The sequence below is a fragment of the Crocodylus siamensis genome, chromosome 4, assembly GCF_052110815.1.
Source record: "Crocodylus siamensis isolate JL-2025a chromosome 4, ASM5211081v1, whole genome shotgun sequence".
Lineage (NCBI taxonomy): Eukaryota > Metazoa > Chordata > Crocodylia > Crocodylidae > Crocodylus > Crocodylus siamensis.
The window spans coordinates 189,983,381-190,055,469 of record NC_143398.1 but is presented as its reverse complement, the minus strand read 5'-3'; the positions used below and the strand labels follow the sequence as shown (position 1 = coordinate 190,055,469).

The following is a 72,089-nucleotide window of genomic DNA, read 5'->3' as shown; positions in this document are numbered from 1 at the left end:
CACTGTCACTGCCTCCGGGAGCCCCGAGCCAGTCACATCACCATGGCAAGCCACCCCGTACCTGCCTGGCATTAGCAGGGGTGGCAATGGCAGTGGTGCAGTGTTGTGCCCCCCTGCTGCTGTTGCGTGGGTAAGGCATGCCTCACCCTGGCAGCACAGCTGGTGCAGAGCTTCTTCTGTCAGCAGAACTGAACCTTCTTGCCCCACTCTTCTCTCCTGCACTGGATTCTGCTCGCTGGGCAGTGGAGGTCCCTGGGAGAGGGCAGCAGGGCAGGGAGCCCTGAGCCTTGCAGCAGGCAACCCAAATCCTCCCCTCCCCACCACGGGCTCCACTTAGTTCTGCTCCAACCGTGTTACCTGCAGGGCCAGAGGAGAGGAGTCTACCATGCACATGGCAGCTGGAGCTCATGCGCTGCTGTCTAACTGTGGGGTAGGAAGCACGCAGGAGGGTCTCACAGCCCTGGCAGCTGGGAGGGCTGGGGGTGGGTGGAGGGTTGTGGGTGAGGAGTGGAGGGGGGGAGGGTCTGTGGCTTGGGAAGGAGAGGCACCAGCATATCAGGGCTGCTCAGCATCACAAAGCAGTGTGGGGGATGGCCACAGCTGGACCCGCATCATGGTGAGCAAAGTGGACAGGGGGAGCTCTGATTTCCATGATAAAAAAACCCAAAATCAAATGCCAAAATATGTATAGGTACAGTAAAAGCTCTGTTATCCGGGCTCCCCTGGGAATGGTTAATTAAATATTCCAGTTAATCAAATGTGCACCGTCTGGTGTACTCCCTGGTGTCAGTGTGCCGGGGATCAGAGAGGGGGTCCCTGCTCAAGCTGCTTTTTCCCATGCTGCTTTTTCCCCTGGGTCGTGGGCCGAAAAAGTGGCATAGAAAAACTCAGCTTGTGGTGGTGAAACGGGAAGTCCCCCAGAAGTAGTATTTCTGGTTTTGCTTTTGCTGCATCGCTCAGATGCTGGTTAATAGAGTTTTCCGGCTAATGAAGTGCCAGTTAACACAGATTTACTTTATTTAGAATTTATTTTATTATAATGACTGAGGCACTGGTAGGCTTCCAGATTGCTTAAAAATTGTAAATGTATCAACAAAACATTGTGTTTGACTGATACATATATATAGTGGTGTTTAATTTTAATCATAGTTTCATAGTTTCATAGTTTCTAGGGTCGGAAGGGACCTGAGCAGCTCATCTAGTCCAACCCCCTGCCATGGCAGGAAAGAGTACTGGGGTCAAACGACCCCAGCAAGGTGTTCATCTAACCTCCTCTTAAAGACCCCCAGGGTAGAAGCCTGCACGACTTCTCTTGGAAGTTGGTTCCAGACCCTAGCCGCCCTGACTGTGAAGTAGCGCCTCCTGATATCTAACCTAAACCTACCCTCTGCCAGCTTGTGACCGTTATTCCTGGTCACTCCTGGCGGTGCTCGGGGGAACAGTGACTCCCCCAATGCCTGCTGATCCCCCCTGACTAGTTTATAACAGGCCACAAGATCCCCCCTCAGCCTTCTCTTGTGGAGGCTGAACAGGTTCAGGTCCCCTAGCCTCTCCTCATAAGGCCTGCCCTGTTGTCCCCTGATCATACAAGTGGCCCTCCTCTGGACCCTCTCGATGCTGTCGACATCCCTCTTGAAGTGCAGCACCCAGAACTGGACGCAATACTCCAGCTGTGGCCTGACCAGTGCCGCATAGAGGGGGAGGATCACCTCCTTGGACCTGCTTGGGATGCATCTGTGGATGCATGACAAGGTGCAGTTGGCCATCCTAACTGCCTCCCCACACTGCCGGCCCATGTTCATCTTGGAGTCAATGATGACCCCCAGATCCTTTTCCGCTTCCTGGACAAATGCTGGACAAATCATGGACAAATGCTGATTTTTTGGGGGGTTTTTAATCATAGAATTCAGAATTTTTAAACAGAGAAAACCAGAATCCCTGGTGATGACTGACCGTGTCTGCTTGTATTGAAGTGTACTACAGTCCTCTGCAGCATGGTGCCAGGTTTGCTCAAGGGCAGTGTTAATTCTAAGTACCTTGGATCCTTTTTTTGTGTTTACAAAATCATTGATTTTTTTTTTATTAAAACTCCCACAGAAAAAAAATCTTCAAAATGAAGAAAGATTTGATTTGAATTTTATGTTGGGTTTTTTTCCCACCTTTTTTCTAGACTGTCAGTGCATGATGATATGGAGTTAGAAATATTCTATTTATTTTTTAAGTCTGCAATTGCGGTTAAGGCTGACTGAAATGTCAGTTTCTTCTGTTTTTGTTTCTATATCAGTGTTTTCTGTTGTTGTAATGAAACTTCTTCAATAAAGGTTATTCCCAGTTCCAAACAGTTCAGTTTCTAAGTCACTTAGGCTCATCAGAAAACTTTCCTTAAAATTCTAGTCCTACTACTGCCTGAGCTCTTACCAATCTTATCTGATCAGTTTTTAATGCACTCATTGCCATGGTTTTTGAACTTTGATGGTGTCTGAGACTCCTTTTTAAGCCAAAGGTTGCGAGTTCTGGTCCAAGGACAGTTATGACATGGATTCAGTTAATGACAGTGGTGCCTCTTTATATATTTAGTTTTAGACAGTCACATGCACACCAACAAATTTCTAATAAGGTTCGTGTAAAGGCTTTTGTAGCTGAGGGGCAGGAAAAAAGGGGTTCTTAACTAAAAATATCAAAGAAAAACAGATGGCAGTATCTGGGGAGAAGAGATACCTGAAAAATACGAGAATGACAGGCAAAGGGGCAGTCTCACTGTCAGTCCTACAGATACAGTGAAAGCGTTTCCCTGTTCTTGGGACACTATCATGAACAAATCTGTGGTAAGATTTAATTTCAGTTAGTTGGCTTCATATATGATTTAAAGATATTTTGATTAGATTTTCAGTGGGTATAACCTAGTGTAACTTCACTATTTTTAAAAATATATACGTAGAACATGGAGGATTTTTCCCAACACTGTGTTACCTGTTGATCAATGTGTTTCAGATCCCACATTGTGTTCACCCTAAAGGGGATTCACAAGCCTGCTTAGAAAACCTAACTCTTGTAGCAGATCATGTTCTTAATCACGAAGGTCATCAGTTCAGTCCTTGGTGTGCTGGGTGTAATAACGCCGGCACATGTGTACTTCTCTGCTTCACTTTAGCCAATTTTGTCTCTTCATTAATGAAGATATGTGGGACGATCCAGTGTTTTAACTAAATCAGCTTGTAAATACAAGATTCCTTCCTTGTAGAATGACAAATGATTTTTCACATAAGTGGCTTCTTCCTTTGTCCTGATTTCTCTCTGCACTAATTTAAGAACAGATGTAAAAAAAAGATTTAAAAATGGATTTCTTCATTTTGAAAAGTTGGTTAATGATTTCTGTAGTATTTAGAGGAATATCTTGGTCTGAGTGAATCACTGTGTAAGTGGTGTTGTCTTCTAGCCGATGAGTTACAGAGAGGAAAGCAGACATTAAAAGCCAAAGGAGTGCTCTATTAAATCAAAGAGTAGAGGAGCTCAGAGAAAAAGGATCATTGTCTCTTTCCTCTTGGTTTATATACTAACTGGATTGGATTATCAGTTCACGCAAATAAGAATAATTCAATTGATTTCAATATAGATTTCATTCAGATGAAGCAGATCAACAGTGAACACATATGGTAATTTTTCCCAATATGTCAATGTTTTCCAAAATGACATACCTTAAAAAAATCAAACTAAACAGTGTATACATTCCAGAGCTATGACATGTAGGAGGAGCAATTTTTGGTGTAACTTCTGCATTTTGTTCATAGATTGAGCTGTTATTTAAAGAATTCATCACATGTCAGCAGGTGACCATTTTCAATAGCATTCCCAACTACTTGCTGCATGCCAGCATCAGATGATGATGGGAATAAATTACTAATTGTTACTAGAGTGTTGACGGGTGAGAGACAGCAGTAACCAGTATCTGGAGATCTCTTGCACGTGTACTGTGTTGGTCTGCATGAACTTGCAGGAGTTTCTTAATATTTAGTTCTACAGCTGTTAGTTTCTGGAGTGTCTGACACCGTTACAAAGCAACAGACAATTTGAGCTTTTGCTGCAAAGTCAGTGAAACTACAGATAAGTAGGGAACTAAGAGTTTACTCTTCCACAAGAAAAAATAAATAGGGGGTAAAATTCTTTGAAATAAATGAAAAGATAAAAATGAATAGGTAAGCCAATTTTAGTATTATGTAGTTAAATAATGAATTGGAAATATAGCTATTTAAACAAATATATTGAACAAAAAATAGAAGTAAAAAAGATCCTTCCCTCCCCCCCCAAAAAGGATGATTTTTTAAAAAAAAGTCTTATGTATTAAATAAGTATTATGAATAAAAAGAGAACCGTATGCCAACATATAGGAACTGCATCTAATTTAACCATCATGTCAGATGGGAAAGTGAGAGAGGGGTAGGTATAACTACATTGTTGTAGTTTTGAGTTACTGTGTGCAGTTTTGGGCTCCACATTTCAAAAAGGACATGGAGAAATTAGAGATGGTCCAGAGGCAGGCAACAATGATAAAGGGCTTGGAAAGCAAATCATATGAGGAAAAGCTGAAGGAGCTAGGTGTAGCAGTCTTCAAATACTTGAAGAGTTGACTGAAGAGGGAAAACACTTTTTCATTCTTGCCACAGAGTAGGATGCAGACCAATGGTTTGAAGTTGCAGCAAAGTAGATTTAGGTTGGATATCCAGAAAAAAACTTCTTCACTGATAGAGCAGTGGGGCAGTGGAAGTTGTGGACTCTTCGTCACTAGAGATGTTCAAGAAGAGGTTCGACAACTACTGGTTGGGGACGCTATAGGCGTAGTTCTGTTATGAATATGTATCATGCTTTTGGGCTTTGCTGTTTGTTGCACAAGCCTGGGAGGGAATCCTGCTACTCCCCCCATCCCTCCCCCTTTTCTGCTACATGTCAGTTGTGTTTTTTTTTTTTTGTTTAAGTATTCCTCAGAGGCATTAGATGTTGGCTGTAGCCAAGGCTGAGGATTTTGACAATAGTGTATTGAGGATTTTGACCAGGGTGTGCCAATGCTCTTGATGGGACTTAAACCTGAAAGTTCCTGGCTAGAAGACTCAATTTGACCCAATTCAGCGGCCGTATCTCCAACTCTGAATCAAATCAGGAGACCTTTAATCTCTGAATTGAATTGGAACCTTCTGAATCAATTTGGAGAGATTCGGAAAGATTCAATGGTTCAGACATAGACACAGCTTTGAATGTTTTTTCTACATACCTCAAGGTACCAGGCGGCTCACGAAAACTGAGATGATGGGCTGGATGGAGCATCCCATGGGAGTGCAGGGGGGTCCCCAGTGCACTTGGCAGTGGACCCAGATGTGGAGTAGAAGCACTTCTGATCCACTTCTGGGTCTGCCAGGGACCACGTGGGTGACCCCCCTCCCACCCCCGACTCGGCAACTGGTGCCTCCTGGGTCTGGGGACGCACCTGGGGTCCCCCTGTGGCTGATTGCCCCTGTGAGCTTGTTAGCAGACATGGAAGTGGACCAGAGATACTTCCAGTCCACTTCTGGGTTCACTGCCAAGCACACGGGGAACCCCCCCGCACCTCTGTGGGATGCTCCATCTGCCCCACCATCATAGCATTCACAAGCCATGCCTGGTGCCTTGATGTATGTAAAAAAAATTTTTAAAAATGTCAAGCTGTGTCTATGGCCGAATTGCTGATTCTCCAAATCAGCATTGAATCTTCAGATTCATCTGAATCTAATCAGGACAGTGATCTGAATCAACTAATCGAATCACTGTCCCTGATTGAGGCCAAATCTGACTCAAATACAGCCCATTTCGCACACCCCTACCAATCACCATGTTGAGGGTCAAGAAAGAATTTTACCCCACAGTTAAATTGGTATGGACTGTGTGGGTTTTTGCCCTCATCTGTAGTGAGGGGCATGGCCCTCTACCTGAGATCTCCTGCATGTATATTAATAATCTTATACAAAAGCAGGATGTTGGCGGCTGTGGTCCCCTTACTTTACCTGCAGTGGGTCTTATGTTGTGTCAGGGCTGGCAATAGTTTTACTAAGCAGTTAAATTATAGGTTTGTGTAGGGTGGTTAGGAACATCTCTATACAATCTTGGACAGGGATTTGGACTAGATGACCTCTGGAGTCCTTTCCAGCCCTACTTCTCTATGATTTTACTAACTTAAAATCAACTAAGACAGAAGAAGGTCTATGAGGACAAGGAAAATTAACCTGATTCATTATCTCCATACACTAGATGGCATAGTTTCATACCTTTTAGGGTCTGAAGGGACCTGAGCAGATCATCGAGTCTGACCCCCTGCCATGGCAGGAAAGAGTACTGGGGTCAAACAACCCCAGCAAGGTGTACATCTAGCCTCCTCTTAAAGACCCCCAGGGTAGGAATCAGCACCACTTCTCTTGGAAGTTGGTTCCAGATCCTAGCCGCCTTGACTGTGAAGTAGCGCCTCCTGATATCTAGCCTAAATCTACCCTCTGCCAGTTTGTGACTGTTATTCCTGGTCACTCCTGGTAGTGCACGGGGGAACAGGGATTTCCCCAGTACCTGCTGGTTCTCTCTGACTAGTTTATAACAGGCAACTAGATCCCCCCTCAGCCTTCTCTTGTGGAGGCTGAACAGGTTCAGGTCCCGTAGCCTGTCCTCGTAGAGCCTGCCCTGCTGCCCCCTGATCATGTGCGTGGCCCTCCTCTGGACCTGCTCCATGTTGTCCACATCCCTCTTGAAGTGCGGCGCCCAGAACTGGACACAGTACTTCAGCTGTGGCCTGACCAGTGCCGCATAGAGGGGGAGTATCACCTCCTTGCACCTGCTTGAGATGCATCTGTGGATGCATGACAAGGTGCGGTTGGCCTTCCTGACTGCATCCCCACACTGCCGGCCTGTGTTCATCTTGGACCTCCAGAGGACCTCCAGAGTCAATGATGACTCCAAGATCCTCTTCTGCCTCTGTATCGACAAGAAGGGAGTTCCCCAACCTGTAGGTATGATGCCGGTTGTTCCTCCCCAGGTGCATCACTTTGCACTTGTTGGTGTTGTATCCCATTCTTTTCTCATCTGCCCACCCCTGTAACCTGTCTAGGTCCGATTACAGCCTATTCCTCCCTTCTAGTGTGCCCACATCCCCCCACATCTTAGTGTCATCAGCAAATTTGAACAGGGTGCTTTTTACCCCCTCGTCCAGGTCACTGTTGAAGATGTTGAACAGTGTGGGGCCGAAGACCGAGCCCTGCGGAACCCTACTGCCCACATCCCTCCAAGTCAAAAATGACCCGTCCACCACCACTCTCTGGGTGCGGCCCTCCAACCAGTTGGCGACCCATTTGAGTGTGTGGGTGTCGACACCACAGTCCCCCAGTTTCTTAATGAGAATGGGGTGAGAGACAGTGTTGAAGGCCTTCTGAAAGTCCAGGAAGACTATGTCCACTGCTACCCCTGCATCTAAGGATTTGGTGATCTGGTCATAGAAGGCTACCAGGTTGGTCTGACAGAACCTGCTGCTAATGAACCCATGTTGTTTGCCCCTAAGCATAATCTTCCCTGCTGGCCCCTTGTGGATATGCACCAGAATAATTTTCTCAAAAGTCTTGCCCAGGATCGAGGTAAGACTAACTGGCATCAAATAATCAAACAATTGAAACTAGCCTACTGATTATGACAGAAAGTAGAAACCTTAGTGATATTGATCAGAAGTGACAAAACACCTGGAATTGTCATTTTGGCTGACGGAGCAGCTATGATTAATGAAAGGGTGAGGATCTGAAACAAAGCTGAAAAATTAGTGTACAGTTTGTAATTGCACAACCTTGTTAATTAAGCAAGGGGAATGTCTTTTTAAAGCTTGAGAATTTGTTGTCTTATGGTCTGATACCAGAAGGGTAGAACCATGGTGGCTTGCAGAATTTTGAAGTCAGAAGATGTCAGAGATTTCATAGACATTAGGGCTGGAAGGGACCTCAGAAGATCATCAAGTCCAGCCCCCCGCCCAAAGGGCAGGATGTCAGCTGGGGTCATAGGATCCCAGCAAGATAAGCATCCAGTTTGCTTCTGAAGGTGTTCCGTGTAGGTGCTTGAACCACCTCCTATGGCAGGCTGTTCCAGACCTTGGGGGCTCGGACAGTAAAGAAATTCTTCCTTATGTCCAGCCTGAAATGGTCTTGCAGTAGTTTATAACTGTTCGAGCTCGTCATCCCTTGGGGTGCTCTGGTAAGCAAATATTCCTCCAGATGCTGATGGTCGCCCCGATAAACTTATAGGTGGCCATCAGATCACCCCTAAGCCTGTGCTTTTCCAGGCTAAAGAGACTCATAGATCTCAGCCTGTCATCATAAGGTCTGTTTTCCTGACCTCTGATCATGCACATGGCTCTTCTCTGGACTGTCTCAAGCTTCTCCACATCCTTTTTGAATTGTGGGACCCAAAACTGTACTCCAGTTGTGGCCTCACCAAGACTGAGTACAAGGGGAGAATGACATCCCGGGATTTGCTTGAGAAGCATCTATGGATGCAAGCCAGTGTTTTGGTTGCTTTACTAGTCACAGCATCACATTGCAGGCTCATGTTCATCTTGTGGTCAATGATGACCCCAAGTCTCTTTCTTCTGTAGTGCTATCCAACACAGGACTGCCGAGCCTATAAGGGTGCTGCAGATTTTTCCTCCCAAGGTGGAGAACCTTACATTTTTCAGTGTTAAACACTATCAGGTTCTCGTCTGCCCATTTGCTGAGCCTGTCCAGGTCAGCCTGGATCACCCGCCTGTCTTCTGGCATGGATGCTTTGCCCCAAAGTTTGGTGTCATTGGTGAACTTGGCCAGTCCACTTCTGACTCCAATGTCCACATCATTAATGCAGATATTGAACAATATGGGTCCAAGGACAGAGCCTTAGGGGACTGCACTGGTCACAGAGCACCATGATGATTGACTTCCATCAATTACTACCCTCTGGGTCTGACCACAGAGCCAATTTGTCAGCCAGTGAATTGTGGTGGAGCCAAGGCCACAATTGGCCAGTTTGGCCAAGAGGTGATCATGGGATACCAGATCAAAGGCTTTTCTGAAGTCAAGATATATGACATCAATCTCTTCTCTGTTGTCCAGGTGATTAAAAGGAAATGAGATTGGTTAAGCAAGACCGACCTGCAACAAACCCATGCTGGCTATCCCTCAGGATGTTGGTGTTGGCCAGTCCATTAAGGATGGCCTTTTTAAGAAACGTTTCTAAGATCTTCCCTGGGATAGAAGTCAGGCTGATGGGCCTATAGTTTGCCAGATCCACTTGAAGGATGTTCCATGATTGAAGGAGCTTTGTCACGTTGCCTTCTTTGTAATGGTTTATCAGTGATTGGATGAGTTGCTTCACTTGAAGACTATTTCTTTAACAACACTGAGTCCAGATATTATTCTTCTCAAATCTACAGGGATGATCAGTAGACTAAGAAAACTAGTTTCCTTGATGTTTGAAGCAACCTCCCATATATGAAGTAGGAGGTTCAGTAGCCTGAAGGAGGAACCTAAACATGGACTTTGCATGAAAAATCCCAGTTCTGAATGGATTTGTTCACTCTAGGGTTCTTCACACCCATAACTGGGTGGTTTCACAGAAAGCTGATCAGAGGAGGACAGTTCTATTTTTCTGTAACTTATGAGAGTTCAGTTTTTCTTTCCTCTCCTAGGTTGGAGAGGAAAGAAATTTGATTGCTTCATGAAAAAGAAATTTTGAATGGTTCACAAAAATCGAATTGTGTTTAAAATGTTAGTTTTTGGAACAAAATATGTGTATTTGTTTCTGTCCTGATGGTGAAGAGGCCTGCTGGGATGTGAGAACCTGGATTCAACCCAGTTCTGCCTGATTCAAAGTAATGTGTGAAGAAAAACTGTACTTCTAATTGAGAAAGTAGAGGTTTGTGTTTGTCTCTCTTGTACCACAGGTCAGGCAGTCTGCCACCTACCTTACCTGAAACCAGTACAAAACTCTTTGGCTTTGAGGAAGCAAAATACCTTTGGTAAAAAGGGGGGTGGGTAATAATTGTAGACTGTAGCATGGACAGCTCAGGCATTTTAACCATGAAGTCATTACATTTCAGTGTTCACTGATTAGTTAAGGCTTTTGCCGGGTGCAATGGAAGATCATGTAACAAAGTAAAATTACTCTATTGTAATTTGCAGTCCTCTCTTCTCCCATACCACCCTTCTACCTTCATGTACTTGACCTACTGTCAAGTACTGTTGTTTGGAGTGGGTTGTCACTTTCTTCCTAATATTTCCTGCTTTTGAAGTCTAATTTGGGAAAAAAACTGATATGCTTAAGATTGACAGATCCCATTTTCCATTTGATTATCCATTAACTGAGGGTACATGCAGATGTTACACTTAGCTAGACCTAACTAGGGTTAGGTCGACCTAAGTGGTGATATGTACATATGTTTGGGAAAGTAAGATCAGGCCAAAAATGGCCAGTCTGATCAAACTTTAATTCACGTAGGTCAGGGTTGTTCCACTTCCAGCCTGTGGGCCAAAAGCAGTCCGTGGAGCCATCACATCTGGCCCATGTGGGTCCTCACAGGTTGGGAAATTTAGCAGCAGGGGAGCAGTGTCTTTAAGACTGCCACCTGCCCCTGCTGCCAAATTCCCATGACCCCTCCCCCAAACAGCCAGATTGCAGCTGCACCTTACTCCGTGGGGCCAGGTTGTAACTGAGCCATTCCACCTCCTCCCCCCCAACAAGGGTCAGGTCATTTGCTCTTGCCCCATGCCACTGGATTGGGACTGGGCTTTCCTATGCTCCCCTGTGGTTGGATGGAGCCCCATAGTGCCCACCTTGGAAGCTGGATTGGGGCCCCTGGCAAGTTCCAGTCCATGAACAGACCAGGTACTGCCCTGGTTTTTACCTAGGTTGGATATCTGTTTTTCCTAGGTTGGATATCACTGACTTAAGTAAATTGATCTTAACCATGCCTGATCTAGCCCAAATGGGTGTATATATACATTTAGAGCACAGCCTTGGGAATAGAAAAGCACAGCTACTTGCCTCAGGTCCAGGACTGTGCTTTTCCTAATTCTCCCCCCGCTCCCCCTGCACTCTGAATGGGTTATTTTTAGCCGCCTGACCCCAATCCCCCTCTTCAGACCTGTCAGCTCTCTTTCTACCTCAACTTAGTTTGATTGGGTTCCCAGTGCAGCTCTAGGCACTGCTGAATATTTGCAGAAGCGGGATCCAATCTACGATCACGCAACTTAAAGTAAACCTTGTGATCATAGATAGGGTGCTGGGAACATCTGTGAACATGTTAAGGCACTGGAGTAAGGACTAGAGACTTGCGTTCTGTTTCCTTTTCTCATGTTGACCTTCTCTGTGACTTGGGTAAAGCCATGCGCTTCTTTGTGTCAATTTTTTTCATCTGTGAGAGGGGGTTAATGGTACTTTGCAATAAGAGGTGAAATGCTTTTCAGATCTGCAGATGAAAAGTCCTCAAGAACTTGTTATTGTTAACAATCCCTGATTGATGGAGCTATAACGTTGATATTAAAAGCTGTTGTTGGACAGGATTAGGGCAGAGAGGACCGACAGACAAGATTGCCTGTGAGTAATCTGCCCATATCTTTTAATTCTCTTATGTGATACAACTTGATTGCAAGTTGTTCTCAAGTTTTCTTTTGGAAATAGCTTATAGAAACATATTGCAACTGTCTGGAACCTTTAATCTTCAGAGGAAAAAGCTTTGCTTGCAGAACCAGATTGGTTTGTTTTTTGTTTTTTTTTAAATGTTTGCAACAATCTTGATGTCCCATCTTATTTTGATCTGGCTAATTAAGAATGAGATCCAATCAATCAGAAACATTCTCATTAAAGATAATGGGCAAAATTTATCCTTGATGCAATTCCAGCAGAGCTGCACTGGGAATAAATTTGCCCTGGATCATGTGTCTAATTTCCTGAGTTACTGTCTTCCCCTTTTCTTATTTTTGAGACTTATGACAATTTCAGACTTTTATTATAAAGTTTGATATTCAGACTTTTATATTCAGATTTTTAATTTCAAGGATGATGCCAAATTGATAGTACAGCTCAGTACTAGCTTCTTTGCAATGCCTCATTAAAGTGCATACCACCACCTGGAAAAAGGCATTATTTTTAAAATTGGGAAGTTATGAAGTCCATTGCTTTTTATTTTTTACTTCTCTGCTTGTTGAATCCACTAATAAAGGTGGTAGGGATGTATTTCTTTAGAAACAGGCATACTAATGATTGCATTGCAGTTCCTAGTGGCCTAAATGTACGGAATGTATTCCGTGGAAGTTATTATAGATCACACCTTTTGTTCATTTTAAAATAAGAGCAAAATACAAATCAGTAACCTCTGATATATTATCCTGCTACTAATTCCCTGAGCCAATCAGTCACCAAGATGATTCCATTGTTCTAGATTATATGACCCTTGACCCTAACAGCCAAATACTGAATTGCTTTTCCATACTATGAGAATTCTTTGTGACACACAAATTTGAACTAAAAGGCTAGTAGAAGAGGGTAAGATCTTAAAGCATGTAGAGGGTTTGGTGGCTAATGGTTGACCCAGATGCACTGTTTGTTCTCTTAAAATTACTTCTGCACACAACTGACTGTTCAGTATTGACTGACCTATATTAAATTGATGGCCTAGCTTCTCACAAGTGCACATTTGAGAGGGCCAGACAGAACATTCAGTGGGCAAGCCTGCTGCTTACATATGGCATTTTAAATGCGCAGGTCTGGTATGATGGGTGCAGCGTTTTCAGCATTACTCTTTTCAGTCTTGTGATTTCAGTTTTTTTTAATATTTAAATATCAAATAAAAATTCAAGAACATTGGTGCTTTAATGATTAATTAGACTTAAAATGGTAAATGATGACCACCCATCAGCAAAATATAATTATATGGAAATAATGAATTAACTCAGCCAGCCAATAAATCAGAACAACAAAACACTCTCTTAATATGCTTCCCACACAAACGGTTAGGAACATGGCCTTAACCTTCCTCAGGAACTCTGTCACAGACATGATCTGTCATTTTTCTGTCTGACCATCAGCTGCTCGTCTTCAACACGAGTCGACTCATTCTAACTCAACTCATTCCCCCAGCTCCCGCTCCCCCTCCCCCTCCTTGCTATCTTGTCACTCAGGGCGCAGACAGAAGTGATCAGAGGGAATTCCGATTGCTCTGTAATTTTTCATAGATTTCATAGAGACTAAGGGCTGGAAGGGACCTAGTGAGATCATCGAGTCCAGGCCCCCCACCATAGGCAGGAAGACAGCTGGGATCAAGTGATCCTAGCAAGAAAAATATCCAGACGTTTTTTGAAAGAGTCCAGAGTAGGTGCCACCTCCTCTGGGGGAGTCTGTTCCAGACCCTGGACACTCGCACCATAAAGAACTTTTTTCTTATGTCTAGTCTAAATTGGCCTTCCTGGAGTTTATGGCTGTTAGACTGTGTTATCTCTTGGGGAGCTCTGAGAACAGCTGTTCTCTCAGGTCCTGATGTACCCCCCCTTATATAATTGTAGGCTGCCACCAAGTCCCCCCTGAGCCTTCTCTTTTCTAGGCTGAAGAGTCCCAAATCCTTCAGCCCCTCCTCATATGGCCAGCCCTCAGGGCACTGGATCATATGACTTTTTCAAGCATTTTCACATCCCTCTTGAAGTGTGGGGCCCAATACTGGATGCAGTACTCCAGCTGTGGCCTCAGAAAGGCTGAGTAGAGCGGGAGGATGACATCCCTGGTTTTGCTTGAGATGTGTCGGTAGATGCATGCCAGAGTTTGATTTGGTTTGCCAGCCAAACTTTGCATTGGTGACTCGTATTCATCTTGTGGTAAATCAAGACCCCAAGTCTCTTTTGGTCATGGTGCTAGTGAGCGTAGCACTGCTGAGCTTCTAAGTGTGTTGAAGGATCCTCCTACCAAGGTGGAGCACCTTACAGTTCTCAGCATTGAAGGCCATCCAGTTTTGGTCAGCCCACCTTGAGAACGTGTCTAAATCGGCCTGTATCCCCAGCCTGTCCTGTGACGTGACTGCCGTCCCCCATGCAGGGGTACATGGGCTGGGTCTGTATGGTCTTGGGGCTAGGATTGAACCCCCTGTCCTTGTTGCTGCCACTTCAAAGCTGTCTTTGGGTAGGGGCAAGGGTGCCGCTGGGCAGCGGTTGGGGGGAGGGCCTGGCCAGCTCATCCCCACCAGAAAAGTGTCCTTGGTGCCCCATGGCACCAGTGGGGAGGGGGCACACTCCTTGAACCCCACTCCTCCTGCACCAGGGAATATTGGCCAGCTCAGAGAGCCAGCTGTTTCCAGGTGGGTGGGGGAGCACATGTGCTCTCCTCCTCCCTCCCTAGCTGTACAGGGAGGAGAGTCTTTGCCTCTAACCTGTGGCAGACCGGGGACATGACACACACCCTCACAGAGAACTGTATACAAGTTCTCTAAGGCACTCTAGAGTGCCTTCATTTACTCTCTGATTTAATAATGGTTACTTTTTTGCACAATCAGCCATTTTAAAAGTGTTCTACAGCAATGCACATGTATTATGGCACAGCTATAAAGTGCTTTCAGGGGCCAGATCATGTGAAAAATTTCACTCCTGTCTGCGCCCTCACTTCTTTCATGGTTTCCAGTTTAATAGGCTCTGTAATGTTTCCCTACTTCCCTCTGCAAAAAAACCTCATTGTTGGCTGTGTCCAGTCCTCTCTAATTCTATCATTCCAACCTCTCCTTTAACTTTAAATGCATGCACTGTCATTGTATCTCTTCCACTCTGCTTCATTTTGTCTTGAGGAAACTTCCCTTGAGTCCCCTGTGCTTTTGTTACCTTCATCTCTCCTTTCCATTTTTCTTTAAAAAACCAGAAGCTTATTATCTACCCTTACTGCCTGTAGTTCCATTCAAGTATGATCTAAAAGTCTACCTTTTAAAGTCTCTACTGAAGAAATTCCATTGCAAATCTCATATGCCAAGATGGGTTATGTAAACTATTTAAGGACAAGGCCATATCTCCAATATGGTAAAATTCAGCTTTCACTATTTGATATTTGGAACAATGATTTTATTTAGCACAAACATAGCATCACTGTGTTCCTCTAGTTCTCTCTACAAGAGTCTGCCTCATTGTAAAAACATCGCAAGTAAACAATGATCTGTGACAAGGAATACCTGACCTAGTTCTTGCATGCATCTATGGCAAAACCCACTACTTTCTTAAGCTTTCAAGAAAAAAAAAATCCTTTCTAACAGATATTTTAGTGTTCTTGCATTTCTAATTACAATTTCATGACTTAATCATAAGCTACCTTTTGCTCTGGTCTGCTTGTTACATTTTCCTCTATTCTGCTTTTGACCCATGGGCTTTCTCTTTAATGCTGCAGCTGTTCATTTCCTACGTGAATGATGGGACTGAAATACATGCAGACAAGGGCATATCTTTGTCAAATTCCTTTTGATATACACCTGGAAATTGTGGGCTCAGTTTTAAAAGGGAGAACTCAAATATATGCCATCATAAGGAGTAAAACATGCATTTGTTTGGTATGCAAGGAGTTGAGTTGCACAGGTAAAATAAGTCCTATATAGTTAAAAATCTTTTAATTTTCTATTATTCTCACAAGCTTATTTTGAGGTTCATTATATTTGGTGGCTCCTGGAGTCATATGATTATGATATTTATTTAAAAAGCCCCATAAAACCATTTTCAGCTCTCATGTTGGAAGGAAAACCAAAAAAACCCCAAAAGACCCAGAAGATATAACATACACAAAAGAAATTTAGAAATTTCATGATTTCATGGTTCAAGTTTCATATGTTGAGTTCCTGATTGACGATTTTTATATGGTTTCTCACACATCTTCCAGCAGAGAAGACCAGAATTTATACTCTTGATACTTCTACAGTAAAATCAGGAGTTAACAAAAGTCAACTGCCCACCGCTCCAGCAGCACACGGTTCCCAGATGCATGGCCAGGGCCGCAGTAACTATACCCAGTGATGGATCTAAGAATGGGGCATGCCCTTTTTGGCTGTGCTGCACCGGTAGAGTGAGCGTGAGCTCACGGACTGGTCAGTGCAAACTTTGGTTGGAGTTCTGTGAGACCAGCAAAGCCAGACCTTATCAGCTGCTTTTGTGGCCTCCAGCATCCTAAAGTGAGCATTACTGTTGTTTTTTCCTTCCCCTCCCTCTTCTTTCCTGCTTTAATTCAGGAGGGAATGAGTGGTGGCAGTGGTGCTTACCCTCAGGGCTCTGGAGCCACACAGAAGCAGGGACTCTGGTCAGACCCCATGCTGAGAGCTCATGTTCAGTCCAGACAAAGTGTAGTGTGACCACGCCACTGCACCCCATCTGGATATGTCATAGTCTGCACCCTTCTTAACCTTCTCTATACAGCCAGCTCCTCTCCCCACCATAAGCCCAAGTAAAGAAAAAAAGTGCAGGTTACCTTTACTGTTGAAGTTGTGAAAACCGAAGCAAATTTATGGATAAGGTGTAATGTTGAGGCCTGACAGAAGTTTGGCAATGAGCTATGGAAACTTAAAAATCCTGAGAACAGTAAACTTGGAATACTGTCATCCTATGATGAATTATGCACTGTTGAAAAGCATTTTTACAATAACATTTCTGACAATTCACTGTATGTGATACATTTGTCTTTTTACTGCATATGGTAAATTCACCTGATTCAAGTTTATGTACATGTAAACATTATAATGAGAAGGAATTACTGTAGCTGACAGCCGATGCTGTTTGAATGGTTGCCAAGATGTGTGTTGATTTGTTGGTGCACTGCCAGGCCTCTTTTGAAATTAAGTATTCTTTTTAAATCACAAAATTGCTTTTGATTGAGGGGGAATTATGAATGGCTGCAGAGCATTTGAGATGGGCAAATAAGCCTACTTCTGAGATTGCCAATTTGACTATGGAGCAACAAACCCTCAGCTTCTAATCAGTTTAGTCACTGAAGGGCCTGATTCTCCATTATGTGACTTCAGATTTATGCTAGTAAAAGTTAAATTACAGTAAAATTGGGTGAAACCAATGGAGAATCATGCTGTTTGTGTCTCTTTGCAGTTGATGGTATAATAGTCATCCTAGCAGGGGTGTTTCTTTCCAACTAAGTTTGGAGACTTCTGTCAAAAATCATTTTAGTTGATTCCCAACACAGTAAAGACTGGCCCGAAAGGAGTCTTACAATTTTTACACATCCTTTTTTTCTTTGGCTTTTGCCATCTGGGTCCATCCCTACATTGGAATCTCAGCTTGATTCTTTTAGTTTGGCTATACTCATTTTGCCCTTTTGGGGTTAATAATGGGTACTTGAAGAGGACTTCTATTGTGACTGTACTGGGTCAATTTATAGGACACCAATATCTTCCAACATTTTTAGGCTACACCTAGATCTAGCTCTTCAGTTTGACAGAACCACCTTCCTAGTTGCATTCACCATTCATTACCAAAGGCAGAGCTTCATATGCATTAGGGTAGGTACAACAGGTACACTAGCTATGAGGGGTTTATAGTTTTATAGTGACATTTCAAATACAGGAGAATTGCAGATATTTTGTGGCATTAGGTTTCTGCACCCTGTGATGAAGGTTTGAGAACTAGCCGGGGTGTATATGTAATTCCAGTAACTGCTGCACTGGACTTCTGAAGTGCTTCAGCTGGCTGCTGAAGCTTTTATTTCAAAGGGTCCCAATCACCCAACTGCTGCATGACTAGTAGTTCATTTAGCATCCCACTGTGAAGTAAGGAGGTTGAGAATCATTCTAATATGAATGATTTGGGTTCCACTGTACTGTTATGGATAGATAAAAATGGAAAAAATAATTTAATACCTAAAGGTGATTGAGGTTGGGAGGGGGCGTGATTTGAAATGCCTCTAAAATCTTGTGAATAGAAACCTTGCTTGTTAGATCAGCATAAGTCATGGTACCTTTTCAGACAAAATGCTTTGCAAGAGCATGCAGGGGGAGATCCAAATGGGATGCATTGAAGTAGCCACGTCTCCCTTTCCTGACTATGCTGCAGGAGCAGCAGGCCAGGACAAGTCCCCGAGAAGGTAAGAGTTCCCCCCTCCCTTTCCCTTTACTTAAAGGCATGTCCCCTTTCATCTCCTTCCCTTCCTCTCCCCTCCCATTCTCCCCTCCTCTGCCTGCCATTGGGGCAGCACTAGAGGGTGAGGAGAGCTGGGCTGGGCTGCATGGGGGCTGTAGGACTGCAGTAGTGGTCAGGGGCATTTCCCCTCCCTGCCAGCTTCCCCATGTGAACTCTGCCAGCCTGGCAGCAGGCATGGGAATGAGCAAAATGACCCCTGGCCACTGCCACTCCTGCTGCAGCCCCCCATGCATGCAGCCCCTGTGTAGCCCAGCTGTCCTTACCCCTAGGACAGCACTTGGCAGTGGCAGGTAGGGATGGAGGTGAGGGAAGAGAAGGAAGGGAAGAGGATGGGGAGTGCCTCTGAGCATGGAGGGGAAGGGATGGGGGGCATGCTTACCTTCTTTGTGATTTAAATCCTTGTCTACTGCTCTGGCAATGCAGTCTGCCTGCCCTGGTGGTGGGGAGCAGGGAGAGGAGGTTGGGAGCAAGGGTCCAGTCACCCTTTCAGCACTGGTTGCTGCAATCATACTGTCCTTGGTAAAATCCTAGATTCATTTCTGACAGTATGATAAGAATAACCGAATCCTTGTGCAAAGCAAAGTGCTCTGAATCAGTTAGTAAAACACATGTAATTAATTACACTACATGGAGTTAGAATGTTAACCTGTGACTATGACCTCCCCTCCTTTTCTGTCATCTTCACGTAGATACTGCTGATGTCTTTCTCCATTCGTTTATTTTTAAAGTGCAAGAGATAAAATACCTAAAGATGCAAAGCAGGATCTGGCTTGTCCAGAAATTGCCAGGATTATCTTTGAAGAACATTTAGATGCTGTGAACCGGTTGGGGCTACTCTGCACTAGTTCTCTCTCAGTGGCCTATTATGATGTTAGATGGCATATGAGGCACTGTTAAAAACAATGTGATTGTGATTTAGTTGTGTAAAGTAGCTGGGGCAATTTACAATGGTTCCATTTCATTTTGGTGGTCGGGAGTAATTGCTCGTTAGCTCTGAGAGCTGTTCCCATATGTGCTGCTGCAGGGATTAGTTCTGTCAACATTGCTCAGCATGATTTGATACTTCTTGAAGAACTGATATAGGGTGATGTGCCTCTGCATACCTTCTCTATGATGATACCCCAGCTTCGATTCCTGTCTCCTCCAATCATGGTGATTCTGTTTTAGCCCCGTCTGACTGAGCCTGTGGAGAGGGTGCTAGATTGATACATTTCCTAGTGGATAAAACGGACATGTTATTTGTGGGTGGGAGAAATGGCTCACTGTTTTTGTGGCTGCTGTGTTTATGGTGGATTATTCCTTAAGAAGATAAGATAAGATTTTTTTAAATGTGTCCAGAATATGGAATCCCAAATTTCTCCAGTGTCAGAAAGTGTTTTAATTTCCAACTCAGAAGTAACAGAAGTTGTAATCTTCCTACCTGACAGACATAGTTAGGGAATATTTTTGCCAGTTCGGTTCCCAGGTGGCTTTATGGTTTACAGATAACAACCTGGGGTGGCTTATCTCCTAAAAACTGAAAAAATAAGCTCTGTTGAAGTAAAACATTAACATAAGGTGTTATAAAGGAACATCTCTTTAAAATATACTTATTAAATAACAATATCTCTCTTTTATATTCTGGGCATGTCTCTTTAATGCATAATATATTTACAGTCCAGATCTTCATCCATTGTGCAGCCTGGGCATACATGAAATACTGGGTAACCATAACTGACCTGGTTTATGTCCTTATCCCAGCTATGCAGTTGGTCCAATAAAAGATATTACTCTAAGAAATCCTTGCCTGGTTTATTTCCTAACTGAAAATGAGTGCTCTGTTTTGGAAGGACTGTAGGTTTGCTTTCTTTTGTAGCACTGGTCTTAGCTGTCTGCTGAGAATCCTCTGTTCATACATTAACCAATTCCTTTTCTGTCACTGGAGTGGCAGGTCATTGGACCTGTCAGGACATTGGATCAATGAGGTGTTGGAGGGTGTCCTTGGTGGTCTAGTTGTGTAGCTGGCAGTTGTTCATGAAGAGGTGAGCATGGGCAAATCCTTAAGTAAATTGCTGCCTGAATAATCAGGAGACTCTATTTGATGGCCCAGAAAGCCCATTCCAGTTTTATGTGCCTAGGTTACATTCCTGCTTGTGACCATGGGGTTCTCAATGCTGAGCTAGAAGCTAAATTTGGTTTAAGTTCTTACTCAAAGTATTATTCTGAGTAGTGGAGAGCTGAAGCCTCTGAAACAAGCTTAACAATGACATGGCAAAATCCCTTCAATTCTGTTACACTGATCCCTATGCATCACATCACAGTAATTTAATATTTATGTTGTGAATATTTTGGGCACTCCCATAATGCCAATACTTGCTACTAATATAATTAGATATAATCATGCAAAGCAAATAGGAAAAAATACTCCCAGAACATAGGGGCCACTATTGCCAAAAGTTGCATAAAGATGGGCTCCATAATACAGATTTAAAAGCTTTTGTGAATCTATGTGATTTCTCCACCCCCTCTTTTCCTCCCCTCCCAGAAGTGATGAGCAGGCACAGCTCCTGTTGATTTTTACAGCAGCTGATGAGAGCTTGACACATTTGAAAATCAGGCCACTTATTTAGGCTCCTATACAAAGCTTTAATAGCCTGACTTCAGGCAGCCACTTATGAAAATCTTGGCCAGAATTACATAACCCCCAGGCAGTGTATGTCATATGTCATTTATATGTTCCTGAGGCCATCTGTAGATTTTAACTCTTTAAAAGAGATTCTATATTTCTGACTGGCAGTAATGGGGGCTGCCACTGTAAGATTATCATCTCTTGATTTGCATTGTTCACTATTTTTATATTTTATTCTATAATTGAGAGATAGGTAAGTCTGGAAAGGTGGAAAGTATTTTTAAACAGGCAATCTGGGAAAAGTGAGTGCCTGTCTTGGAGACCTAGTATTTGCTTCTGCTTACCTGAGCTGAAGGTAGAAGAACTAACTGGATCCTGAGTGGTGACACATGGAAACTGGTTCAACAACACATTCTTCTTCTCATTTTGTATGGATCTCAAGAGAGCACATCATTTGGTGCTCTGTGTGTAAATCTTAGGGGAGGTAGTGAGGCCTGGAGTGCCAAAATTAGAGCAGAAGAGCCAGTCTATGGCATTCTCCTTTCTATGGGAAGTATACATATTTTCCCTGATCTGGTACAAGTGAAAACCACAGCAACACTGGCTTTGAGCTTGCATCATTTTCCCTGGCATTTATTTTGTGGGGCAGGAACTAGTGGCTGCCCTAGGGTATAGGGGCTCTGTGGAAGCCTTTGCAGCTAGGCGACAGCCATCAGAGAAACAATGTGGGGTTTGTATTCCTTGTGAAATCCCTGAGTCTGTGAGCATGGGAGTTTACCTAGTCTGCATTTTTGCATCCCCTTTCCCCCTGTAATTAAAAAAAAAAAGAAATATCTTTCTTCTCTGTCTCTTCCTCTCTTCTCTATCATTTAAGAAACTTAAAACTTCTAATTTCAGTTTTGCCATAGACCCTTGTGTCCTTGAGCAACTAATATGACAATGAAGATGTTTATAGAGCATGCACAGTAATCCACAGATCATTAAGAGAAATGTGTGAAACTCTGGCCTAAGGAGGGGCTTGGTGAACAACTAATGTTTTTGCCTGAAAGTGAATTTATTCAGAGATTAATTTTGAGGTGCACGGATGGGCATATACATCCCAGAACCATGTGCTTGATCACTAAAGACTCTACTTCTTGTTTGTGTTCTGAGGTTTAGCTGCTGTCCGTAGGTGACCTGATTCTCTGTGACTATTTTTACAATGACCAGAGATCATTAGTCCAGGACACCCACAAACTAAATCCTAATTCTCATTATTATACAAAACTGAGCTGTTTCATAGTCTTTGTAAGATATGATGCACTGGCATTAAATCCTCTGTCTAGACTATAAATTTCAGCATGGTCTATTCCAGTGGTGCTCAATCTTTTTCCCCTGGCGGCAAGATGAGTGGCATGGGGATGGTCTGCATGCCCTGATCTGACCATGCCACAGCCTTAGCTGGCTTTGCATAGTGAGTGTGGGCTCTGGAGCCCTGCACTATCCCTGCCAACCCCTGTGTACTAAAAACAGGCCCTACATACTGCTTTGCATGGCTGATCCAGCATGTAGGGTCACAAAATCCATCCCACGGGACCCCGCACAGGTCCAGAAATTTGGTATCAGGGGAGCGGTACCATTGTTCTGTTGCCACCAAACTTTCAAACCTGTGGGAAGCAGGATCTGACTTGTGGATTGTGGGATGGATCTGGTCTGTGGACTAAGGGTTGAGCATGCCTGGCCTATCCTGCCCAGGAACCCTCTGGGATGTCACGTTAGCATGTTTCCCTTTCCCACTGCATGCCACACAACAGCTGAACTTGAGCCACTTGAGCCCTTGCAAAATGGAACTACATTTAGTGTTTAGAAAGTTCTTTGGGACCGTCCCTCTTTGATGGAAGGTTCTGTTTAAATGCAGATCTTATAAATTTCCTTCCAGAATTTCCTTTTCAGAACATGACTATTGCCTGTCTGGAATGAGAGGAGGCTGAGCTTCCTTTAAAGTACCTTTCTCCCTTTCCTCCCACAAGTTTAGACCTTGTGAAAAGTGTTGTAAGAATCCTGGACAGGGGTGTAACAAAGCAGCCAGGCACCCAGGGCAGCAGGGTGACTTCTAGCTGCCACCATTCCACCAGCATAATCATATGCCTGCAATAGCAGCTGATATTCTTCTGCCTCACCCCCACTCCCACCCCAAATAGAGCTGGGGCAGCTGCCCTTGTCACCCTGCCCTAGTTATGCTATTGATCCTGGGGATGTACCTGGGGAGGCTGGATTTTGTTCTGCCTCCTTCAGATGGAGCAATCATGGGCGGTGGGTTAGAAATAGGTCCTGCAGTAATACTTTCCTAGGGCTGTCTGGCACCTGACTGAGTTCAGTTGTGCTTGATGTAAGACCACTACTTCCAGAAGAATGTGGATAGCTCAGCAGTTCACAAGCCTGCAGTTGCTGGTGCTTTTTAGCTGCCTTCTAGCCCAGCCTTTCAATACCTATCCTGGATCTTGCCCTAGTTTCTGATTCAAAACTAGACTCCTAGCTTCTGTTTTGGAACCTGCCACAGTCTTGTTCCTCAGCTCCTACTTTTGTTGTTGCCTCAGTTTCTGCCCTGGACTCTGTGCCCAGCTTTGTTTGAAGCTCTGTCACCTGGCCTAGCTTTTTATCCTTGACATCATTTTGGGCCTCCTGGCTTTGGCCAACTCCCAGTAACATCCAGTCTTGGACTCTGGCCTGATTCCTGATGGTGACTCTTCACCCTATTGTCCAGGTGCATAACCTGTCCCTAGCCATTAGGGAAGGCTGCTCATGCTTCACTTCTCATGTGGGGTGCATGAGCTAGAACAGCTCCAGAAGAGCGGTACTGCTCGGGATCAAAGGAGACCCTATAGCCAGCATGGAGGTGTGGGACCTTTCATGGAAGTCACATGACCATTCAGACCTAACCTGCATGACGTGCGAGTCAAACTCTGACAGAATGGCCAAGGAGGAATGCTGCAGAAAAGGTTCTTTCAAGAGATTTTCCTCCTTGTGACTCCTTCCCCTTTGACTGTACTGAAGAAATGGATGCTCCGGTCCATAGAGCTACTCCTATGTTTGTCAGTATGTACGTGTTTCAGCAGTTCTTTTGGTGCTGAACGTAGGGGTTTAATCCTGTGTCTTGTTGCACCCCAGTTCTTTTACAAAGACCAAGGGTATTAACGCACTGACTGTCTGAACATGCTGCAGGCTCCCCTATCAGTTGTACCCCATTAAACAAGGCCAAGACCCTTGGGAGCCCTGCACTACCCTAGCAGTTTTACTCACTTTCAAATAGAATTTGAAATGTAGCCAGCAACTGCATAGCCTCTGAGAGTTGCCGCCTCAGCAAGGCAGTGTTATAAAGAGAATTAATGAGGAGGAATGTTGCCACTGAATAGAAAGTCACAGAAAAGCAGCTGCCGGAGTGTTAAATTCATTACCATTGCAATTTGTTTATCAACACCATAGGAAGACAGGCTTTTGCCCCACAGAGCTTGCAATCAAGTTGTGGGAGGGAAGCAAGCTGGGAAAAAAGAGCCAGATTGTATGCAGAAGTACAGAACGGGGAGCAGGCTGCAGACCACACCGCACCACACAGTCTGTTGTCAACGGAGCCCTGAGAAGGGAGAACAGTATTAGACATAGATTAACCATAAAGAAGTCTGGCACAGCCAGGATGCAACCCACCTTCTCCCCTTGCTCCCTTCTCAGGGCTCCGTTGACAGCTGTCTGTGGTGTGGTTTGCAAGGCCTGTGTAGCCCGGATTTGGGTGTGCAGCAGGTGAAATGCATTGGGCACTAGTGCTTTCCAGAGGATCTTCTTCTCTGTGGATATGGAGCCATACTAGGGTGTAATAGAAAAGGCACAGGAATGGCATGGAAGCTCACAGGCCATTTGATGCTGACCATCTGCTGGTGTGTTATGACCCACAGACTAATGTGCCCTGTCCTGTATTGAATTATGAGAGAAATTCTCAGAGACTTTTGGTGGTTACTTCCCCAGGCCTCATCACTTTTTTGCTTTTCCCAAAGTGATTGATTGCATGGTTATGACCCTCTGGTATTCTGCATTTTAGTTAGTGGTGTGTTTTTATTTTTTTAATTTATGTAATGTATATTTTATTCACACGGTAAGCTATATACACTCTTGCAGGTTTCATTTTGTCCATCATCCCATATTAGTTATGTCTGTACAGCCCTGTGGGTCATTTGTTTTGTTGCTGATGAGTTTTCTGATTGACATGCAGCATGCTTAGACATGTACGAATAGCCAGACCCAAGGCCAATCTAGTCCGGTAGCTTTGCCCAGGGGAAAGGTGCAGGAAATGCCACAGCAAGCTACTAGAAAATAACCTGCCTATAGGGGATTTTTTTTTTTTATCCCCTAGTGGGCAGTAACTGATGCCTTGAAGTTTGAAGATGTTTATATCCCATAGAAATATGTATTTCTGTTTAATGTATCTGTGAATGTGGGCTTTCTTTTCAACCTTTCCTATATCTCAATATATATTTATTTTGCAATGTCATTGTCTGTGAGAGTAGTATCTATTTCTTAGTGCTCTGTTCCAGAAGAGACCATGCCTGTACAGCTACCCATTATAATAAAAGGATGGTCTCTATTTGTTTCTCTCTTAATATTGTGTACAAGTACCCTCAAAAAACTGAGCTCAGTGGTACTGCTCTGTGGCAGTGGAGAGTATACCAATCCACCTGAAGAACAGAGTATGGGATAGGGGACGCTCATACAGACTAGCGATTGCATCCCTGCCAAAGTGGGGCTGAGTGAATGGGTATAATCTGTTTCTGGTGCATGGCTAGTGGCAGGATGGGAGATTTATGTCTCCCAGGACCACTATACACTGTCTGGAAAGGCTGGGTGATTTGAGGGAGGACAGATTCCTGTTTAGTGCTGGCAGTGAAGGGGAATTGTACAGCTGCTGTCAATAGGACGACAGCCCCAAGGTGGCAGCTGGAGTGCAGAAAGTGGGAAACGGGGAGTGAAAATGAGAGGGGAAGCTAAGGAATGAAATTCAAGCAGACCTGTGTTCATGTGGAAAGCATACCTAAAGCACTGAGGAAAACAAAGCTTTTGACACTGTTGCTGTGAACATCTGTTTGCTTGCACGGCAGCTTTGTTTGAAGTTCTGGAAATGCTCTTTCCTGGGCAGATCTGCATGATCAGGGCCATTTCAATGACAGCATGAAATGAGAAATGTTTCTGCTTTGGTTCGAAGTAGACTGTAATGGTTTTGGCTGCAACAGCCATGGGAAGATGTTTCTTTTTTGAATGGAATATTCCAGGTCTTTGGTTACCTGAGGCATTTGATTGTCCAACTCCAGCAGATGGTGCTGGTGCACTACAGAAAAACAGCCAAGTCTGCATAGAGTGGTGCTTTTAGTTATCCCAACTACATATGTTGAATGCAGCATATGCATGTATCTTGTGGGTTTAAAGTGTTTGAGTGGAAACTGATTCTTAGAGCAGCTTTATGATGATATCATTATTTTTTTTACAGCTACAAATTAACTGCTCCAATATGCCCTGTGCTCCTGCTGCCTTCAGGGATCTTCTTGTCAGTTATGAAAGTTTCCAGTTTTATGACTTTGGCAGGGTAACAACATGATCAAGAATGATCCCATAAAGGCACGCCATTATAGGTGACAAGCAAGAGTAATTCCTTGGGCACTAAGTGCAGTGTGAAGAAGCTTTGCTATTGATTCCTAGCAAGCAATATTGAAGTGTTCTCTGCAAACAAATCCCCTTACCAAAATACTTTCACAGAGCCAGTCTCAGCCCCCAAACAAGCTGGGTAGAACTGCTAAAGAATCATTAACCACCTGCCATGAAATCAATCAATGACTGCCAATAAAGTCAGTGGAAGTGTTGCCGGTGATTTCAGCAGGACCAGGAGTGACCATTGGTATTTATATCAATTGTGGTAATTGACAGGAGTGATCATCAGAAAGAATTATTGTTGGCCAATTCTGTAGAGCATAGAGGAGCATCTCCAACACACCTCTATGGAGAGACTCCTGGGAGACATAGCCAGTGCCACCTCTGTCTCCTTTTCTTTTATAGCAGCTGTGTAGTCAAATACCAGGCAAATCTGAAAATGTCAGTTTTGTTTTTCCTCTTAAAGCAGACAGATGGAAAAAGGACACGGAGACTAACCTGCTCTCTCACCTTTCAAGTTGTTCCGGCACTGGGCTGTGGGTAGAGGATTTCAGTCTGCAGAGTTGTCAGCCCTTTTGCAAGCACTAAATTCACTTTAGAAAAAGCACCCTGACAGCTTTAACGTAGCTGCCCATTACATACACGCAGACAATGACCTTGGCACTACAGTGTGGGAAATTTTAATCCTGAGACGGAGTTGCTGTTTCTCAGCCTCTCTCTCATGCTCCAAACTGAGATACTGTATTTGAATGTTATATATATATCACATCCATTAACTTATAAATGCACAATTGCATACACAATCAATTTTGTTTCTAGTGTCTGGCTGCTTGTGCCAGGCCTTTGAGAATATGTGCAAAAGGTCAAGGAATTTTCCATGTTACTGCACTCAGAGGCTTTTGCTACCCCTAACAGGCAAGGGAGAAGCAGGGATTGCAGCCTTGGTTCCCCTGTGGGGTAGACTGTTCTGCAGCTCCCGCTGGGCGCGCAGTCGCTGTTCTCCTAAGAACACCAAGAGGCATTTTCCCCTCTAAACTAGCCTGTTCTGCTCTGCACATCCTGCTCAGCTCTTAATAGCATAACCTGGCCATTAGTGCATAGCAGTAGTGTACTCAGGGTTCCTGCTTCTTGAAAAAAGATTCTCTAAGCTTTGCAGTCACTCCAGGTAGTTGTGACACATGCAAATAGCCAAAGCAAAAGGCATCTCAAATATTTGGGCAGTAGCTCTGGGGAAAATCTACCAGAAAGTAGAGAAAAAAAAGTTAAAGGAGGTATTTCAATATATACTTGTGCTGAGCCAAATATTAGCCTACATTAATTAGAAGTTGTGAATTATATTTACCTATCATCATGTCTTAGCTTTCTTATTCTTCCCCTATCTACTGGGCAGCAACTACTTATTTGGTTATGACTAGTAAAGCAATTCTTGCTTGGATGACTCAGTAGCAAAGGTGGAAAACAGAAAGCATACACTTTCTTTTTATTTATGGTGCAAATCATTAAATGTGCATGAACCCAGAGCATCACACAGGGACAAATTTCATGTCATGCATATTATTTACATTGAATGGAAATTGTTGAGTGTAAATAAACTTCCCTGTAGATTAAAATTTTTCCCCCTGCAAGGTAGCTCTGGACAATGCATTTCCCCCCTACACTGATTTTTTCTCCCCCTACGTATGATATTTAACGTGGGAATAAAGTGGCCTGTTTGTTGTATCTGGTGTGGAATGCTAGTATTCAGCACTGTGTCCTTATCTTAATTGAAATTCTTAAAGCTACGAGTCTTTCCTTTGTGGGGAAAAGAAGGCAAGCCTATGAATTAAAACCACCAGTGAATGTCAAAAATACCAACTGTTAGTGAATGTTGCTTGTTAACAGTTTCATCTTACCAAGGTACAATATAATATGTGCTCAACTGGAGAGTAATGTTAGTTGCTTCATCTCCCGAGGCTTTTGACTCACCCTTTTGCTATTGGAGGGCAGGCTTTTCAGTAGAATTGTAAGTACAATAGTGGAGCTAGCAATAATAATAATTCTTACTTTTGTATTGTTTCAGTAAGTGGTGTTAAGGGCCTGCTTCCCAGGTTCCCTCTCCTGTGCTTTCAGGATGATTTAGACGGCCCTGACAATCACCAATTGTTAATCATCAGAACCACAGGTAAAAATAACTAGAGAATTTAAGTGCCGTAGGATTTTTCCACTGACATTTAATAACATACTGGATGTATTAGCTTTTCTACCGTGTGTGCATTGTGGTAGTTTCATCAGTGTAACATAAAGATGCTTGGATTGCACTGAGAAACAGCTAGAAATGGATAGATATTTGACCTATACAACTTATCTCCAACTTTTTTGTCTCATTTTGGCAATTTGCTCAAACCCATTCCATGCCGTTTGAAGGATAACGTATTTTTTTCTTTTTGCTATAAAGTGCAGTATTTCAAGTCTTACAAAGCTGGGCCCTTAATGTTAAGGGTTTTGATGGCCTTTGGATATCATCTCACTCTTATGTGGGGTAGGAAAAAGGACAAATTTGTTTTGTGTAGCCTTGAGCACTCTCTGTAAATAACAAATATAATAATGAAGGTCAAGATTTGACTTTGTTCTTACTGAAATCAGTTCTTTGTCCCACTGGCTTTGGTGAAGCAGGTTCATATTTGTTTTCTGTCTCTCTCTCAATAAGAATAATTTACTTCTGGAAATAAAATTTTCCAGGATTTGTAGAGCTACTTAGTGTATGATTTGGTAGTTATACCAGTACCACTAATATGATGGGCCTGGGGCAGATACAGAGGTGTGCAGTAGCCTAGATGTGCATGCTGTCAACAGTGTAGCTCACCTTGTGGGGACTTCACTTCCCTATGGCTGCTGGCTGAGGCCCACTTCCCTATGGCTGCAGGTGCCCGAGGCTCCAGTGGAGTCTGAGGTGGGGCTGGAGCCCCAGGTTGGTGGAGGATACCCAGGGGGGCCAAATAGGAAGCAGGTGAGGAGGGAGGAATCTGACCACTACCACTCCTATCCCAGTCTAGCTTGGGGGCAGGCAAAGCCCCAGGCTGCTCAGGCCCTGCTTTAGCTGGGCAGTTAAGGTGTTGTATACATCTCATGTGTGAGTTTAGAGGACTGGGTCCTTAATCTAGGATTTTGAAATTGGGATGCAGCAGATGTGACTGGCACCATAGTAGTGGTTGCAGCTACATGCATGCGCACACCCTTGTGGCACAACAGCAGATGCCAGGGCCTTTTTTGAGTCCTTGAAGCAAGTATGGGGTGCCAGGTCCAGCAGCAATAGGCAGGTTGCTGGTACCTTTCCCCTTTCCCCTCTGGCTCAGGGACTCCAGCTGCAAGGAGTTGCTACTTGAGGTGCCAGGCTGGGCTAGGGACAGTAGGATGGTAGGTGGTTCGTTCTTTCTGGCACATGTTCCCAGTCAGTGGCGTGTACCTGGGGAGACTAGGCAGGGAGCAGGCACTGGAAGTGGGCACCTGTACACTGCCACTACTGAGCCCAGCACCCCATGCAGCCAATATATAAAATTCTGACCCCCCGCTGCCAACCCTGTTGTACTGGTCTAAGAGCCCAAACTGTCAAATATCAGTCCTGAGGCAGCCGTGTTTTGTGGGGTGATATTCTGCAAAGCATCAGGGCTGAGGAAATCTTGCCTTGTTCTGTTGGAAAGTTGCAGAATTCTTCTTTCCTTTGGTAAACACATCTTTCTACAGCTGGTTTCAAGTTACTGGACCTGTTTCAATTGTGACTTTTACATTAAATATATTTGGATCATTTTTAGAGGGGTCTAACATCTTTACTGATTTCTTCTTTTTTTTTCTTTCTCCATCTGAGTCTGTGGTAATAATAGGTCTGCTCAGTGCTTCCTGAGAACTGTTGAACACCTTAAGTTACCATTGATCAATGGAAACTGAAGGCTTTCTGTATACTGGTAGAAGTGTTCAGCACCTTATGTGATAGGATGGTAAAGCAGTCTTTCCAAACATTTTCTTTTTCCTCTCTTATCATCCACACATCTTTCCATTCCCCAAAGGGTCTCTCCATAATTCTGCATTGTGTATTCAGGTATCACCTTAGTCTGATAAAAGACACCTCTGTTTTGTTTATGATGGAAAATTAAATAAGGAAGAGCAGGAAAACAGTACAGCATATTTTCCCCTGTGGAATAGCTGAAGAATTCCAGTGGTTGCAGTGGTGTGCATTATTAAGAAGCAAATATGCCTGATGTTACAGGGCTTCAGTGTGCAACCTTTCCTTAGGTTATGTCAGTGAATAATGCCTTTCATTTTAAGTTCTCACAAACATGAGTCAAGGCTGCCTGACCACTCTTCAAGTTTCAAGACAGCAGTGTCAGCATCTATCTTGCATTAACATTTTGAAGCCTTGTTATGTTTTCGTATGTATATGAGGCTTTGCATATTATTGTCAAAATGCCTGACTACTGATCAGTCCATTACTGAGAACTGGCTTCTGATTTCTAAAAAGTGATGGAGATTACTGCAGGTATTGCCCATGTATTGTTTCTTGAATTTGATGCTGAGTGACATAAATCCCATACACAGGTCTGTAAGTTAGGTGCTGCTTTATGCTGTAGTCTTGCTTGTTTTGCTTTTGGTGAATGCACAGTTGAATGGAGAGAGTTACAAAGCATGCATCTGAATCACAGTGCACTCCTGTACTGAGAGTTTTGGATTTTAATTTTGCTGTGGCAGTTTCTGAAAAACCAATATATTTGTTTGTGAGAATCTATATATGAAAAATTCCCTCTGATAAGGTGACATGAAACATTAGTATTGCACTCCATGTCCCTTAGCAGTATGAGTGGCAGAACCATCCATGAGTGATGTCACAGAGTCCATGGCTAACAAGCAGAAAAGAAAATCAATGGTTCCAATTCAGCCATGTAATGCCCTATTTATTTATATAATACATTTAATGACATTTAAAGTTTGAAACTGTACTTAGCTTTCCTCAACTCTCTTTGATCTGTCTCACGGCTGTGCCAGATGGTTTGCTCAGCTGCTGTTGCTACCTCTCTAATCTGTTCTTTGATTTTGAAGGCATTCCTTATCTGCTGCCGCTAGTCTATTTGACATGTCCAGCTATTAAACTAAAAACAGATTGTAGAGAATTTTTGATAAGATAATACTGCTGCTCTACACCTTTATAAGGGAATTTATAATATTCTTTTGGCAATTCGCCACATGTGTGCAAAAACTATAAGAGTTTTTAAAGCATCTACAGATGATATAAGCTTCAGATATATTAAGTACAAGTGTTACTCTAATATTGTTATGCCAGCTAAAAATCTGGTCCTATACTGGTGTAGTTTCATTTGCATTAGTAACACAATTCCCATTTACTGGTATATTAGCTGGGGACCTTGACCCTTACTTTTAAAATTAAACATCTATTTTATCTGTATTATTTCACAGCAGCAAAGGCATTCTTAGTCCTTCACAGAATGTAGAAAGAACCCCTTCTGCACTGGGTTTAGTAAGTTCAGGCCCAGTTTTGCCACCCTTACTCTTGGAGTCACTGGTTTTTAAGAGTCCACTTCACTTGAGTCATGATAGGAGACTTGGAACCACAGTAAAAGATGACACAATAAATGATAAGGACTATACATAGGATTTAGCTGAGGAAGGATGAAGATTACAGTAACATAATCACATGCCTTGCAAGTCGGCACATTATCAGAGTACTATAACTTTTTGTTTAATAATGAAACATAAGGAAAATAAAAATATGAGGGTATTCTTAAATATTCTTAATTAACTTACTGTGGGCTCTGAGTAAGAAGTGAGTTTTCAGAAACCTAATTAAGAAAATGGGAGTATGCTTTAGGTACAAAAGGTTATGCAAGAGGAACTATGGAGATGTTTGTGGGAGAATTGTAGAAGGACAACAAAATTGGCATGACTGCTAGAGCTGATAGGATAAGGACAAATCAGGGACAGGCAAACAGGGAAAAGTTTCATAGTTTCATAGCTGGTAGGGTTGGAAGGGACATGAGCAGATCATCAAGTCTGACCCCCTGCTATGGCAGGAAAGAGTACTGGGGTCAAACGACCCCAGCAAGGTATTCATCCAGTCTCCTTTTAAAACCCCCCAGGGTAGGAGCCAGCACCACTTCTCTTCGAAGTTGGTTCCAGATCCTAGCCGACCCGACTGTGAAGTAGCGCCTCCTGATGTCTAGTCTAAATCTACCCTATTGGTTCCCAGCCTCGAGGTGTGACCCAAATCAGGGCCACAGGGGGTCCTTAGTAGGGTCGCAAAGGGCCTGCACACTCATGCACGCAGCCCAGGAGTGGTAGGTGGGGCAGGGCTGCCGTGCACAAGGGGGGCAATAGTGGCTCCTCTGCTCCCACCCCTGGGCTGCCACCACCACAGTCCACTCCCAGCAGCCCCCATGGCGCTGCGTTGGGAGGTCCTGTTGGTGGCAAATGTAGGGTTGCTGCAAAAAAAGGTTGGGAACCACTGATGTAGATTCTTAAAGGTGAACGTATGTTCAGGTAGAGAAAGTCCTTTTATATAGTCTCTGAAATGGAACTCAGTACAACTGGCCAGCACTACAAAAGGTGTCAGTTTTCAGCAGGAAGCTGTGGAAGACAAAGTTGAATTTAAAAGAATGGTGGTGCGGGACCCCATCCAGTCTAAAAAGGTATAGCCCTCTGTGTGCGCTGCAGGCTGATGATCACAGACAAACAAGTAGAATTGTTTGGTGTTCATACTTTGGCCAGCATCCCTTCAATTAACAAGGTTGATATATTTTTGGAAAAACAATACAAAAGAGAGTTGACAATCTAATTGTAGCCTAAAGTGTGGAATCATATTTATTGTTCTTGAAAAATGCCATTGTTTCCAGGCAGCCTTTATAACTGCATCCTTTTTGTGATGCTAGTGGAATAATGGCTATTTTTAAGGATCTCCACAGGCAGGTTTATAATATGGCCTTACAATAATAAGTTCCAGGTATTAGTGCCCACAACTTTGAGGCATGTACACAGTACAGATTTTGAGAATGGTTCAGACAGCACAGACACTCAGTCCGGCCTTCTTACTTGCTCTGCCAGGAAGGGTAACAAAAGTCACCACCCAGGATTTTTACTCTCCCAGTTGTCTTCTTCACATCTTCAGTTTAATTTCTTTTTCATCCAGGAAGGAAACATCTACAGTCACAGCTAGGTATTGTTTTGTCTCTTGATCCAAGAAAGCTAACACACAAACAAAACAAACTGCTTGCACTGTGTCTCTTGAAATACAGCTTTCCTGTAGGAGCCTCCAATGCATTTTTCTTCATTCTCATTGACAGAAGCCACTGTGGAATTTCCTCAGTGGAATAAGATAGTGGCTAAGTATTTTCTGGTACTTTGATAGATGCAACCAGCCCTTCTGCAAACAGCAGACACTTGCCTACAGAGTCTTGTTTGAGCTAGAAGCTGAGGCAGGTTTACAGGGCAGTGGCAAACAAAATTAACCTGTTCAGCTTCTCTAAGCAAAAAGGGAAACTGTCTTTTGGAGGCAGAGCAATTTTCCCTGCAGCACAACAACCCCTGCTTCTTGGGTGGCCCTAGCACATGGGAATCTAGAAAAGAGAGGGCCTTATTTACATACTGTGCTTTAATGTGTGTTGTTGGGGGCTCACCCAGGAATGAGTAGACTGTCACGGGGGACAGCCTTCTAATAGAGGCTTCTATGCCACAGGGAACTGTGTCACAGGGTTTGAATCAGGCCCCCTTCTAGCACCCCCCCTACCCACACCCTTATTTTGTTTACCTGACTGCAGTCAGGTAGACCTGGGTGACTGCAAACCTTACTAAGCCATGATCAGCACTTTCTGATAAGAATAATGCCGTTGGAATTGGGCTGTGAGCTGCATTGAGAGTGCTCAATCCTAAGCACACCCTACTTCGTGGGAAGGAACAGCATATCTATGAGTTCTCCACACCCTAAGATGCACCTTTCCCAATTCTGCGTTTCCTCTGGCCACCCGGGGAGTTGGAACCATGATGATACCATGGTACAAAGAACTACACGGGGCCTGCCTCTTTCACTAAGCTTTATTTAGCAGGGGAGGTATGCATAATAAAGTCTGTGAAAGAGACATCCTTTCCTTCTCTTATTTGCTTATGCCAACATTTGTTATATTTTGAGAGTAATTCAGTATGTGTTTCTGAAGATATGCCATTAAGCTATTATGAGACAAGCACATAACTTTCTGTCAGAGAATCATTTCCCATTATTTCTATTATTTTTATTTATGTTACAGTAGCACTTAGGAGCTAAGTAATGGATCGGCACCCCATTGTGCAGCAGTTTGGATTGAGAAGACAATTCTGAACCACTTTGTATTCTCAGGTTTTGTGGACAAAAATACATCATTGTCTAAATGACTGATTGGATCCATGGCAAACAAACATGCTACTATCTATGAGTACTACCACAAGGTAATATCATTTGTTTTAATCTTTCTGCATTCAGAATTTTTGCATTTAAGGCCTGAAGTATGGGAACGGAAACACTGTAAACCAAACTGAAAGGCTCACTGCAGGGATGATACATTTGTATGGTAGTATCTGACATTTTTACTTGTAATTTGAATTTTAGAAAATGATTGAGGTAAAACTGTGTTTAAATGGGAAAGAAAATCATTCTCTGAGGGAATTTCCCCCCTGTAAATTAGAGTATCAAGTAAGCATGTCTGTTTAAACATTCTCTTACAACAAGGGAAGGAAGCCAGCAAGTGCCTGTGAAAACATTCGGTTGTCATCTTATCTGTTTTCCACAATGACCTTCACTCCCTTCCTTTTCTTTCATTCACATAGTGTACAGCATCCACTGTAGTATTGGAGATAATTAGAAGAATCTTCTTTGGATTTATTGCAGATCTACTTTGAATACACTTTCCAAATGCTTGCATTTTTGCCATTCTTATTCATGCTGAGTAGAACCTTTTACTCTCTGGGTAGTCACATTAATTTCAAAGCACTATTCAGTGTAAATAAGACTAGCAAAAGAGAACACTTTTAGTTTTACTGAATAATGCTTATTTTTAAAAAATGTCTTGACTTCAGATACCACTAAAACTTGTAATCATTACTGATGCTCAAACAATATTTTAGCCATCTCTTATTTTTAATTGGTAACAGAAAAAGAACATTTATATGTATCCTGATCCTAAATACTTGGCTTTCAAAACATCACAATTCTCTCCATATTTAAAATGAGAATAATATTTCTTTATCTGCAAAGTGAAAGGAAGTATTTTATGAAAATCAAAATGCTGTTTCATCACTGATTTATACTGATATAAGCCTGGAGTAAGAAAATGGTGAATCAGACCTGAAGTTTTTACAAGATTTTGCAGAAAAAATTCTACGTAAAGGTGAAGTACAACAGCAGATCCTGTCTGATATTTTTCCATATAGTTATGAGTTCACCAAGATGAGAGCTGCCAACCCAAGATTTTATTTTTTTTTTACTGACCATCTGCAAACATCTACTGACGACCAACATTTTTACTGGTACCTGTACATGTAACTTTTGTGCCGGGTCCTGGGCACCAGTTAGAAAGATTGGCTTCAAATTTAGGAGATGAACACCAGCCATAGTAAAAAAACCAAACCAAAACAAAAAAAAATAGTTTGGTTGTCAGTAAAATGTTTTGCAGGTTGTCAGTAAAAAGATTTTCTTGGATTGACAACCCTGGAAACCCTGCTTGACTGAAGCAGTGATTTTATACTGTGCTGCCCTCACCCAGGAGTCCCCTACTCACCACACACTGTGCTGTCTTTCCACCCCAGCCACTCCCCAGCCTGACTGTTGTCAGTCCTGCTGGCCCTGTCCTGACAGAGACACTTACCCACTTCTTTCTCCTTCACCCTATTTCTCCACACCCCGCAGCTCTCTCTTAGCTGTACTGCCTGCCTCCATGTCCTTCCCAGCTAGGACTGCACAGCCCTGCATACTTTTGGATGATCACTGAGCAGCTGTTACATCCCATGGGGGGGGTGGGGGGAGGAGGGGCCAGCGACAGCAACAGCAGCAAGTGCCAGGGGCAGGAGAGCGGAAGGGGCTAGCATTGTTTCTGTGGGCCACAAAACCCTTACAGACAGTTCCCTGCAAGGTGCTGAGCTGCACTCCTTCTTAGACATCAGATAGCACTTCTCTGTTCAGTAAGTCCATTAACACTTAAATCTAGGCTAATTCCAACAGTGATGACAGATCTTTGAATGAGCTCACTGTTTCTCAGGGTTTTTTTTGTTTGTTTGTTTATGGATGGCTTCCATTTTTTTACAGACATCATGGACAGGCATTTTTATCATGGTTTTTTTATGAACAGTTGGCAATTGTGACTAAAACCTACCTGTAAACTACTCTCCTCCATTACTGAAAAAAGGTGTTGGACTATAGAAAGAACCGCCAAAGCTATGCCAAGAGCCACTCTAATGAAAGCGTTGTGGTGCCTTGTATGTCAGTGTCCCTTTGCTTCAAAGTGGCAGTGGGGGTGCTTGATTAATTGAGTCTGTTCTGGCGGGCTGTAATTATAGCACATCAGAGCAGCTTCCATGTTCTTGTACAGGCACCCATAGTGGCTCCTGACTTGGTTGATCCCAAGTAAGAGAAAGTCTAACAGGGTATATTTATGTCTGAAGGAGGCAAGAGACACATTTAATATTATTCAAAATGTCTGAATTATTTTGAATGAAGTGATTCTTCAGCTAATAAAACTTTCTCATGGATGTTAAGGAGTAAATATTTGAAAGATAATTGAAATATATAATCTAAATCAACATATAGCCCATGAACGATGTGTGCCCCTGGAGGCTGGAGGGGCATGGTGGCAGTGAGTGGGGAGCTCCCACAGGCAGCCACAGTGGTGTTGGCAGTGATAGGGTGGGAGTGGCAAGCACTGACCGGAGGAGCGGGAATGGTGAGTGGCGACCACCCACAGGCACTGCCAGCAGCGTTGGTGGCACTTCTTTCAGGGGGTGCACTGCCAATCTTAGGTGGTGCACATGCACCCATGTACACCTCCGACATGTCACCAATGATATAGCCTTTCTCACTATAGCATCTGAGTGTCTTATTGTAAGTCAAAGCAGTCAGTAGCTCTGCAGATTTAGCATTCTGTGTTCTCTCACCTTTCTGTGTACAAGAAAAGAGCTTCTAAAAAGAATTTATGCTGTGAATGTATTCCAAGAGTGTTGTGGCTAAGAAAAAGTGCTGTCATTCTGAGCCTGATTCAAAGCTCATTCAGATCAAAGGGGCCAGGTACAGACATTACACTTTTGCTGGTATAAGTGATCAGAAACCGGTCTATACAGCCAAAACAGAACCGAAGTTTGGCGCACACAGACTCATTTAAAAATGGCAGAACCCAGTCTAAGATTTGTCCACCATCCCATCCCCAACCTAGCCTGGGAGACTCTATGGACTTCAGTGAGTTTTGGATCAGGTCTTTAGCTCTGAAGGTGCGGAGGTTTTTGGTGCTTTAGCTTCTGCAGAAAGAGTTTCTTTTGACTACCTGCAGAAAGGCAGTCAAAGGCTAGCAGGCAACAACTCCCCAGACAAAATTTTGTGGTTATGGGCAAATGTACCTTCTAGTCGCTTGAAAATGGGAAGGGGGGTGCTCCTGCTCTGGAATAATTGTACTTGTTTGTTTTATTCATGCATTTTATATGCTGCCCCTCCCAAGAAAGGCTATGGGAAATATCTTTCAGCTGTTGTGGAGTACCTGTCTTCAGGAACCTACAATGATACAAATTGGCAAAGGTGCCTCATTTGACTCTGAATGAATCAAGGATTTTGCCTAAACTTGTATCACTAGGGAAGCATACAGATGTAACAGTTACATTGTAACAGCTTATATTGGTATCCTTGATATCAATGTAGTTTTTGTACCTGTTGCACTTACTTTCAAAATCTGTAAAACTGGGGTGACTCCCCTGGCTTGAATAGATTTTATTCTAGATGTATTCCCATTAAGCTGAGCGCACAATCTAGCTGCCTTTAATTTAAATCTTTTGACACTGAAAATGGCAGCTTGAATTACTTGCACATGTTCAAAGGACTTTTGAATATAAGCAGGTAAATGTGAATTGTTAGTAAATGACGGAGCACATGACTTAACTGGTATTAATTTAACTGCATCAGATGATTCTCATAGTTGGAATACCGGTGTTGGTAGGTACAAGGGAAAAGAGGGGAAGAAGGTATGAATGGCAGCTCTACATGTCAGAAATGTTTACAAAGCCAGTGAAATATAGTCTGATAAGTGTGGTGGTGCTGAAACAGATGCGGTGGAGGAGAAAGAGAAATGGAAAATGAGGAAGAAACTTCAGTAGGAATCAGGTACAGTTACCTGAAACTGGAAGAAAACCAACAACAATAAATATTTCTGGGCTAACTTTTGCGTATGAAACTACAGGACTGACTATAAAGCAGACTTTCATTAACCAGGCAGCTTTTGTGTAGCACATAGAGATAAATATAGATCACAGAATCATAGAAAATTAAGGCTGGAAAGGACTGCAGGAAGTCATTTAGTCCAACCCCCTGCTCAAAGCAGGACCATGCCCAACTAGATCATCCCAGCCAAAGCTTTGTCTAGCCAAGTCTTAAAAACCTCCAAGGATGGAGCTTCCACCACCTCTCTGGGTAACCTGTTCCAGTGTTATACTACCCTCCTAGTGAAAAAATTCTTCCTAATATCTAATGTAAACTTCCCTTGCTGCAACTTGAGACCATTGCTCCTTGTTCTGTCATCTGCCACCACTGAGAACAGTCTAGCTCCATCCTCTTTTGAACTCTGCTTCAGGTAGTTGAAGGCTGCTATTAAATTCCCTCTTGGTCTCCTCTTCTCTAGACTAAATAAGCCCAATTCCCTCAGCCTCTTCTCATAAGTCATGTGCCCCCCCCCACCATTTTTGTTTCCCTCCACTGGACCCTCTCCAATTTGTCTACATCCTTTCTGTAGTGGGAGACCCAAAACTGGACACAGTACTCCAGAATTGGCCTCACCAGTACTGAGTAGAGGCGCAAAATCACTTTCCTCAATCTTCTGGCATTACTCCTACTAATGGAGCCCAGTATGCTGTTAGTCTTCTTGGCAACAAGGGCACACTGCTGGCTCATATTCAGTTTATTGTCTACTGTAACCCCCAGATCACTTTTTTTTTTTTTTTTTTTGGAGAGCTGCTGCCCAGGCAGACAGCCCCCAGCCTGTACTGGTGCATGGGATTGTTTCATCCTAAATGTAGGACTTTGGAATTGTCCTTGTTGAACCTCATGAGATTTCTTTTGGCCCAAGCCTCCAATTTGTCTAGGTCACTCTGAATTCTAGCCGTACCCTCCAGCATATCTACTGCTCTTTGCAGCTTGCTGTCATCTGCAAATTCATTGAGGGTGCACTTTAAGCCATATTCCAGGTTGTTGATGAAGACATTGAACAAAACCAGACCCAGAACTAACCCCTGGAGCACTCCACTTGATATCTACTGCCAGCTAGATATCAAGCCATTGATTACTATGCTCCAGCCAGTTTTCTAACCACCTTACAGTCCATTCGTCCAGCCCATACTTCCTTAACTTGCCTGTGAGAATGCTGTGAGAGACGATATCAAAAGCCTTGCTAATATCAAGGTATATCACATCCACTGGTCTCCCCACATCCACGGAGCCAGTCAACTCATCATAGAAAGCAATCAGGTTGGTCAGGCATGAGTTGCTCCTGGTGAATCCATGCTGACTGTTCCTAATCACCTTGTTCTCCTTCAAGTGTTTAGAAATGGATTCCTTGAGGATCTTCTCCATGATTTTTATGGGGAATGAGGTGAAGCTGACTGGTCTGTAGATCCCTGGATCCTCCTTTCTCCCTTTCATAGATATGGGCACTATGTTTACTCTGTTCCAATCATCCGTCACCTCTCCTGATTGCCACAAGTTTTCAAAGATGATGGCCAGTGGCTCTGCAATCACATCAGTCAACTCCCTCAGCACCCTTGGGTGCATCCCATCTGGCCCCATGGACTTCTACATATCCAGCATTTCTATATAGTCCCTAGCCTGTTCTTTTGACACCATTGGCTGTTCACCTCCTCCTCAAACTGTGCTGTCAGGTGCAGTAGTCTGAGAGCTGACCTTGCCTGTGAAGACTGAGGAAAATAGGCATTGTCACAAGGTTGCTTCCCCCATTCAGTAAGGGACCCACACTTTCCCTGATCCTCCTCTTGCTACCGACATACTTGTAGAAACCCTTGTTACCCTTCACATACCTTTCTAGCTGCAACTCCAACTGCACTTTGGCCTTCCTGGCTTCATCCCTGCATGCCCAAGCAGTGCTCATATATTCTTCCCTAGTTATTTGTCCGAGTTTCCACTTCTTATAAGCTTCCTTTTTTGTGATATAGTTTGCTGAAGAGCTCTCTACTAAGCCAAGCTAGCTTCTGCCATATTTGCTAATCTTCATGCACATTGGGATGGTTTGTTACTGCATGCTCATTAAGGCTTCTTTAAAGTACAGCCAGCTCTCCTGGACTCCTTGCCCCCTCAGACCAGCTTCCCAGAAGATCCTTCCCTTAGCAAGCAAAAAACTTATTTTTCTGAAGTCCAGGGCCCTTACTCTGCTGTTCTCCATCCTTTCTTTCCTCAGGATCCTGAATTGTATCATCCCATGGTCACTGCTACCCAAGTTGCCATCCACTACTATATTCCCTTCCAAGTCTTCCCTGTTTGTGAGCAGCAGGTCAAAAAGAGCATGACTTCTAGTTGGATGCGCCAGCACATGAACAAGAAAGTTGTCCCCAACACTCTCCAAAAACTTCCTGTATTGCCAGTGCACTGCTGTATTGCCCTCTCAGCAGATGTCAGGGTAACTGAAGTCCCCCATAAGAACCAGGTTCTGTGATTGGGAAACTTCTGCTAGCTGTTTGAATAAAGTCTCATCCACCATTTCCTCCTGGTCTGGTGATCTATAACAGACCCCCACCATGACATCACACATATTGCTCTCCCCTCTGACCCTACCCCAGAGACTTTCAACAAACTTATATACAGTTTCATACTGGAGCTCTGAGCAAACATATGGCTCTGCAACTCCTCCTCCCCTTTTCTGCTGCCTGTCCTTCCTGAACAGTTTGTACCCATCCATGGCAGTGTTCCAGTCATGTGAACTATCCCACCAAGTCTCTGTTATTCCAGTCACATCATAGTTTCTTGACTGTGCAAGGACTTACAATTCTTCTTGCTTGTTTCCCAGGCTCCATGCATTTGTGTACAGACACCTGAGATAACTAGTTGATTGCCATGATTTCTCAGGAAGTATGAGAGCATTTTCCCTGCTGCCCCCTCCTGCTTGCTCTTCCTCCTGGTCTCCTACTTCTCCACTTACGTCAAAGCTTTGGTCACCATCCCCCGGCAAACCTAGTTTAATGCCCTCCTCACTAGGTTAGCGAGCCTGTCTGCTAAGACACTCTTCCCTCTCTTCATTAGGTAGATCCCATCTCTTCCCAGCAATCCTTCTTGGAAGAACATGCCATAGTCAAAGAAGCCAAAGCCCTGTCCTGATAATCCAGGACAGTACTGTATTATGTAAAGGGCTTCATGAAAAAGGGAATGTCTAGAAAATGGAAGTAAGGCTGCCCTTACTCTATTTCTTTCCAAAATGAGCAAAAAAATAGCTAGATTTTCATAGATTCATAGTTTGTAAGGCTGGAAGGGACCTTGGAAGATCACTGGGTCCAGCCCCCTGCACCAAGCAGAAAAGAGAATTTGGGGGTCAGGTGACCCCAGCAAGATGACTGTCTAGTCTCCTGAGGATTTCCAGGGTAGGTGATTGCATCACTTCTGGAGGGAGCTTATTTCACAGTCTGGACACCCTGACTGTGAAGAAGTTTTTCCTAATGTTGAGCCTGAATTGATCTCCTGGGAGTTTGTGGCCATTACTCCTAGTTTTCCCCTTTGATGCCCTGATGAATAGTTGCTTACTGAGCACTTGATGTGCTCCCCTAGTATAGCAGTAAGCTGCTACCAGGTCCCCTCTCAGCATTTTTTTCTTCAGGTCCCAGGTCCCAGGTCCCAGATCTCTCAGCCTTTCCTCGTATTGTTTGCCTTTTAAGACTCTGATCATATGGGTGGCTCTTCTTTGGACTCTCTCAAGCTTGTCCATGTACTCCAGCTGCGGTCTCACCAGTACTGAGTAGAGCGGATGAATTCCTTGGTTTTGCTGGAGATGCATCAATTGATGCATGCCAGAGTATTATTTCCCCTAGTGGCTATAACATCGCACTGCCGGTTCATATTCATACTGTGGTCTGTTATTACCCCCAGGTCCTTTTCATTCATGATGCTAATCAGTTTGGTGTTGCCAAGCCTGTAGGTTTGTTGGGGGTTGTTTGTCCCCAGGTATAGCGCTTTACATTTCTTGATGTTGAACTTCATCAGGTTTCAATCTACCCAACTTGCTAGCCTGTCTAGGTCTGCCTGTAACTGTAGCCTATCTTCAAACATGACCATGCTCCCCCATAACTTGGTGTCATCCGAAAACTTGGCCAGTGAACCACCCCACATCCAAATTGTTAATAAAGATGTTGAAAAGTATTGGACTGGGCACTGACCCCTGTGGGACACCACTGCCTACTTCTTGCCAGGATGATATAGATCCACGTTCTATGACTCTCTGGAGTCCATCTTGCAGCCAGTCTTTCACCCACCTGACTGTCTTGGAGTTAAGCCCACAATCCTCCAATTTTCTTGCAAGGATATTGTGGGATACTAGACCAAAGGCTTCTTGGAAGTCAAGGTATACAATGTCAACCTTCTCTCTTGTGTCCAGGTGGTGAGTTACCTGGTCATAGAAGGAGATGAGGCTCGTAAGGCAAGACCTGTCTGTGATGAAGCCATGCTGGCTGTCATTCAGAATCTTACCTTCTGCATTTGGCTGAATGCATTACCCGAGAAATAATTTATTGCCAGATAGTTTATTCAGCTAAAATTTTTGCAGTATTTGACCAGTTCTGTAGTAAGTTGAATATATCCAGAGGATGATGGCAAAATTAATTGACGAATGCATAATAAGATCTGAAATCAAAGACCAGCAAATGAAAATGTCGCATTTTGGGCAAACTGATGCAGCTGAAAGTCTTCATTTGTTTTATTTGCAAATAATTACTTGCTAAGCTACTGGTTGTTCCCTAAATAGATGGAACCCAGGATACGTAATATATGACAAATGCCACTACCAGCTTTTCATAAAAATCTCCAAACTTTGGAGAGGAAGTATACAATTTGTGTCTCATTTATGGATTAAGAATCCAGTGGAGCTTAGTTTGTCCCTTCCCTGTCTGCATCCAGAGGAGATTGATATGGCCCTAACTACAGGGTTTGAATTACAGGGGAGCTTGGTGGGGCTGAGCCCCCCCATAAGAGATGAGCACACCATGCCTTTCTAAGCAGCCCAGGCAGCAATGGCAGCTCCTTCCAGCTGCCACCGTCACAGATCCCCTTGAGAGTCTCAGAGTAATTCGAACCCTGCCTATCTACAATGCTTTCCAGTGGGAAGACTAAATTGCATAGAACCAAAATCTTCCATTCTGCTGGTCTAGCACCTTTACCCTCAGCCCCCACCAGGAAATTATATCAGAGAGAAATTTAACCCTTTTCTGTAGTCAGTTAGCTTTGGTTTGAAATCAGATATATGACAATTTTTCATGTATCTCAAGTTGTTTTCAAAATATATTTGGATGTCAGACTAAAATACCTCTGGAGGAAGCACTAGTTCTGTCTAAAACTTCATTTTTCATTTTTGTCAGGGTTCCCAATAGGTTAAACATTATGAAGGGACTAGTAGAAGGATTTAGTGAAGGTACTTTTTCCTCCCTTGTCCATCTCCCTCCTACCCCCCATTTCGCTAGTATTTGCTAAAGGTAAAACAGTTTTCTCCCCCCCTTTAAAAAAAATCAGATTTGTATTTTGCTCTAACAGTGGAGTATATCAGAAGAATCTCAAATAGTGCAGGTAATGGAATTCTACTGGTGTAAAAACAGTGTGAGATTTCCAGTCCAGTGCAGGCAGAGCTCTCAATGAGATCACAAGTGAGAACACATAGCCCTGAATTTGCTGTGACATTTTCACAAGGTGAACCTCAATATCACTCAAGTCTAAGATTTTTTTTGCTGCTAGAGTTACAGTTGGTGAACTGCATATACAAGCATAGGTAACCACAGGCCACATTTAAGTTCATTTTAGCTTGAGGAGTTTGCCTGTTTTTTAGGAAGCAAGAACAAGTAGAGATCTATATTCTTTTGTTCCTGATTTTGGCTAATAAATCTGGATTTTGTTGGGATGATAACAGCTATTTGGCTGAGTATTCCACTGCTAATACCCAACTTGGCTTGTACCTTTCTTTGTAATAGGAACTACCTAATGTTTTGCTATGCCTGGAATGACATTAATATACCACTATTATATGGGCATGTAATAGGAGCCAGAGGCTCCTGTTACTTTAAGGGAAGAAGCAGCAGCAGGAAGGTCCCATGGGTGGGAGAGACCCTATATGGGGTGGGCTGGCTACATGAGAATAGCCAGGTAGGGCACAGAAGCCTTGCATGCTTAGGCAGCAATGGAAGAATTCTGCTTGAGCAGCAGAGGCACTGCTATAGCGGATAAACCAGTAACCCATTAGAAAAAAGAGAGGTAGCTGGGCCAAGGCAAGCCACCTGACTGGAAGGAGGCAAAGCTTAAGAGCCATATAAGCCCAAGACATGAGGCAGGGCAGTCATTCTGTCCCTGTAGGCTGCAGGAGGAAGAGCTCTGCAGCAAGATGACTGTTTCTGGGTGACTGGCTGCAATCCTGCTATGCCTAGAAACACTAAATTAAGAAGCTGAGGTCTGGCAGGGGGCTAGGACCCAGGATGGGTAGGGGTTTTAGTATACGGTCAGTGAGCTAAAAGTTTTAGTTAGAGCCAGAGTGCTTATGTTTTTCATTTGAATCATACCAGTGGTTTGGGTTGGAGGAGTCCAAGAAGTGCCCAGAGCAGGGCAGAGACAGGGCTGGGAGCCCACAACTTAAGGGTGTTAGCTATAGAAAGCCTGAAGCCAGGAGGGCTGAAGCCAGAGCCCAAGAGGCGCAAAGCCCAACAGGGCAAAACCAGGGCCTGAAAGGGTGAGATGAGGCCTGGAACCCAGAAATCCAGTCCAGTGCAGTGGGCCTGGGCTAAGGGGCCAGTTAGAACAGAGGGCAGAAGCTGAGAAGGCCAAAACAAACAAGGGAGTAGAGGCCTGAGGTAGCCTGGTGCTGATTTGGGGTGGAAGAAAGGACTAGAGGAAGGAAGGTGGAAGGAAGGACTAGAGCATGCTTTAGGACCTTTGGGAAGCCTCCCTTTTTAAGCTGAACCCCGGTACATGAAGGCAAAGGGAGGGTACACTAGAACCAGAGCAGGGCAAGAACCATTTGGCCACCAGAGGGCATCATGGCTGCCCCTTGGAGTCCTGTCCTGTTACAGGACACAATAAGAGAGAGAGTTATTTTGTTCTGGTCAGTATGATTGGGTAGCTAAGCCCAAGTGAGGAATTCTAACCCCAGATTTTCACATCTGTTTAGGTGTGTAAATTCCCCTTGGGTACCCAAGTATTTCTGAGTTCTTGAGCCTTAATTTTTATAATACTTTGTCCTTAGTGATATTTAGAAATATGAGACAGATAGCTATATATATGACTGTAGAGTTGTTCAGTAAGAATCAGGAAATTAATAAACAACTCTCCTTTTCTGTGTTTTCTATCATCATCTATGTACTTTTGTTTCATTTGCACATTTCTTGTTTTCTTTTGCAATTGTTCAGTGTGAACATTTCTTTAGTCCCTGTGCCAGAAGTCTCTAGCTCTCGTTGCTTTCTACCCCAACTTTTCCTTCCAGTGGCTAAAGAGCCTACCTCCTCTTCACTGCATTGCCATGTAGAAGTTGGAAAATTGCATGCATAATAATGAACAGAAACCCTTATTGACCAGCATCTTATGAGCTAGGAATTAGAGAAATGCACTTCCAGCATTTCATTTCATAAGGCTGCTGTGATGACCTAGGGGGCTGAAGGAAAAGCACAACAAATGGCAGGCAATAATTTAGGAAATACTAAAAACACTGGAGAAAGTTTTGGGAGTAGGAGTGATCTTCTGGCTGCAAACTGTTGAGAGGCAGGATTAATTTAACTGAAGTCAGTATTGAATTGGAGTAAGCAGCATCAGAATTAGCACTACTCTGTATAAACCAAAGTGCTGTACAAAAATCTCATTAGGGAAATGCACAACTAAAAACAGAAACTGAGGCAAGCTAGGGAAAACAAAATGTTTCTCAGTAAACAGGAGTAACTCCCAAGGGAGGTCAGGCAAGGAAAATCACTGTAGAAAGTTTGGATAATTTCTTAGCAAAAGCAAGATGGAGAAGGAATCATAAAGAGAGAGAGAATAAGGATGCCCAGGGTTGTTTTTTTTTTTAATGAATAATCTATTTGTATTTTAAAAGAAAATTCCTCTAGTCCTATTTTAGTGAAGTGGCAGCAAACTCTGGCTATTTAGAGACGCATGTCCCTTTCTCATTCTTCCCCCAGAAATTCTGTTTGGGGAATGAAGTATCCAAAACAAATGGGAGGGCAAATGCTGTTCATTATGTTTTTAATTCCCAGCCTCAACAGGCTTTTGGAAGTAGATGTACCTGAAAAATCAGGATTGTTTGGGGATAGAAAGCAGAGTTTAGTCCAAGATGAGGTTGTTTCCATTCGGTGCATCCTCAATCATTTTTTGTCCTTTGTTTTGTAGTTATTGACTTGCATATTTTTTCTTCTCGTGATCCCCCTCTTTTTTATTCTCTATGACCCATACAGTCTCCCTAATACTCAAACACAGTCCCCCTCTTCATAGGTGAACATACTCTCATTTTGTGTCGTACAAAATTTTCCTCCTTGGTCTCTTCATTTTTTCTTACACATCTCCCTTTGTCTCTCCCACACACATACACATGCATGTACCTGTAATATAGTTATACATTTTGAAAAATAATGAGAACTGAGTGCAATACATTGCAGCTGTATAGGATCCTACAAATATCTCCTTCATTTTTGAGAGTTTTTACAAAGACTCTACAAACCCCCTTTCTTTCTAGTAGCATCCTCCACATTAAAATTGACACTGCATGTGTGGGTTGTAATAAAATTCTTGCATAACTTATAATTTTACTGTAAGTATTAGCAGCATGGAGGTATCAACAACCCCCTCAAATGTATGCTTTTTCTCATATAGTGTATATTTGTTATTTTAACGCCATGTCCGTGCACAGATTGTGAACCTCAGAGCAATAATTCTTCTAAAAAGCCTGCAGCAAGACTTGGAACAGAAAATATCTTCCTTAAAATTTACATAGGAATAGTATGCATGCTGGTCTTAGATGATATATCACTTCTTAAAGTGTTCAGTCACCACAGCAGAGTCATACAACTGAATCTTGTCACTCAGGAGCACTAAAGCGACCTTCCTATAAATCTACTCCAAGGCATTCAAACCTGGGTGCCTAAACTTAGGCTCCTAAATCCATGTAGTGCATGTATTGAAGTAGAAGCAATTCAGGACAATCTCAACTGTTAACTTGGTTCAGTAGAAGCTGCAGCTCCTCAGCATCTTTGGACATTAGATAATTTCTAAGTGCCTTCAGGTAAATTTAGGAACCTGATTTTAGGCACCCTCATTTCATGTTTGGTCATTGAGTCTTACACCTAACTATAAAAACATTAGGATTATTAGAGAGAAACCATAGGTGTGACTTCAAGTGTTTTTCTAGTAGGTGAAGCAGGTTGTGTGACTATAAAAGAGTACAATGTGCTTACCTTAACTCCCTTTGAGCATCCTGTTTCTGCTATTTCTTGCTGTGCTGAGTTGAGCAGCAGTGATCCAAGGAACTGGCAGCTGGTTACCACAGCTTACACCACAGATCAAGCATTTTGCATCCCATTGGGGAATGCCAAGAGAAAGAGATAATGACATAGTTTCATTCCATCTCAATAATACTTGGAATATTCCCAGCACTTGCCACTACTTCAAATTTGCCTGGCAATTTATGTGCCACCCTGAGCAATCCTTGTTCCACACGCTGTACCATTGCCCCAGGGAGTGCTCACAGTTTGCTGCCACACACTGCTGCAGACAACAAGGGTCAGTGAAGGATAAACTAAGGTGATGTCCCCAGGGGAGTCCTTATACTAATGATGAGCAATTTTTAATGCCTTCTAAAGTCTTTACAGATTTCCCATACCTCTCTCCCTGCTTTTCTCTCTGTTTTTGCAATTGCACAGTTCTGTGATTTCCCACAGGGACTCCTTAGGGTCTCAGTCTAAGGGGTAGAGATAGTTATACACAAGGGGCATTATATTGAATCTCTATTTCCTGTTTTGCTATGTTTTGATTTTAAACTTCTCTGTCTTTAACAGGTATAAGTAAAGATTATGCTTTGTGGTTAATGTTGCATTATCTGCTGTTCTGTTTTTATAATACTAATTTGTGTCCATCTGGCCTAGTAGTAAGTCTGATTTTGGGGATCCTTCTACATTCTGGAAAGGCATGAGAACTAGGTAACCTTAAGTTTGTGGCAGTGCAGGTTGCTGGCCCCATTCCCAGAAAAGTCAGTGGGTGGATTGCATGCTAGGTGTCACAAATGCCTTACACCAACTACGCTGCTCTCTGGCTGGAAGAGAAAAGTAGCTGGCCTTTTGACTTTGTTCAAATGCAATTTTATTGCTTCTTGTGATGCGACTGGTCTATAAAGCTATTCTGAGGAACAGTACTACTTGTTCCTAAACTAGATCCTTGCTTTTGGAACTAGAGAATGCTGCTGCTGTTGCACTGAGACAGATATAATTTATTTTAAACTGTATTTTGCTGCTATGTCATATGAGAGCAGAAATGTGGGAGAATTTAAAGCCATTTACCAGCAGTACAGCAACACTTGCCTACAAGTTCACAGCCACCAAGTATAATATGTAGTGGTTTCCAGACTAGATCAATTCCAGCCGTCAGAGCTCAATTTACAAAGCATGGTGAGAGGTACATGAGTTTCGTGTACAGGGTCAGTATCATTTGAAGTTATTAAAAGTGAGGCAAACTACTACACCTTTGTCGAGGAAATTGAACACTGTGGGAATTTTAGGACCCATAAAATTATACTTAGTACCAAATGCATTGTTCATATAATGTCCAGTTTTGTCACAGTTGCACAGCAAAAAATAGTAATAGCCCCCCCACCCTTTTTTTTTTCTCCCCGTATGTTCAGATGGAATTCAACAAAAAGCTGGTATGCCAGATGCTGTGTGTCAGTTAATATATTTTGGGAACTACAGAATGGTCATAATTACAACAACAACAAAGTCCTCCAGTGAAAAATTATGACTCATGGTTTATGTTCTCGTTACTGTTGCTATGGAAAAGGAGGCATGTGCTAATGGTCATACTGTAGATATTAATCTCTGATTTGAAAGAAAGATAAATAAGTTCTAGCTTAACCCAATGCAGATTCACATTGTGTTTAAACAATGTACATTCATTATGGCCACACAAGAGGAACAGAAGATGAAACATACAATTAGAAAGTTAGCTTATTTGAATTTTGTTCACACCACAAGCCAGCACACCCACATTTGTGGGGGAGGAAGGGATATGATGATTAAAAAGAAGGTAGCAGAAAAATGTGGGAGTGATGATAGCTCCAGTATAAATCCTAGCAACAGAAAATCCAAAGGGGTGAAAAATGGCTACAACCCCACCAGAACCTGCTGGGAGTAGGGAGGGGTACAGATCAGAAAGGGGGAGTAGCCTGTTAAGGAGCAGATTCAGCACTTCAGTTGTCTCTGCTGATGTGAATTCTGTAGAATCTGAGCTGTGAATTGTGATTAGGTAAAGTTGTAGCAAAGGCAAAGTGCATTGCAACTTCCTGCTCTCCCACAAAGTCAATCCCCCTTACCCTTATGAAGTTAGGGGGTTGAGGGGACAGCTTGACAATTTGTGTTTGTTACTACATAACTGTCATAACAAATGTATATTGGTTACACGTTCAAAGCAGAATTTTTCTAATGGCAAACTCAACTTGTTTGAAAATTGAGCTGTGTTCTTTCCTTTGTATTTAATTGCCTACAGTAAAGACTTTGGAAGCAGAACTTAGCTGGAAATTTTGCTAATGATGCACCACACAAAGAAGAATAGAGCCTGCTTTTCTGCAGTTATGTTGGCTCTGTTCTGCTGACAGCAGTAAAACGTTTTATTCTATCAGTGAACTAAGCATATAGGATTAGGGACACAGAGCAATAACATGTCCTCAGTCTATGTGCACAGCTCTCACTGACATCCAGGGCTCAGAGGGCCCAATATAAAGCTTGCTTAAACCAGTAGGAGTCTTTCTGTTGATGTGGATTGGTCCCACAGTGAGCAGGCACGCTCATTAAAAAGATACGATTTTTGCACTACCTTTTCTGAACCTCCCCACATTATAACTTATTAGCCATCAACTAATCTGTAGGGTAAACTCATTGCATTACAGGGATAGTATGTATGGCCAGACAGAAAACATTTTCAGCTTCTTCACTGTGCAGTAGGGCTATGCAAAATTTTGCTGGCAGTTTTGTTTTGATGCTGTTTTGTTTTGACTCATTTCAAGCTCGAAACAGCGAAATCAAAATGAAACAGAGAGCTTTGAATAGCCTCAAAATGAAATGAAGCAAGTTGAAACATTTCAAAATTTTCGAAATGTTTTGAGTTTTGAAGCTGAGGCTGAGCTTGCCTGCAGGGAAACATAAACTAAAGTAAGGAGAGGGAGGGGGAAAGGTGGGGGAAGGAGTGCTCTCATTATTGACTGTGTAGCTGTCCAGTGACTGTCACCCTTCCCTGAGGTCTCTTTCAATCCCAGTGCTCTTGGGGAGGGATGGAAAAACTGCATAAAAGGCAGTATTGTTTGAACTGCCCTGCCTTCTGCCTTGGTGTCAGTTGAGTGAGAGTGCACTTTCACACATACACACACACACACACTGTCACCCACCCATGTCACAAGTTTTGCCTACCTGTGGCCGGAGGTGCAGGGCCCCAGAACCCAGACTCCCCCTGCACCTATTTCCTTGACAGCTGGCAGGCTTCATGGATGCAGCAGGGCCTACCAGGCTTGCAGTTTTCACCTCCCTGTGCCCCAAGACGGACAGTCCCATAAGTATCCATGTCATGAGTTTTGCCTGTCAGGAGGTGCAGGGCCCCAGAACCCCTGCACCTATCTCCTTGAAAGCTGGCAGGCTTCGTTGCCTCAGCAGGGGCTAGCATGCTTGCAGTTTTGACCCCCCTGTGGCTTAACACATACACGTGACATGAATTTTGCTTTCAAGAATTTGAGGTGCAGCTTCCCCCAAACCCCTGCACCTATCTCCTTGAAACTTGGCAGGCTCATGCCCTCAGAAGGAGCTACCATTCCTGCCAGTTTCATCCAAATCAGGCCAGAAATGACAAAGTTAAAGCTGTTTTGAGCTTCTCCTTTTATAGCCTATGGGCGAAATGCCAAAACCGTCGAAACAGCGAAAATGTTTCGATGACACGAAACAGAACAGTGGTTTCAAATCAAAATGAAATTCGAAACAAAATGCTGTTCTGTCAAAACACAAGTCGAAACGGAACAGTGCCATTTTTCACAGCCCTACTGTACAGGTATAATGTTTCTTAAATCTCTGGCACATACATCTTGTCTTTTTCCTTCCATTTTAATGAATGGACCTTTTTCAGTTCATTCCATGAATGCTTGCATGCTATTATTCTTATGTGACAGTAAAGGAACAAAGAAGGCCCATATCTGAATGTGTATTTCACAGGAATCTTTTCATAGCGTTCAGTGTCACAGATGGCACATAAAGGTCAAGAGGAAGCTTTTTGCCCTTTCACCTAAAAGAGGATAAAAGTAGCAGTGCCTTTTTTTCTGCCATGGGAAAAAGAAGCATTAGCATTGCTAGACTGTCAATACCGTATGTATTTTTACTATGTAGAACTTATAGTACTCTTAGTTGGCAAAAAAACTTCCTTTCATTTTAGATGGTAATTCACAGAGAATCACAGCAAACACTGCTAAACCACATCTTCTGAGGAACAGTGTGAAAATGTAATCATTTTGTGTCGTAAACAATTTTGTTACATATCAGTAGGATATGTACCTTTAAAAATAAATTGTACATTATGTATGTAAACATACCAGTCATTGTGCTGAAGGATTATTGTGCTTGTGCTTAGCAACTGTCAATATGCAAATATTATCATATGATTAGACGTTTTGTTTTGAAAGAATATTATGCTGCCATTGCAGATACTCTGCCATGATGAAAAGGAATAGGGAGGGACTAATATTCTTGTGGGGGACACATGGGTAGCACACAAGAAAGGACATAAAGACAGCTCAGGACCACAGTACTTCTTTCTCCTATTTACAAGATATTGTAAAAGTACAGGGCAACAAATAAACTAAACATTTTTCTATCATATAAAAATGTATTGTGTTGTTCGGGAAATGCATTTACTAGTATATCCCCAGGAAAATCACTCTTTTCTGGCATTCTACCAGCCAGCATATTCCATTAACTGGCACTGTACCACTGCTGCCATTCACCACCCTACACCCTTGCTGTGTGCAACTGTGCCACCATGTGCAAGCCACCCCGTCTGGCTCTGGTATTGTTAGATAACTGGCACCCGGCATTCCTCACTCATGCCAGATAACAGAGATTTTACTGTGTCCATCTATCTACAGATAGATTGATTATCTATCTATATTTCCTGGGGGAAGGATAGATAGATAGATAGATTTCTTGATCAATCTATCTATAGATAGATAGATAATTCCCCCCCAGGAAATATATATAAATGTGTATGTATATATGTGTGTACAGATCTAGATAATAAGTAGAAATACACACACACATAATCTGTATATAGAAACATAAACTTTAGGAAACAAATTTAATTCTGACCTTATATTAATCACCACGTGCATTATATATCCCAAAATAATTATCTGTACTATTTCTCTGGACTCATTTTTGAAGGTGCGAAGTACCTGCAGTTCCTATCATCTTATTGCATGGGATTTTAATACTGTCAGAACAGTGGTGACTGAGATATAGCCTATGGTCCAAAACCATTCTGTAGAGTCATATCATCCAGCTCTTGGGGTTCTCCATGGGTCCAGAAATGTAGTGCTGGGAGGAGTGGCAGTAGTAACTGCTGCAGCTCCTGGAGCCATAGCAATTAATGCTACTGCTACCTTGCATGCCAAATTGCGCCCGTGGACTGACCCAGTGTGCTGGATTGGGTCCGCAGACTAACCTTGTGCACTGCATCTGTCTCTCGGACTGGCCATAACATAACTCATCTGGCCCTCAAAGCAAGAAGGGTTAGCAGCACTCTTTTAGAATGGTGAGCGTGTTATTCAATTTAGGATCTGTAAAATGTGTCCAGTGGTATTGCTTGATTAAACTTTTATAAGGACAAACAAAACTGGCATATCTGGAAGTGAAATGTAAACACAATGTTAGTGTTCCCCAGCTAGTATTTCATGGCTGCAAGAAGTTGACAGCCACTCTATAAAGGTTAAACATGTATGCTTTGGCCTGTCAGTAAAATTAAGTCTGCTAAGGACTATGTGGCACTCTAAAAGACATGAGTTTATCTGTGTGAATAAACAAACTGTACAGTTCAATACAATTATGCTTGCAGAATCATTTAAAGTATTAAAAGTGTGGTGCAGCATAATAAATGCAAATGGAGCTATCTAATTCACCAAAGTGTCTGAATATATTTGGGTGCTTTGGATTGCTGACATGGTGATGTCTGGAAAGTTAAATTTGAGAAACTGTGCTTTGATTTCAAAACATGAACAGCTGATAAGGAAGGAAATGTAACAGGGATAACTAGGATATAAATTCAAGTAATGCACCTTTAGTCTTAAATTTAGACAATGCCAGATTCTAAAATTTGCTTTGCCCAAACACTGACATAATTTTATTAGTATTTTTCTTTTTTTTTATTCAAGGCATCACATCTTAGTTAGTTATAAGTATTGAACAACATTGTAGTTAATACAAAGTAAGAATGTAACTGTGTGTATTATGTCATAATTGTTCTTGAAGAAATTGCTCTTGTATGATACCATGTAATAAAAACCTTAAACCCTAATCGCGCCTACTTAAAATATGCTCTGATGAATGGCTAATTTCCAGTGTTGTTTGTTGGTTGCAGGGAACATCCCCCAAAGGTTTACCTTTCAGCCACTATAGTTGCTTCTTAGAAAACTCTGAATAATTTGTGATTCTAAATACAACTTTAAGCAAACAACGTTTTAGTGCAATGTTATGTAACAGCAGGATTATTAGTATACAAAAAAAAAAAAAAGAAAAAGAAGAAGGATGTAAGGCAACTCTTGGTAGGTATTGTGCTCTTGGTAGGTATTGTGCTCTCCCCCCTTTTTTTAACATTTGTAAGTAGTGGGAATGAACACTGCAAGTGAACACACTGCTCTGTAAGCTCTCATTTTTTAATCCATTTTGAAAACTTGTAACCTATAATTTGAGAACGTGTGGGAGACTTAGTAATAAGTTGTCAGATCCATGGAGGATCAAATCTCACGTCATTACAAAGCCCTGTATAAATTGGCATTTATAGCTCATCCTTGCCATGTAGTTCAAAACATATTGTAATGCTCAAATATTCTTGATAGAAATTTTAAAGTATTTTTTACCTTTTAAAAAATGATCCTTACATCCTTGTAACTTAACTCATTTCTATAGATATAGCTTCATATATGAAAATCTTTATATAGATAAATTATTCTGTTTTAAAAATATTCTTGGATACAAAGTTGTGCAGGTGCAAAATTTGAAAAAATATACTGCTCTAAGGAATAAGTAGTAATTAAACTGTGCTATTCTAGTGTGTATATTTTTATGCTGGAATTATATATTTTTACTTTTACATTCTGCCCCTTAGCTTTTTCATCATATCAATGTCACATTTCTATTATACCCCTTGCTTCTAGTGCCTTTTTCCAACATGTCAAGCTTTACCTCAGATCTGACTGTAAGTATAGAAGCTAGTTACATACACATTCATCTTTGTCAGCTAACTATTTCCAGAAACTGTTGTAGACACAAAATCGTCTCTCCCTTTGCCTTATAAACACAGTTGTTTCTATTAAGTGAATAACAAATGACTGTGGGTGAAATCCTGGCCCCACTGAAATCAATTGCCAAGCTCCCACTGACTTTAGGCACTTTTACCTTGTGTAGGTTCTGGTCTTCTAGTCTTAAGGTAAAATGGAGCTCTGCCAAAAGTAGTATATACATGTATATACAGCAGTTATTTAATCAGTTAACATATAAAAGATATGGCAAAGCAAGTTAAATAAAAGTGCTCTCATTGATAACTTCTACATATAAAACTACTTGCAGAGTTATAGAATTCTGCAGTAAGGAGAAGTAATCCAATTATTTCTTGACTACTGTTCATGTGCTTCCCTGATTTAACTTAAAGCCAACTAACCAGCCTGCCTCTTTTGGTCAGGTTGTCTTCATGACAGTCTCCAATTGCAGCTGGCTGCAGGAATTCTTAACTAGTAACCCCACCTGCTTGGTCTAGTAGATGCAATTGGAACTGAGCACCTTGCAGGTTGCCTGTATAGCTGACTTCTTGTTCACTCTGCATTCCAACACTGTGCAAGTAATTAGCACTGCATATGAAACAACATACAAAACAATCAGTATCACCACATATGGAATACGTGTAGGAGACATATACACTGGTTATTCACTTAACTAAAACCACTGTATTTTGGAACATGAAAGAAAGCACAGATTTTTTTATGCTGTTTGATCTATCTGGAGAACAGCAGCTTGGGTTGATTCTTCATCAGACTGTTCTGTTTCTCCACTGGTTGGTTTGTTTCTCTCATCATACTGTCTCTGGCTAGAAAATTCTGGTGCTGTTCCATACTCTTCGTCATCTTCAACAATTGAGAGCTCAATGGTGTTGCTTATCCTTTTGCTCCTTCCTTCCTCGCTGGGTTCCGTCTCAAAGGAATCGATTACTGCTTTGTCCTCCTCCGTTATAGAAGTGGTAGGTGTCACCTCTGAGTATGCCTCAGTGAATGAGGTCGTCTCATCATTCACAGCTTGATCACTGCTTGTACTTTCTGTTGGTTTCTCCTCATTTTCAGCAGGGGTCTCTCCTTCACGGACTTTCTTCACATTGAATGTGAGGGGGGACACCTTGAAAGAGGAACTCTTTGAAGTGGATTTCTGGTGATGTGGAGTAAGTGATTTCTTAATCTTCTCTCTTCTCTCAGCAGAGACGATCTTGTTCATCTTTTTCTCAATGTTTTGTCGGGAAAATGCTTTCTTGAGACTGTCCACTTTCTTGAGGCTTGATCTTTTTATTTTCTCAGCTCTGGATTCTCCCTTTTCATCTGCACTGTCGTCCAGACCATTTTCATCATGAGGCATTTCATCATCTGATGAAAGCTCCACTGTATGCAAGGTTTCTTCCAGTGTCTTGTTCTCATCTACAGGTTCTTCCTTTCCTTCTGTGATGCTGGGAACAGGTTCTTTTGCAAAAACGCTGGCAGGAATCTCATTTTCCTCCTGAAAGAATTGACAACTTTTAAGTTGCATAGTGCATTGCTCACAACTTTGATAAACAAAACACAGAGCTGAAAAATTATATTTGCTCCCTCCCGCTCTCCTTTCCTCCCTGGAAATGAAGGAAAAAGCATTTTTTTTTTGTTTTGGTATATTTAACCAGTAACAAACCACTCAAAACTCTCTGAAGCATTTGAATGTGCAACTTGGCAGAAGGCAGAGCAGAGTGTGATTGTGCGGTATGTGGCGCTGCAAACATGTTTGCAGTGCCACATACTGCACAGTCCGGTGTTCTCCATGCTGCAGGGCGCACTGCCTGAGGATGCATTGCGCTGGGGTTTTTTTCCACATTTTATTTTTTTTGACTCCTGGATATCCAAGGATTAAAAAAAAAGGTGTGTGTGTGTGTGGGGGAAAACAGAGCAACTCACACACTTGATGCACGCTGCTGAAAAACGGGGCTGGGCTGTCTGGAGTTGCGCTCCACTGCTAGCCAGGCTGTGCACAGCAGAATTTGTGCAGCTGCAGTCCCAGGAGGCCCCCAGGACTCCAGGTAAGGCTGCTGGGCCTAACACAGTGCTGGCTCCAGCCTCCCCTACCCCTCTTGGGGCAACTTGCTGTGCACCAAAATGCATATGGTGCAGGCATTCCTTGGGGACAAGTAGTGGTGGTACAAGTGCTATTTGTCCCTGAGGACCAAAGTCCATGCATGTTTGGATGTGCTCTATGAGACAACTGGTTCAGAGGCATGAGCTTTTGGAGGCAACAATCTCTTTTGTCAGATGAGATGCTATGAACAGTTACTATCTGATGAAGCCTGCCTGACTTCAGACTAACACAGCTAACCACCACTGTATAAAGATAGAGTCATGTCAGTCTGAAGTTGGGCAGAAAGCAGGGCAGGGTAACACCTCAGAAGCTAACTTCAGGTGGCCAACCTGCAGCGTAACACATGGCACATTGGGGAGGCAGCACTGTGGCAGATTGAGCAGAAAGCAGAAAGTAGAGCATCAGATCAGGCAGGGAGCACAGGACAGGAAGCAGAAAGCAGAACAGTGGCTTAGTTGGGGAACACAAGGCAGGAAGCAGAAAGCCAAACAGCACATCGGGCAAGGGGAAGGGATCACAAAAGTACTTGGAGAGGTTGTGGGGTTAATTTGTGACATGCCTACCAAAAAGATTGGCCCCTGCTAGACTAACTTGTTCAGAGAGGCACGAACTTTCCTAGGTTACAGCCTATTTTGTCAGATGCTGTGAATGGACTGCTATAGCAAATAAATTAATCACTATGTGGCATAGGGAATAAGTAGTCTTCATACCCCAGTGAAAAGAGGAATATTTGTACTTTTTACACCCAAAAAAGAACAGGGAGTGGAAATATTCCAGAAGGAATCAGAAGAGCTTGTAAATGAAGAAGAGGTAAGGAAAAGAGCTAAAACTAGAAATTAAGGAGCTCATCCTACAACTACTACTGAATACAGGGCTTTACTACATAAGCAGTCCAAAGAGAGATTTCATACCCTACCTCTGTTACTTTTTCTATCAAATTAGTTACCATTGAATTATATGGATACTCTGCATTTATAGTACTTATGCTATCATTTTTAACCAGACAAGGCTTATGAGAAAACCCTTATTGTTACATACAGCAGAAAAAAAATTCATAACATCTTTAGGTAGAGAAAGCACTAAATGCTATATGTGATGGTCTCAGATCTGTTCCCAGTGGGCAAGAGACTCCAGTGAAGGTGGGGGGTAGGACAAAATAACCAAACAGTGTATGAACTTCAAAGCTTTTGCTCATTAGCTCAGGACTGAGCATATGGTGTGATCCCCTAGAGAGAATAGTCTCTTGGGTTATGATTGCTGGTGAGGCTGCATTGGGATGACTGCATGAATGCACAGAAAATGCCAAACTGCATTTTGTATGTTTGTTTCTTTGAAATAATAATAAAAAGTCAGGTTATTTTGCTACCAGCTCACTATATGGCCCTCATGGGAATACAGTATATGTGTGTACACGCACACACACACTCAAAGAATATTTTTTGACAATTGTGTTTTCAATGTGTGCGGTGAATATACTTCGAGAATGCAAAAGGAATCACCTTTGTCAAATATTTTGATATGATTTTATAATTCAGTTGTTTCTTATACCTTCTTGAACCAACATTTAATAACAAACATGTAAAAACAACATGCCCAAAATATTCTGTACATTTTCCGTGGTGGAATTGTAATAAAACACGCATTCTTTTTGCCATACATATACATATAAAGACATTTTTTTTTTGTGCTGAAGGCTAAAAAAACACTGGTATGTAGTCTTATGATTTTAACTTAATTTGCAGTGACTGGTGAGCAACTATTTACTGCTCCAGCTGTAAAAAGCCAAAACAATTTGTAATGAAATGCAAATGTTTATAATTTTCTGTAATCTGGTTACAGAAATCTGGACTGGGTGCATAGATATAACTGGGATTGGACCCCATTGCAACTATCTGGAGAACAAAGTATAAATCACATGAAGCCCTAGTCTTGCATATTCTTTCAAAAACAAGGCACTTAAGGGTTACTTATAATTCTGAATATTCCAGCATTCAGGTATATGAGACTGAACAGAAAAGAGCAAACAGATTCCACAGCTTCAGACAACCCTTTGTAAACTACATTTGTTAAGATTTTTTAAGATTTATTTTCAAACCTGAATGACAAAGTACAAAAACCAAACCATGACTTCTTTATTCAAACACATTTTCTTTTGACTTTTAAATGGCAACTTTGTCTAAACAAGAATAGAGCAGGCCCTTTAAAAATATTTAACAGCAAACTAGTTTCACATGAAATTGATTGTGTAATCAATCTAATTCAGATGCAAGATAATGCTGTAGATAGTGGCATCAATCTAATGACACTGCTAAAATGTTCATGTTGAATAAAAGTATAGCAGATTTCAGAGAAAAGAAAAAAGAAAAGGGGAAAAAAGGCTGAGGGGACTGATCGTCTGCCCTCCCCACCCCCATACAAAAATTCATAACTTCTCTAAATTTCCATAATCAGCTGGCTATTCAATTTGAGTTTGAGATGGATGACCTTGTACCTAAATGACTACACTGGGAATTAGGAAATCTGGACTGTATTCCCTTTTCTGTCCAAACTTCCTGTGGGGGTCTTGTGCATGCTGACCTTAGTGCCTGTTTCTTTTCTGGAAAACAGAGATGATGATGCTGTCTCAGTGAATGGTGTGAAAATGTGTGGTTATAAAGAACTTTGGGGACCTTGGATGGAAGGTCCTATAAATTCAAAATGTTGTTATTATTTATGCAATCAAATAGATAACCAAACAGATAACTGAAGCATTTGCTGATATATCCTATATAAATGCACTGCTAAAATCAAGTTAAGAGGTGATTTCCCCTCCCCCTTCTCCCCCCCAGTAACTTTTCACTCCAGACCAGTGATTCTCAGGCTGGATGCCAAGTTACTCAGGGGTGCTGCAAGATCCTTTGAACGCTGCCCTGAGGTATGAAGAGACAGGCCAAGTATGAGGAGATAAATGCAAGTGAATGCTCAATCCCTGCCTGACAACAATCCCTTATTGTTGCTAAACACAATAGTGATTCCCTTTGTGATTTTTTTTTTTTGCCAGAAATTTGGGCACAATCCTGAAAGTCTTTCAGATGTGGGCCTTCCCACTGAAATTTGCAAAACTGGGTCTTTTGCCTTGGGACACACCCTGTAGTAGCCCCAATATATGTGCAGATGGTGACTAGATGATTAAATCTAATATTCCAAATATCTATTTTGCTGAATGAAGTTCTGGGTTCTGCTGAGAGACGATTAAACAGATCAGAACAGCTGCAATTAATTTTACCTTCCTAAGACTACTTTGCTTCTCTGAATTTATAGATATATGCAGGGCATGTTATGTCATCCATCAGCATAGCAGTATACCAGTGGAAGGCTTAGCAACAAATGTAGTAATGGCATAGCTTCAGGCCATAATCCATGCTTTGTTTACTTTCCCTTAGTTCTTTGATTTTTTTGGTGCATGGAGGCACCTTCCAAAACATGATTATACTGATCCAAGCAACAAAATATAACTAACTAGATAATATCCTATAGTTTCCCCTTGGTCTCTTCATTTCAGGATCAAATGTTTACTAAATGCAGTGTCGAGGGTGAGGGGAGGCTTGAATAGTAATTTACTGGCCATCCCAAGCTGTAATTTTAATACGAATGAACAAGACCTTACACAGAAAAAATTAAGTAGTATTCCTCTCGATTTGGAATTTTACCCCTGCAGATAAAAGATCATGCTGGTCATGTGGTTACAGCAGCAGAGAAAGGAACAATGCCAAAGCTTAATAAGGAGTTGAGAACAGTTATTTCAGTACTTTGTTAAAGTGCCATACCACTTATGGCATGCGTTACAATTTTTGCTGCCTCAAATGTGTGGATATAACAACTTTTTAAAAAAAATGGCACCAATTAAAGAAATATATGCAAACTGGGAACAATCCAGAATATCCAAGAGGAGAAAGCTATTTGAATATACAATATGTAAATTGCTAACATTTTTCCAAAAGGCCTTCAATCTGTGTATGTTGATGGAAATCTGATTCTAACAAGTTGCAGCACATCTTTGTGAAATGCAAACCACAAGCTCAGTCATGTGTTTCATATGCACCCAATGTTCTTATTAAATAAGAAGACATTTAGGTTGCATGAAAAATTTAGAATCAAGTCACAAATCTCTGCTTTCGTTTTTTACTTTGTTTTCTCCCTAAAGTCCAGAAGCCAAGTCCTTAATGACAAACCTATAGCATGAAATTTAAGTAATTTTTTAAAATGATGAATAACAAATTCTCAAAACACAAACTAAACAAAATTGGCATGCACCTGAATTACTGTTTTCACACACTTGACATTAACCACTGTCTGAGTAGCCAATTAATTCCTTCTTTCCCAGACCTTTTGAAAGCTCTTGATCTATAGCTGTACATAAATGGACCCACCCTTTTGTTGTTTTTCCTATTACAATTCTTTTGTAAATAGGATAGCCTAGAGCTGGGGTCAGCAACGTTTTTGGGTAGTGTGCCAAAAACACTCACAACCTCGACTTCTCAGATCTTTGTGTGCCAGGGGGTGGACAGCAGTGTGTCGCTGATCCTTGTGGCAGTGCAGCCCCAGCCCCTTCCCCACTTTCTGTCCCAAGGCACATGTACACTTGCCACCAGCAAAGAGCCAGGCTGGGGTCTGTGGACCCTGGTGCAGCTACTTGTAGTGTCCCAGCTGCCTGCCACAGCTGGCCAGACCCTGGGCAGGCCTGCCATGGAGCATGGGCTGCTTGCAGCAGGCAGCGGAGAGGCTACAAGTGGATGCACTGGGATCCACAGAGCCCCAGCTTGGCTTGTTACTGGCAGCAGGTACACACATGCCTTGGGGTAGATAATGGGGAAGGGGCTGGGGCTGCACTGCCATAACAAGGATTGGGCCTTCATAGTTCCCCCACTGTCTGCCCCAAGGTGTGCATGCTATGCAAAATGCCTTTGCATGCCACACTGGCATGTGTACTAGCGATTGCCTTCTTCTGGTTCTCTCTAACACCTCTTTGCTCCATCACACTTCTCTGAAAGAGACCACACAAAGAGCTTTCTGGGGAGATCTGCAGGCAGGTAACAGTGTTGAGCAAGCTTACTGCAGGAATGACATGGGGAAAATAAAAGCATCATGGCAAAGAGTGTAAATGTTCTGTTGGGTGTGGTCAGTCTGTTCCCTGGAGTGGAGCAGAGCTGGCAAAGGGAGCAGCACAGTCTCCACACTGGAAAATCCCAGGCTCTCCAATTATCACTGACAGCCCAAGCCCTGGTGTTGCTTCTGCTGCAGAAAATTCCAACCCCTCCAAACAGCTATTTCACACCAGCCACTCAAATGTGATAGGCCAGAGGACTTTGCCTCAGCTTTCTGTCCAAGAGGCACCCAAGTTGCTATAACAGCTGGCTTGTGTTACTGATGGGAAGTATTACAGCCTCTTAACAATATTACTACTGAAGTTAAACATGATTTTTCTTCGTTAAATGAATACATTGGGCCCGATTCTCTTTCTATTTACAGAATATTGGTTTTCTATCAGGTTGGAATCCAGGGGATAACAACATTAATTATACCCATGGAAGGGAGATTGGAAACAGACATCCTTCTGTGCAAAGGTACTTCTGAGTGATACACTGAATTGAAAACGTTGATTTTTAATTTGCCAACACTCACTGGAATAAGCGTACATTTATTTGCTTCATTTTTGTGATCTGTATTGCATTTTGGAACCAGATATTTCAGAAAGGCTTACGCCAAACTCCCAGATTCAAACAGCCTTAGACCTTTAAGAGTATTGAAACGTAAGTCCTATCAAGCCACTGCCCTGTTCTCCTTCAACTCCCTCCTCAAGATAATCCTCTGTCCTCACTCCTGCAAAGCACTCTCAGTAGATAATGAATAGGCAGTGGGTGAACTGGAATAATCAAATTTTATACCAAATATGTTTGGTTTATTGTTATCTCACCCATCCCCCATCCTTTTGTCTATTTCTTCCACCTGTTGTGTCTTGTCACAATCCTAGAATGCAAGTTCTCTGGAGAAGGGATCAATCGTGTTTAAACTATGCCACAGCATAATTAACTCCCGATTCCGACAGAGGTCTCTGGATGCAACTGAAATAATATAAAGATAACTTTGGATCAAATCAAAACCAAAGTTGGAGATGGGATCAACTCTGAATTCAAGGTGTTTGAACTCTAGATCAAAATTCAGTGATACTAGCCAGTACTGAAGTACAGAACTGGAATCCCTATCAGTTAGTAGTGTTTTTAATTATAACAAAATATTTTCTTAAATTTTTTTGTCAATCCAGGTACTGTATCTATTTTAATGTGTCTAGTGAGCAGAAAACTTTTCAGTTTGCTTTGCAGTAGGAAAGCCCCTGGGGTACACAAGGTCTGAATGCATCATGACCTCTTCTTCCTTTGGCTTGGCAATAGTAAACTACAGCTTCAGAAGAACAATAAGCAACAAGGTGGGGTCTTTCCTTTCCCAAGGCACTGGATTTAATCAGGTCCTCCAATTCTTTAAACCTAGTACTACTTGATCAAAAAACATGACAGATAATCTAAAATAGTGTTTACATGAAATGTTTAAAATTGTACTTTTTAACTAGCTGAAATCCAGGTAGCTTTTTCCTGAAGCAGAATCTAATTTTTTTTTTGAAGTAAAAGGCACACCCTGTATTCGGTTAAAGTTCATGTTGAAAACAATCCAGATCATTGCTTAAAAAGGAGAAAATATGCAAACTGTTCATACCACTGAAAGCCTTCCACCCAGAAAGCTAAGTTTTATAATAACTGGCTTATGAGATCTCTGAATGGACTGGAGCAGACATACAAATTAAAAGTTGCAATTTTTATTCATGGCAACAAGTAACCTAATACACCAAATATTGATTTTGATGTAAAAAACCAGTGTGCCTTTTTTCCTTGGCTAAGCCCTGAAAGAGTTAAAGATTTCTCTCCACAATCTTTACTCAAAGTTTCCACATGCTTCCCTGGGATGAAAGCATAACAGCAGCAGTGGATTCCTTCCCCTTCCACATCCTGTGGAGAAGGGAATATGAATTGGCTGGTGAAATGCAGTTTCTGTGCATGCTTTGTACAAGAACTGTTGCCTCTGTTTAATGTGACACATGTGCTAGGCATGAATGTATTCAGTGGGTCTTAGTAATTCTGAAGTGGTAAAGCTATGGATACAAGTAATATAGTACTACTGTACAATGATAAAGAATGTGTTTTGTCTTTATGTCATGAGCAGCAATCCTGTGCAAAGTGTATCTGTATGCTTGACAGAACATGCTGGGATAGTGCTCCTTTTAAGAACCCTCCCCCCCATATTTGTAATAGAGATAAATATTTGTGATATGTGTATAGATAAGGGAGGAAGCATATGTGCTGCATTAGGGGGAGTGCATTGCCAGCACAGATCAGGAAAAGTGGGTACATGTGTCCATACCAAAAAAAAAAGCATACACTGCACACAGATCAGATGTGCGTATGAATCACAGGGGTAATATTTAACTGGAAAAAAGGATTCCCCAGAGACCCCACAGGCATAGTGTCTTCTGTTAAGTAATCACAGCAGCACTGACCTGAAAAACCCTGTCTGAAACTCCAAAAGGAATTACATACAAAGCATGGAGACAGTAAGTTTAATTGCTTTCTAGCTGAGTATACTGGCAGCTCTGAGCTGACAAAAGTACGGCCAGAGGGAAGTGCACTCATTCAGATGGCTGACAGTCACCAGCCCGCTTCTGGAAAGCCTGTGCTTGGTATGCAGTTGCCCAGATTTGTGCAGCTCTGCTGCTTGCATTTCTCAGAGATGAGTCGAGGTGAATCCCCTCCCTGAACAGCAGAGGCAGGCCACACCCTTAACTCCTTCCCTGGCACCAGTGGGCCACCCCTTTTAAGAAGCTCTTGACTGGAGGATCTTCCACAGGCCTGAGTGGGAAGGAACCAGTGGTGGCTCAGGAAGAAGTGGCAGTGGAGATGGTGCTTGACAGTGCAAAGGCTGAGCACTGGAGGAGGTGACATCTTCAGCCACCTTCCCACTCCCCTGGGGCTGTAGCTAGAGGCCTGGAGGAGTTATGAGAGGCCCTCCCTCCCATAAAGAGATGGAGCCTCAAAGGGGCTGAGTTCTCCCATCAACCAGGACCATGGGGAAAGGCAGGGGCTGGCTGTAAACTGGGCACGTCTACATGAGACACTTACTGCACATTAGCCTAATAACACTGTGCTCTAGCATGTCATGGCAGAAACCATGCTAACAGCCCACTGTGCAGTGTTATTAGACTAATGTGCTGCAAGCATTGCTAAATAACCATGCACCAGTTGCTACTTTGGGTAGTGCACATTCAGCTGGTACTTGATTAAGGAAGTACTAAACTAAATGTGCAGTATGTAAAGCACATTAACGAATGTGTAGACGCACCCTGGGTGAATTAGCCAGTGAAGGCCTTCATTCACCCACACGAAGACTTTTGGAGGGTGATCACAGGTAGAGGCGGGCTGCGCTGGATGACCCAGAAGAGGACTCCTGGCCGGGGGGGCAGATACAAAGAGTGGAGGTTTTACCCGCCAGCCTCTGTCTGTCCTTCCTGCGCCAGCCCTCGGTGGGAGGCAGGTGGCGGGCAGATCCGGCGAGGCAGCAGGAGGGTGACACCCCTGGGTGCAGACGGCTCCCCCCCACCTCCCCCCGCAGTGCGGGGCCGGCTCTGACCTGGAAGATGAGCACCTTGAAGTGGTTGCGGCGCAGCAGCTGCGCGTGGTTGCTCTCCAGCCGCTTGACCTGGGCGCACTGGCGGTCCATGCGCTCGCGCACCTCGCGCGTGTGGGCGCTGACCTTGCGCGACTTCTCCAGCAGCTTGCTCACGGCGTTGCTGGTGGACGTGTGGTGCTTGCACAGCTTGCTCAGGTCGCCCTGGATGCCCTTGACCGAGCCCTCCAGCTCGATCTGCCGCTGCTCCATCGCCTGCTGCTTCTCCTGCACCGAGTCCAGCATGTGCACCAGCTTGTCCAGCAGCGTCAGCACTGTGATGGCGTTCACCTGCGAGCTGTCCCGGATCGCCTCGCCCGCGCCCGGGCTGCCGGGCGGCTCCGGGCTGGCGCCGGGGTCCGGCAGAGCCGGGGCGCTGCTCCGCTCCGCCTGCGCGCCATCCTCCCCCATGGCTGCCCCGCCGCGCCGCGCCGCCGCCCCGCCGGCTCTTAAAGCCTCGCGGCTGCCCACCCCTGGGCGGGAGGCGCGGCCCGGCCCGGCAACGGCCCTGCCCGAGCTGCGGAGGCGGCGCCCGGGGGTTCCGGCTTTTGTTCGGGCGGCCTGCGCGCCTTCCCTCAGCTGCGCACTTCGGGGGGGAAAGCTCATATTTCACTCCTGACTTCATCCCAGGCGGGGAGAGCAGGCTGGTCGGGCTCCTCTCCAGCGCCAGCCATTGGCTGCGCCTCGTAAACTTCTCCTCGGCTGCTGTGCCACGGATGCAACACAAGAGCCTCTGTTTGCCTCCTTCCCGCCGCCCCCTTCCCCTTCCCCTTCCCCTTCCCCTGCCGCCTCAGGTCTCTGCCTGGCCGGCCTGCAGGCTGAGCCCTGGCTTCCAGCTGAAGGAGCCCAAGAGGAGGGGAGAAATGCTTTCAGCACCGGCTAGGATCCACATTTTCATGTAGGGGTCAATAAAAGCCATTCCCAAGGCACCAGGGAAGGAGAGAGCAGGCAGGAAGAACCTGAAATGCAGCCCCCATAATCCACAGGTGGGCTGGCAGCGCTCACAGCGAGGCCTAACAGCGCCGCTTGTATGATGTTTGGCCTGTTACAGCTTTGGGTCGGTGAATGTCTTCATTCACTGGCTTGTGCTAGAGGTGGTATCTTTTAGTAGGCCAAATAGATTTTTGCAAAACAAAGTCTTTAATTGCTTTAACATTTCTTTAAAGACTTTTTGTTGTTGCAAAAATCTAGTTGGTCTAATAAAGGATACCACTTCCAGCACAGGGCCTGATTCCTTTGTGGCTCTAGACCAGGGGCGGGCAATTATTTCAGGCAGAGGGCCGCTTACTGAGGTTTGGCAAGCCATCGAGGGCCACATGACAGGCAGCCAGGCGCAGATAAATAGTAATTTTCTTAATTTTGGGGGGGCCCCGCGGGCCGGCTAGAATGGCCTGGCGGGCCACATCCGGCTCCCAGGCTGCATTTTGCCCACCCCTGCTTGAGACCAATATGGCAACAACCCAGATACCCTTTGTTCACTGACACCTTAAGGCACAGTAAGTCATTAAGGCAAGACTAAGCCCAAAGGCTAATGGAGGGAGACTTGCACAGTAGAGGTGGGCTGCGCTTCTCGTTCCAGAACAGGATTCTTGGCAGTACAGCAGATAAAAAGCGGAGGTTTTATCCACCAAGCCATGCCTGTGTCCAGAAACTGATTGGGAAGGAAGTATTACAATCTGCCTTGAAATCTCCTTAAAAATGTGGGCCTGAATCCTTCAATCATGTCTGACCTCACCGCAGAGTTGAACACATGCAGTGGTTCCCTGTGCAAGGATGGTTGAAACCTTTACACATGCACTTGTGCAGGTGAATGGGCCTACTGAACTCAACACAATTAATGGGGCATGGATTTTTTTTCTGGATTGAGTCTTTGCGCTTTCTGTCGCGTTAATTTTTGTGGAAGGTGCTGTTTCGACATCCCTTGAGGTCTTCTGTGTGTTCCTGGGACAAATGCAGTGCAGCCAGCGGCTGTATATGCCTCCTCTTTTTGCACCAATTTCAAACCTGCCCAGTTGGAATTGCGTCCAGGGATGCCTCATCTATGCTGGGGATTTGAAAGAGTTGTTGTACCCTTCCATTAAAAGCAGTAGGAATTACTTCGCTAAAATCCTGTTCAGGAGTTTGGAAATCTAAGTTGTTCTGGTGGATACATTTTCAAACTTAAGTGATCCAAATAAAAAAAATTTGAAAGCTACCTGTTGTATATACAAATCTGTTCTTTACAATATCTTTTAACATAGAAAGAATTTCCCTGTATATTGTAGATACAGTATGGATACATTGCCCATTGATTTCATTGAGTCTTCTTGTATTATAATTTGCATTTTAATGAATGATTTGGATAGTTCTGACTTTAATTTTGTAATCATACCATACTTCGCAACGCCCTAGTAAAGATCTTAAGAGGACCAATAAGCTGATTATAGAAATATTTACATTGCTTAGAAAGACTCATTGGCTAATACATTATGAAACAATTTGCTTATTATTTGTTCTTTCATGTAAAATTTGTAATTCAACAGCCAAAAGGCACAGAGATATTAAATAAGAAAACCTATTATAAGTAAATGACGAGCCAGACTCTGGGTAGAATTATGTACAAGGCTCAAAGACTAAGGGTGAGATTTTAATATATGTTACAGCAAGAGTTAGGTGCTCCTTTTGAAATTAAGTGGGACTGGGGTGCTTAATTCACTTGCATGCTTTTGAAAATCTCCCCCTAAATTTGAACCTGTGTTAGGAAAAAATACTGAATTCAGTTAGGAGCTTCTCTGTACTTTGCATGAGTTATTTTTTTCCTTTCAGAATGTTGTATTATCTACTGCTTTTCTATGTTAGCTTTTTGAGTAGGGAGAAATATCTGTATTTCCAACAAACATTGGGGACAGTTGTTCTGAAGTGAGGACAAACCAATGGGAATAGGAACTAATGGGAAGCTTAGTCCTTTGAGGAGATGAATGTTTTCTTTGAACACCCTGGGTATTTCTCCATGTACAATTAATGTGCCTTAAGGTTACTGTGCATTAAAATAAGGTGCAGTAAACTGTGCCCCAGAATGCGCCCTACACATGAGTCCATATCAGGAGTAAATTTGCTTCCAGTGGGGGCAGTTGAGTCCAGGGCTACAACTGCCCCCCTGCCCTGCTCTTCCCCCTTGTAGCATCCAGGGGAGCTCCAGGCTTCCCCAGTGCCAGCTCTAGGCTGGCAGGGGACAAAGGTGTCGGAGCTGGGATCTGGGGAGCAGGAGGGAGCTATCCCAGAGCAGGGAACAGCTCCCAGCCACGTGAAGGTTGGGATTGCAGCCCAGCTTAGAGGTGCTGGCTTGGAGTGATGCCCTGTGGCTGAGCAGCAGCAGTGCCCCCAGGTCTCCCCTTGTTTTGCTTTGTCTCCCCACAGTCCAGCACTGCTTACCGCCACCCCCCTTGGCTCCTCCTGGTCCTGGTGCTGCCCAGTTTCTGGCTTCTCCCAGGCATTGGCAGGGAGCCAGCTGCGGCATGTACAATGCAGGTAGTGGCAGGACTGAGGTGACGGGAAAGTCTCTGTCCCTGGCTCAGTGCTGTGTGAACAGAGGGTTCCCCTGTCCCAGTGCTGCTTAGCTTTCAGCTCCTAGAGAGAGCCAGGACCTGAGCAGGGCAAAGACTGAGGACAGAGAGCTCTCCCATCCTATCAGCAAGCAAAGTGAGGGGAGAGCTTAAGGTGCTACTGCCTGTTGGCTATGGGGCATTGCCCTAAGCCAACACCGCTGAGCTTGGCTGTGATACTGAGCTCCGCATCAGAGCCATGGACACCTCCCTCTCTCCCCGTCCTCCCTCCATGACCCCCTGATGCCTAGGGAACAAATTGCCCCTGGTCAGTGTCTACACATGCATTACTATGCAGTAGCTAATGCATTGTTAATCTAGTACCTGTATTTCTTGGCACTAGCAAATCATTCATGAGCCCTATTTACTGCATAGTAAGTCCTGCACACATGTGGGTGAAGCTTTACTGCAGCATTTCCCAACCAGTGTGCCGCAGCATTTTGGGCTGGAGCCATGCCCCCCACCTGGCTGGAGCCACACCCGCTGCCTGGTGCTGCTGCGGGCAGCCAGATAGAGGGGGGGGCATGGCTCCAGCCAGTGATTCAAATGTGCCAGCTGCTTTCTGCTGCTCACTACCTCCCCCACCTCACCCCCAGGTCTGTAGCATACAGCTGCCCATCACCTGATCCTCTCCTCCCCCGCCACTGTGTGGCATTTGGCTACTTGCCAGCTCCCCACCCAGTTTGACCACTTGCTCCACCCCCCCCCGCAGTGTTCAGCCACTCGCTATGCCCCCCTCCCCAGTTCGGCTGGTGTGCCATGGGGTGGGGGAGGCCATGTAAGTAAGTGTGCCGCAGGGTGAAAAAGGTTGGGAAATGCTGTTTAGTCTAATGTGCAGTAAAGTGTCTTGTGTAGATGCACCCCCTGTGCTATGCTTGAATTGTCTTTAATAGAATCTTCAACACTTTAAAGAACTTGTCTTGCAGCCAATATTTAACGATATTTAGGACTATTTTAGTGATTTTGTTATCTCTTTCTGGTGTATGTTTCAGATGTACTATTCTTTATAGTTTCTTTATTGGACAAGTACATCCATAAAATAAAGCATTGTATCAAAAATAGACTTGTAGCTAAATATGCAGGCTCTGAACAACTTAGAAAACATATGAAAGAATTAGTGGTGAAACAGTGTTAAGTTAAACTGGTTTTGTCTGTCTGCTTCCATCTTAGGGTAGCTATTTGGTAAAAGCTATCATGGTATTCACCTGCTCCTTGGCCTTGTGGTGAGATGCTGTAACTGAGCCCATTTCTTTTTGATATTGGGTCTACTGTCTATTCTTGACTATGGTGTAATTCACATTGGTGTGTGTAAATTACTCAAGATAAAGCCTACACCCAATTTTTTTTTGTAATCATGGTGAAATAGTTGGTGATTTGTCCCATGCCTCTTAATGAAGTGAGTGGAATCTAATGTGTCACCTAGGCTGGCACAAGAAAAGGGTGACTTGTCTCTTACACTTTACGTAAACAAGTTCTGTCCAGCTTTGTTTTGTTACCTTCATCTGTGGTGAACTGAAAATCTTAGATACAATAATGATTATTTCTGTACAATTTTAGCAGTTTTATTGACATGCATATGGTTTAAAGGAAGATTATTACTCATATTATACTTGCAAGAGACTTAAAAACTGCATTTAGATGGGAAACTTTTCAAGGCCCATATACTCTTAGGCACTCTGTAGAGCCCCCACAGTAGAATTTGGAACTATCCTTTGTCCTTCTTTCCTGAGTGTGGGCTGGCATTTGCATGAGGTGATTTCCCTGGTTTCTTCTGGGAGACTCTTAACTTTTCTATCGGCCTCTCACTAGTCGGTTCCCCTCTACTATCTTGAAAAAAGAAGGTGCTTTCTGTTTCCACCTTTAATCCTTCTATGCACAGTAGCTTGTTACTACTATGCAGTAGTGTTGCATGGCACGAACCATGATGCCATGCTGTTGCGCAGTAGCAACGAGCTACTGCATAGTCAGGATCACCAGGAAACCGTGTGAGGATGCTACTGCACAGTAATGTTGGCT

The 72,089-nt window shown here is 43.2% G+C and overlaps 1 protein-coding gene across 1 annotated transcript; it reads right to left on the bottom strand.

Moving 5' to 3' along the window:
- Window positions 1–55,019: 55,019 nt before the first annotated feature.
- On the bottom strand, window positions 55,020–67,078 carry CAVIN2 (caveolae associated protein 2). Its single transcript, XM_090045215.1, has 2 exons — window positions 66,457–67,078; window positions 55,020–57,138 (listed from the first exon to the last, which is right to left on the bottom strand). Exons 1-2 carry the CDS (start codon window positions 66,901–66,903, stop codon window positions 56,359–56,361), a joined length of 1,227 nt encoding a protein of 408 aa, XP_089901341.1. The 5' UTR covers window positions 66,904–67,078; the 3' UTR covers window positions 55,020–56,358.
- Window positions 67,079–72,089: the final 5,011 nt, after the last annotated feature.

Excerpts from the sequence above, each read along its gene's own strand:
- CAVIN2 (XM_090045215.1), bottom strand. The coding sequence starts at position 66,903 with ATGGGGGAGGATGGCGCGCAGGCGGAGCGGAGCAGCGCCCCGGCTCTG. Across the intron at positions 57,139-66,456 it reads TCAAGGTGCTCATCTTCCAG|GAGGAAAATGAGATTCCTGC; the intron begins GTCAGAGCCGGC and ends CAATTCTTTCAG.